This window comes from Triticum aestivum, chromosome 7B (assembly GCF_018294505.1).
Source record: "Triticum aestivum cultivar Chinese Spring chromosome 7B, IWGSC CS RefSeq v2.1, whole genome shotgun sequence".
Lineage (NCBI taxonomy): Eukaryota > Viridiplantae > Streptophyta > Magnoliopsida > Poales > Poaceae > Triticum > Triticum aestivum.
Genome location: NC_057813.1, coordinates 334,563,710 through 334,635,798, shown reverse-complemented (window position 1 = coordinate 334,635,798; position 72,089 = coordinate 334,563,710). Strand labels below are relative to the sequence as shown.

Genomic DNA, 72,089 nt, shown 5'->3' with positions numbered 1-72,089 from the left:
CCCTACTGTCAGCCTCTCCACTTACATCCCTCTTCCAATGGTTGTTGTTTGTTGACCACGCCGCATCGAGAGCACCAACGTGGTCGACAACAATGAGGCCCAGGAAGGGAATGGCCCGGAGCTGGCGAAGCCATAGCAGCAGATTGTCCATGCTGAGGGAAGTACAAGGGCTGACTGGTCGGCTGCGGGGTGAGGTTGACGTCGCCGGAAAATAACAGGAGGTGTGAGTGGCTAGAGGGATGGCCTGGCGGCAGCACAGGCGGTCATGGAAGGAGGGAGCAGGCAGTCCCGCCGATGCTGGTTTGGGCGGCTGGAGAGGGAAGATTAGAGATTGAAGAAGCACAACGGCTGTTGGATGCACATCCAACAGTCACTGCTCTATGTTGACTAAGTTGACAAAGCCTTGCGTACGTATCAAATTTTTCCTAGGACAGCGCCATCATCAACCTAGTAGGCCCACATGTTAGCCTCCAAATCTATGGAAAACAGCATACAACCCATTTGCAATTATTTTCAATAATTTACAGCCCATTTGGTAGTTCTTAAGGATATTTTGAAGCCCATATTCTTTTTATTAGCATTACAGACCATATTCGGGCCACTGCTAAAAAATAAACGAAATTTTGCATATTTCGGTGGGGTCCGAACTCTTTTAATCACAAAATTTCGAGTCACATTAAAAATAATTTTAAAAAAATTAAATCAAAATAAAATACAAAGAAATTTTCTCCGCAAAAAAATGAATGAAATTTAAAATCTTGAAATCCTGAAAAAATTGAAATTTGAATGTAATTGCCGGTTGGCTTTGGTTTAAAAATTTACAGCACATTTCTTACTACTTATAGCCCATTTTTTTGGCGAAGCCGAATACATCCCTTCTTGTCTTGAAAGATTTGCAGCCCAGTAGGGCTGAGAAAAGCAACTAGGCCTCGGTTGAGTATTCCCCAAAAAAATAGAACCGGGCTAGCCATTTTCAGAAAGAAAAAAGATATCAACTGGGCTCGTCATGTGCTTAAATAAAAGTGTGGGCTAGACGGGCCATAGCCACCGCACAACGCGCAGTTGAGCTCCATCTCTAAATCTAAAAAACAACTGGGTGAGCTGCTGGGTCCCTGGTGTTAGCCACTCGTTGTGTAATTTTCCCATTTATTGACTACATTGACAATGGCGCGGGACCTAGATGTCAAACAATTAGGAGGAAGAATGTTTTTTATCTTGTAATAATGAGGCACCTGCTTGCGTAATGCCATGACCCTGGTGGGTTCCTACTGTCAGCCTCTCCATGTACGGTCATCTCCTGATTCCTCTCGGTTGTTGACCATGTTGACAACGCAAGACGACGGCTGGCACAGTGAGCGAACCAAGGCGGAGAACGACGGCGAGGCCTCAGATGGGAACAAACAGGAGCCATAGAAGATGCGGTAGTGTAGTGGCAGGTAGAGGGGAGTATGAGGGCAAAAACATGTAACTCAAGCTTACAAATGGTACAAAATCCCAAGGATTAATGTTTCATCAAATTTAGACAAAACCCAGATTGAACATGGCAATAACATCTAACCCAACCACTGTTTTGGCAGTCACAAAGAAATGGATTGGTCTGATCCACAAAATCAAAATCTCGTGCCAAATAATTTGTTGGAACATGACCACAAGTTGTTGTAAATAGAAGCCGAGCATGTTCAGAAGCCCATTTGTCCACTTGAAACTTCTTTTTTTGCTGTTCAACATGTCCGTCCATGAGAAATTTCTTGTTTAAAAACTTAAGCCTCATGGACAATAGTAACCTCCCAATCAACAGGAAGAATGTGACAAAGCTTTTGTTTGCCTGGTTGGATGCATATCCTTCCATCGTTATTGTCCTCAAACGAATATCATGAGAACTGAGAAAATCCCGGTGCTTATTACGCCACCGATTGGTTATATGTTTTCTCCATGTATTAGTGACTAAGTAGACATGAAGATTGAAAATAGTTAAGGTCTAAAAAAAGAGTATGTCGAAAGAGCGACAGCTGAATGGTTAATTTAGTACAATATATATGGGCTTTCAGTGTACATGAGATCATCACCTTTATATATAAATTTTCCAGACATGGAAAGCATTGCAGCAAGCCAATAACTATGTTCAGATCATAACTAAACATTCCGATATATAATATCTTGATAGAATCCAGCAGCATTGATAGGCTATCCATGGACCAACTCTTCTTTGAGCATATAACATAATATTAGTACGCAAAGCGTACTCCAAGATGATATAGAACTTATGCGCACAAATGAAAAATGCAGTTTATGAATGCAAATGTGTAGATAATAATATACGGAACCTGAATAAGTGTGGAGCCAAACACCAACTTGTGATCATTAAACGGATCATGAATTACACCCAAGGTCTCCAGCTTGCATGCAGAGACGACATTTATTTGCGAAGGTATATAACAATAATGAAACTTCCATTGTATGAAACTTTCATAATAATGGTAGAACTCAAACTGCTGGAATTTTTCGAATTGAGGGGATGTCAACCAGGCGTCCATCGTGCAGGGTATGGATAGCAGGTAGCATGTCGGGATGTAGAGGCGTTGAATGGAGCCCTGGTGGGAGGAGATGATGGCTCTGAGGAGTTAAAAATCATAAACGACAGATAGCTGACGACAGTCGAAATTAAGGGGCGTGGCGTGCCATAGAGGGCGCCACCGAGTTGAGAGGACTTGGGTGCGGCAGCAATCCTTGGTGAGGAGAAGCGAGATGATCTCCCCAAGGATTGCGTCTGGGAGATCACTGATGCGGTCCACCCGAGATTCTACTGCTTCCTCAGATCCGGTGGGGGGCCTACCGCTTCTCCCCGCGATGTCGGGTGCGGGGTCTACAACAGGCGTCGCCGCTGGCGGGAGCCCCATCTTCTTGGTGTTGGGGCCAGCCGACTCCATTTTCCTTACGAGCGCGCACCGAGCTCGCGGGTTTGAACAGAGTACCCAGAGTCGAGCCTACTGGCAGTGAGAGTGGGGAAGAAGGAGGGCTGGGATTTTCTGTAGGAGTGAGGAAGAAGAGGAGCAGGTGTTTTCTGTACAAGTGAGGAAGAAGGTGAGCAATGGTTTTCTGTATGAGTGAGGAAGATGGGGAGCGGGGGTAATTGGGGGGCGACGGAAGCGGGAGAGTCCAACGAGCTGCAGTATAAGTGGATGCGAGGAGGAAGGAGGGTTTTTCTGGGATCGCCCCCTCTTCAAGAAATATGGGATTTTCCTTACAAAAAACAAAAACAAATGGGCTTTAAGATGGACAGGCTTTTGTATCGGCCTAGTCAGCTGCCCTTGTTTCGTAATGAAGGGCCTTAACACTAGAGGCAACATATTATAGACACTCTCCAGCTTCTTGCCCATTCGAAAGAAAAAAGGAGACGCCTCCAGCTTAATTATGGCTCCTCATCGCTAAACATTTTTCAACTTGAAAAAAAGTTATAGCTCCTTTTCGCGCCGGCTTGGCATCCACCAAATTAGAGGATGTTGTACTGCATGCAGACACTCACACTGGTCGTAGAGCAGCAAAATGAGGGGTCAAATAATATGCCCACAATAAACATGGATTGTAAAGGTTGACACACTAAGATTCACACTAAACTAAGCTTCACAAGATACGGTATGCATACTAGCGAACATTCACAAGCACTTAAGTTTAGCATCTTTATGAATCTAAATGATTCACAAGATTATAACCAAGACAAGCTGTGAGAAGGTGTAGAAATAAAGAAAAAATGATTGATGCTTCTCTGAGCAAAGGGCCTCCCTACGCACGCATTAATTTCCCGGGCATCCTTCTTTCTGCTCAATGTTGCATGCAGTTTGAGCATGTTGGCAACTTCATAGCTACCTTGATGGCTCATCTTGCAATTTACACTGACACATTGTAGCAAACAGAGGAAGCAATAGAGATCACTCAACATCAGACCATTTTGTGCAGTTCCACTGAAATCATCTTCATTGTCCTGAATGTGAAGGGGATACTGACCTGCGTGAGAAAGATTATGCATAATTTTATAGGTGGTTATTTGATTTACACCTTGGGATCTCCTATGATGGCATGGAGGAAATTCTATGCAATCGATGAGCGCAATTCCTTCCATGTGGCTATAGAAAATTTGTCCAACTAACCCCAATATCTTTTTTGTGCAGTTCCACTAAAATAATGCACCGCTGTTTGCACGACCCCTACTCGCCAGCCAGGCCATCAATGTCTCGGTCTCTTTTAACTTGCGTTGATGGCATGGCTGCAGTTCTTGTTTGCTCCTCCACGCATGACAGGCTCGTTCCACACGGCAAACAATAAGTCAACATACGAATAAGCTTATTTCATCTTGTGTTGGTCATTCTACCTAGTTACAAATGTAGGAATACCTGTAGCACCGTGAGGTCAGCTGTCAGCGGGTTCCACTAAAATTGAGGTTTGTGCTTCCATTTGCACAAATAGGCACCATATGGAGATAGACAACCCTGTTTGCACAAATATGTAACAGGGTTATTTGGGCAGTGTCTTTTTTTGCAGCGGCATATGATTAACAGCAGCATCTCATATGTTGTCAATGGCATTACACTGACAATATGAAAAAGTGACATTAACTAAGAAGTGCCATGACATCAAATCAACACTGGCACTAGATTAGCGAGGGGCTTACATTAACATGCATACCAATTGCATTATTACTCTGTGATGACAGATTGGGAGTAGCACTTGATCAGTACGTACGCACAGTTAACAAGAACGATCGTTATAACAAAGGGTGATACGGAAAGAAGAAACACATCGTCGTGTCAAACATTGTGCAATTAAAATTAGTGCAGTTCAACGGAGATGCAGCTATGTTACCGGTGTCAGAGTTTAGTGTAATGGCCCAAAACACTCTTTATGAGAAACAAAGCAATGGGAGCATTTCATAAAATGGTGGTCACATTGATTCATTTTATCAATGACAATAGATTGACAGCAACATTACTTAACAGCGACATCACATTAACAGTGACATTCTTTCATTTTACCTGTGATGTTAGATTAACAACAGCAGTAAGGGCATCGGGACAGGGTAGGCACAAGCATGTTCTACATCCACCGAGGAATAAAGTGGTGAGGAAGAGGTGTTGCCGAGTGCGGAAAACATGCAAAGCATGTCTGGATTTTGTGCATTTTTTGTTCTCATCAGTGACCTTTCCTATGTGACCACAAGAAATCTAGATGTGCTCATTGTCGGTTGCATTGTCGACCCAATGATAACCCAAAAGTGTAGGCGATCGCAACAGCTTTCGAGGGTAAAGTATTCAACCCAAATTTACTGATTCGACACAAGGGGAGCCAAAGAATATTATTGAGTATTAGCAGTTGAGTTGTCAATTCAACCACATCTGGATAACTTAGTATCTGCAGCAAAGTATTTAGTAGCAAAGTAGTATGATAATAAAGGTAACGGTAGCAAAAGTAATATTTTTGGGTTTTGTAGTGATTGTAAAAGTAGCAACAAAAAAGTAAATAAGCGAATCACAAGATGTGAAAAGCTCGTAGGCAATGGATTAGTGATGGATAATTATGTCGGATGCGATTCCTCATGTAATAGCTATAACATAGGGTGACACAGAACTAGCTCCAATTCATCAATGTAATGTAGGCATGTATTCCGTAAATAGTCATACGTGCTTATGGAAAAGAACTTGCACGACATCTTTTGTCCTACCCTCCCGTGGCAGCGGGGTCCTAGCAGAAACTAAGAGATATTAAGGCCTCCTTTAAATAGAGAACCGGAACAAAGCATTAGCACATTGTGTATACATGAACTCCTCAAACTACGGTCGTCACCGAGAAGTATCCCGATTATTGTCACTTCGGGGTTGTCGGATCATAACACATAATAGGTGACTATAGACTTGCAAGATAGGATCAAGAACACACATATATTCATGAAAACATAATAGGTTCAGATCTGAAATCATGGCACTCGGGCCCTAGTGACAAGCATTAAGCATAGCAAAGTCATAGCAACATCAATCTCAAAACATAGTGGATACTAGGGATCAAACCCTAACAAAACTAACTTGATTACATGGTAAATCTCATCTAACCCATAACCGTCCAGCAAGCCTACGATGGAATTACTCACGCACGGCGGTGAGCATCATGAAATTGGTGATGGAGGATGGTTGATGATGACGATGGCGACGAATCCCCCTCTCCGGAGCCCCGAACGGTCTCCAGATCAGCCCTCCCAAGAGAGATCAGGGCTTGGCGGCGGCTCCGTATCGTAAAACGCGATGAAACTTTCTCTCTGATTTTTTTCTCTGCGAGACAGAATATATGGAGTGGAGTTGAGGTTGGCAGAGCCTCAGGGGGCCCACGAGACAGGGGGGCGCGCCCAGGGGGTGGGCGCGCCAAGGGGGGTGGGCGCGCCCCCCACCCTCGTGGACAGGGTGTGGGCCCCCTGGTCTTGATTCTTTCGCCAGTATTTTTTATATTTTCCAAAAAGTGCCTCCGTGGATTTTCAGGACATTCTGAGAACTTTTGTTTTCTACACATAAAACAACATCATGGCAGTTCTACTGAAAACAGCGTCAGTCCGGGTTAGTTTCATTCAAATCATGCAAGTTAGAGTCCAAAACAAGGGCAAAAGTGTTTGGAAAAGTAGATACGTTGGAGACGTATCAACTCCCCCAAGCTTAAACCTTTGCTTGTCCTCAAGCAATTCAGTTGATAAACTGAAAGTGATAAAGAAAAACTTTTAGAAACTCTATTTGCTCTTGTTGTTGCAAACATGTAAAGCCAGCATTCAGGTTTCAGCAAATATTATAAACTAACCATACTCACAATAACACCCAGGTCTCACAATTACTCATATCAATAGCATAATCAGCTAGCGAGCGATAATAATAAAACTCGGATGACAACACTTTCTCAAAACAATCATAATATGATATAACAAAATGGTATTTCGCTAGCCCTTTCTGAGACCGCAAAACATAAATGCAGAGCACCTTTAAAGATCAAGGACTGACTAGACATTGTAATTCATGGTAAAAGAGATCCATTCAAGTCATACTCAATATAAACCAATAGTAATGAATGCAAATGACAGTGTGCTCTCCAGCGGGTGCTTTTTAATAAGAAGGTGATGACTCAACATAAAAGTAAATAGATAGGCCCTTCGCAGAGGGAAGCAGGGATTTGTAGAGGTGCCAGAGCTCGATTTTAAAATAGAGAGGAATAACATTTTGAGCGGCATACTTTCACTGTCAACGCAACAACTATGAGATGGTTGTATCTTCCATACTACATGCATTATAGGCAGTTCCCAAACAAAATGGTAAAAGTATATACCCCCCACCACCACCAACAAGCATCAATCCATGGCTTGCTCGAAACAACGAGTGCCTCCAACTAACAACAGCCCTGGGGGAGTTTTGTTTAATTATATTGATTTTCTTTGATCTTTTTAGATCATGGGACTGGGCATCCCGGTTACCGGCCCTTTCTCGTGAATGAGGGGCGGAGTCCACTCCTCTTGAGAATAACCCACCTAGCATGGAAGATATAGGCAGCCCTAGTTGTAACATGAGCTGCTCAAGCATACAAAATAGAATTTCATTTGAAGGTTTGGAGTTTAGCACATACAAATTTACTTGGAACGGCAGGTAGATACCGCATATAGGTAGGTATGGTGGACTCATATGGAACAACTTTGGGGTTTAAGGAGTTTGGATGCACAAGCAGTATTCCCGCTTAGTACAGGTGAAGGCTAGCAAAAGACTAGGAAGCGACCAACTGAGAGAGCGACAACATTCATAAACATGCATTAAAATTAATTCACACCGAGTACAAGCATGAGTAGGATATAATCTACCATGAACATAAATATCATGAAGGCTATGTTGATTTGTTTCAACTACATGCGTGAACATGTGCCAAGTCGAGTCACTCAATTCATTCAAAGGAGGATATCATCCCATCATACCACATCATAATCATTCTAATAGCATGTAGGCACGCAAGGTAAACCATTATAACTCATAGCTAATCAAGCATGGCACAAGCAACTATAATCTCTAAATGTCATTGCAAATACATTTACCTCATAATAAGCTGAATCAGGAACGATGAACTCATCATATTTACAAAAACAAGAGAGGTCGAGTTCATACCAGCTTTTCTCATCTCAATAAGTCCATCATATATCATCGTTATTGCCTTTCACTTGCACGACCGAACGATGTGTATAATAATAATAATAGTGCACGTGCATTGGACTAAGCTGGAATCTGCAAGCATTCAACTCAAGAGAGAAGACAAAGTAATATGGGCTCTAAGTCAAAATAAACAATCATGCATATGAGAGCCACTAAACATTTTCAATATGGTCTTCTACTCTCGACCCCCAAAGGAAAGAAAAGAAAATAAAACTATTTACACGGGAAAGCTCCCAACAAATAAGAAGAAGAACAAGAAATTTTTTTGGGTTTTCATTTTAATTTCTTCTACAAGCATGGAAATTAAACTAACTAATTTTTTTGGTTTTTCTTAAGGTTTATCAAACGCACAAGAAAAAAGCGAGAAAAAGAAAATTAAACTAGCATGGATAATACAATGAAAGAGTATGAGCACCGACGACTAGAATAGTGTGTGAACATGAATGTAAAGTCGGTGAGAAATACGTACTCCCCCAAGCTTAGGCTTTTGGCCTAAGTTGGTCTAATGCCAGGGATAGCCTGGCGGATATCCGTAGCTCTAACTGGGGTTGTACTGAGATGCAACAGCAAATGCCTCCTGAGTTGCGGCATGCTGACGAGCCGCCTCCGCTCTCCCCTCGTGTTCAGCTGCTTCCTCCCTGGTAACAACATATCTTCCTTTTGCCTGGTAATCAAAAAGGAGAGGAGCAGGAAGAGTAACATGGACGACGTTGCGTTTGTCATAGATTAGTCGATATTGGAGGAATTGTTCATTCCTCTTAAGAAAATGATGTTGGACCATAGCGTTATTATCTAAATAAGCAGGAGTTAACATCATATCCCCTTCTCGTGGGGCTATACCAAGATAATTTGCCACACGGGTTGCATAAATTCCTCCAAATAAATCTCCAGCTCTACCATTATTATGCAACCTACGTGCAACTATTGCCCCCAAGTTATAACATTTATAGCCTAACACGGCACTCTTCAGGACACAAAGACCAGGGACACACATATGACATGCTTCATCTTTATCGTTAATGCATCTACCAATGAAGAGAGCAAAATAATGTATAGCAGGAAAATGAATGCTCCATATGGTAGCTTGCGCTATGTCCCTGGATTCTCCCACAGTAATACTAGCAAGGAAATCTGTAAATTCAGATTTATGGGGATCATTAATATTACCCCACTGTGGAAGTTTGCAAGCAGTTGTAAAATCCTCTAAGTCCATGGTATAATATGTATCATAGATATCAAATAGGACACTAGGAGAATTACGTGTACAGTTATATTTAAACCTTCGCACAAATGAATCAGTCAATTGATAGTACTGATGACACTTATCTTGTAAGAAGTCCTCCAGATCAGCATTACGCACATACGCGACAAATTCCTCCTTAAAGCCTGCTTCGACCATAAAATCGTCGGATAGCCACTCACAAGCACGTACGTCTGCGTCCCTCGGTAATTCAACATCCTGTTCACGTATAGCAATTCTGGGTCCCTTCTTTACCGAGGAACCACCTTGGTACATTCTCCTAGACATAATTCTTTTTTTGAAAAATTTCTGAAATTTTAGTAACTTCAAAATAAAAGTGAATAAAACTAAACAAGATTGGTAGCAACTACTCCTACAAGTGCCTAGAGCCTATATCATGCATTAGAATTGCTTGGGACCTCAAAATTTTGACATGCAAGCTCAAGAACATGGTCACCTATGCAGCAAAAATTTGCAATGAATAAAGCACTAGGAAAAAAACTAATTGGACCAATGGAGGAGTCACATACCAAGCAACAATCTCCCAAAGCAGTTTTGTGAATGAAGCTTTGAGCAAGGAGATCGAAAATCGCAGCAAAATGAGCTAGAACTCGTGCTTGAGCTGGATGGGGATTTTTTTTGGGAAGAATATGGAGTGTGTGGGTGCTGGCATAAGTGGAGGGGGGCCACCAGGGGCCCACAAGACAGGGGGCGCGCCCGGGGTAGGTGGGTGCGCCCTCCACTCTCGTGGCCTGGTGCTTGCCCCTCCTGTAGTGATTTCAGTGCCTAAAATCCTCAAATATTCCATAAAAAATCATGCTAAATTTGTAGGGCATTTGGAGCACTTTTATTTTTGGGATATTTTTTTATTGCACAGATAATTCAGAAAACAGACGGATAATACTATTTTTGCTTTATTTATTCTAAATAACAGAAAGAAAAAAGAGGGTACAGAAGGTTGTGCCTTCTAGTTTCATCCAACTCATGATCATCAAAATGAATCCACTAACAAGGTTGATCAAGTCTTGTTAACAAACTCATTTTGAATAACACGGAACCGGAGAAATTTTGAATAACACTAAGTTACCTCAACGGGGATATGAACATCCCCAATAATAAGAATACCATACTTTTTCTTGAAGGTAGGGAGAGCAAATTCAAAACCTCCAATAATGATAGTTGGAACTTTTCCAATAGAATTGATGCTATGAACGTGAGATTGTTTCCTCAGAAAGTGTACCGTATGCTCATTACCATTAACATGAAAAGTGACATTCCTTTGTTGCAATCAATAACAGCCCCTGCAGTATTCAAAAAGGGTCTACCAAGGATAATCGGCATACTATCGTCCTCGGGAATATCAAGAATAACAAAGTCCGTTAAGATAGTGACATTTGCAACCACAACAGGCACGTCCTCACAAATACCGACAGGTATTGCAGTTGATTTATCAGCCATTTGCAAAGATATTTCAGTAGTTGTCAACTTATTCAATTCAAGTCTATGATATAAAGAGAGAGGCATAACACTAACACCAGCTCCAAGATCACATAAAGCAGTTCTAACATAATTTATTTTAGTGGAGCATGGTATAGTTGGTACCCCCGGATCTCCAAGTTTCTTTGGTATTCCACCCTTAAAAGTGTAATTAGCAAGCATGGTGGAGATTTCAGCTTCCGGTATCTTTCTTTTATTTGTAATGATATCCTTCATATACTCAGCATAAGGATTTACTTTAAGCATATCAGTTAAGCGCATACGTAAGAAGATAGGTCTAATCATTTCAGCAAAGCGCTCGAAATCCTCATCATCCTTTGTCTTGGATGGTTTAGGAGGAAAGGGCATGGGTTTCTGAACCCATGGTTCTCTTTCTCTACCATGCTTCCTAGCAACAAAATCTCTCTTATCATCACATTGATTCTTTGATTGTGGGTTATCAAGATCAACAGCAGGTTCAATCTCTACATCATTATTTTTGCTAGGTTGCGCATCAACATGAACATTATCATTAACATTATCACCAGGTTCATGTTCATCACCTGATTGTGTTTCAGCATCAGATATAGAAATATCATTGGGATTCGCAGGTGTGTCTACAACAGGTTCACTAGAAGCATGCAAAGTCCTATCATTTTTCTTTTTCTTCTTTTTAGAAGAACTAGGTGCCTCTAAATTATTTCTCTGAGAATCTTGCTCGATTCTCTTAGGGTGGCCTTCAGGATACAAAGGTTCCTGAGTCATTCTAACAGCAAAGTCATTTTTATTATTTAATTCATCGAGCAAATCATTTTGAGCTTTAAGTACTTTCTTAGCTTGAGTAGAAACCATAGAAGCATATTTGCTAATGAGTTTAAGTTCACCTTTAACGCTAGCCATATAATCACTCAAGCGTCCTATCTCGAAAGCATTATTCTTTAACTCTCTACCAACATAAGCATTAAAACTTTCTTGTCTAGCCATAAAGTCATCAAATTCATCTAAGCATGGGCTATGAAATTTAGTAGAGGGGATTTCAACTTTATCATATCTATAGAGAGAAACTACCTTTACTACCTGTGTCGGGTTGTCAAGACAATGTGGTTCTTCAACAGGTGGTATATTAAGACCATGTATTTCTTCAATAGGTGGTAAATTCTTAACATCTTCAGCTTTAATACCTTTTTCTTTCATTGATTTCTTTGCCTCTTCATATCTTCAGGACTGAGAAATAAAACACCTCTCTTCTTCGGAGTGGGTTTAGAAATAGGCTCAGGAGTTGGCTCAATTGGTTCAGGAATTGCCTCAAGAATTGGCTCAGGGAGAGTCCAATTATTTTCATTAGTCAACATATTATTCAATAGTAATTCAGCTTCTCTACTGTTCTTTCCCTAAAAACACAACCAGCCAACTATCCAAGTAGTCCTTGGAAGCATCGGTTAGTCCATTATAAAAGATATCAAGTATTTCATTTTTCTTAAGAGGATGATCAGGCAAAGCATTAAGTAATCGGAGAAGCCTCCCCCAAGCTTGTGGGAGACTCTCTTCCTTAATTTGCACAAAATTATATATTTCCCGTAAGGCGGCTTGTTTCTTATGAGCAGGGAAATATTTAGCAGAGAAGTAATAAATCATATCCTAGGGACTACGCACACAACCAGGAGCAAGAGAATTAAACCAAGTCTTAGCATCACCCTTTAATGAGAATGGAAATATCTTAAGGATATAATAATAGCGAGACTTCTCATCATTAGTAAACAGGGTGGCTATATCATTCAACTTGGTAAGATGTGCCACAACAGTTTCAGATTCAAGGCCATAAAAAGGATCAGATTCAACTAAAGTAATAATCTCAGGATCAATAGAGAATTCATAATCCTTGTCAGTAACACAGATAGGTGAAGTAGCAAAACCAAGGTCAGGTTTCATTCTAGCATTAAGAGATTGCTGCTTCCATTTAGCTAATAATTTCTTAAGATCATATCTATCTTTACAAGTAAAGATAGCTCTAGCAGCTTCCTCTTCCATAACATAACCCTCAGGAACAACAGGTAATTCATAATCATTGGGAGAACTTTCATCATCACTATCATCAATAATAGCATCTTCAATAATTTCATTCTCTCTAGCCCTAGCAAGTTGTTCATCAAGAAATTCACCTAATTGCAAAGTAGTATCCCGCACAGAAGTAGTTTCATCATAAGTATCATGCAAAGCAGAAGTGGCATCATCAATAACATGCGACATATCAGAATTCATAGCAGTAGCAGGTTTAGGTGTTGCAAGCTTACTAATAACAGAAGGAGAATCTAGTGCAGAGCTAGATGGCAGTTCCTTACCTCCCCTTGTAGTTGAGGGCAAAATCTTAGTTCTTTCATCTTTCAAGTTCCTCATAGTGATCAACATATATGTGACGCCCGGGTAATCAAGCTACAGTAACTCTCGGGTAATTATGCCACGTCACCTCGATTATTGTCGATAATCTCGCGTTAGTTCAGAACTGATTCAAATTCAAATTCAAAATCAAATCAAACGGTAAAAGTTTCCAAACTTTAAAACTAAAATGTTTGAGTTATGCCAAATAAAGCAAAGGTAATTTTGGTGAAGAGACCACACTTTAAAAAAATTGTTTAAATACTATAAAATGTATAAAACGCAGCGAGAACAATTATTTAAATGCTTTTAAATAATAAACAATTACAAACTAATTTATTTTAGGTGCCAAGTTGATTGTGGTGGTGGCATATTGGTTAACACTAATTTAGGTGCAACTAATGTATTTTATAAAACTAGGGTATTTAAAATGTAAAATTAAAACAGAAAAGAAAAAGAAATAAAAACAAAATCCAAAAATAAATGAAATGGGGGGAGATAAATACACCCCCCCCCCACTCGACCCTTGGCCCAACTGGGCCATGGCCCAGCCAGGCCGGCCCACGCCTCTGGCCTACTTAGGCCTCCCCACCACCGAACCCTAACCCGTAACCCCACCGACACCTCCCACATCCCCCCACGATCCCCACTCTCCCTCGTTCCCTCCCCGCGCCGTCACCCACTCACCCATAGGAGGGGCGCCCCCTGTTCGATCCCCTCCACCCGACACCCCGTCGCCGGCGCCCACTCTGACGCCGTCCTCCTCGCCTCCTCCCCCTCCCGATCTGGGAGCCCCAACGCCGCGCCTGACCTGCCATTCGCCGCCCGGAGACCCCCCCCCCGCGTCGTCGGACGCCTCGCAGCTCATCCGTCAAGCCCCTGCCACGTCCTCCTCGTAGGCCAACGCCTGCTGACGCTGCGCCCGTCGCTCGTCGACCGCGCTGACGCCGCCTCACCGCCGGGATGCAACCGTCCCCGTCCTCCTCCCCAACGACGCCCCGACGCCAACGCCGTTCGCCGTCGCTGCCACCTCGCCCCGCCGTCGCGTACCCCCTGCATCGGGCCTTCCCTTCAACGCGGGTGAGCAACCCCCGGTCGTCCTCCTCTCTCCGTGAAGCAGCCACCGCATCCCGCGGCTCCCCCCCCACCATGGCCACGGCCTAGCTGCGCTCGTGCCGCGCCGGCCACGCCCGACGCGCGCGCCCGCGCATCGCCTCCCTCTCCGGCCGTGCTCACCACCGCCACTCCCGCCGAGCACCGCCGCTCCCCACGGCCCTACTCGCTTGCCCGCGCGCGCCCGTCGTGGCCGCGTCCGGCCACTACCCTCCGCCCCGCCTCTGTAGTCCCGTCGCCGCCGTCGGCCGGACCCTGCTCCGGCAATGGCCTCGCCATGGCCACTGACCTCCCCTGCACCGGTGCCCTGCCGGGTCCGCCAGTACTGGGCGTGCGCCCGCTCGGGCGCGTCCGACGCCCCCGCCCGCTATCGGTGCCCGTTGGCCCGACCTGCTAGGGCCTCTGTGCCACTGACCAGAGGGGCCCAACGCATATAACGATTTAACAGAAAATGTAAAAGAAAATAATAAATAAATAATAAAAATTAAAATATTAATTAATTAACTAAAGAATTAATTAACTTAACTAATCCTGATTAAATTAATCTAATCACTAGTTAACTTAATTAAAACCTGATTAGCCTGTTCAGTCTATGACATGCGGACCCCACATGTCAGGTTGACCAGTCAACTCTGTTGACTGCTGACGTCAGCATGACATCATGCTGATGTCATAAATCCATTTTCCGAATTAATTGAATAATTAATTAAATTTCAGAAATTAATAAAATCTTTAGAAAATCATACCTTTTAATCCGTAACTCGGATTAAAATATTTTCAACATGAAAGTTGCTCAGAACGACGAGACGAACCCGGATACGTAGCCCGTTCGTCCACCGCACACCCCTAACATATCAAACCCGCAACTTTCTCCCTCCGGTTCATCTGTCCGAAAACACGGAACACCGGGGATACTTTCCCGGATGTTTCCCCCCTTCACCGGTATCACCTCATACCGCGTTAGAACACGTCTACTCTGCTTGTTGTCCTGTTATGCACTTGCTTGCTATGTATTTACTGTTTCTCCCCCCCTCTTCTCTCCGGTAGACCCCGTGACGATGCTGATGCCCCCGTGGTCGACTACGTCACCGACGACCCCTCCTTCTTGTCTGAGCAACCAGGCAAGCCCCCCCCCCCCTTGATCACCAGATATCGCCTATTCTACTCTATACTGCTTGCATTAGAGTAGTGTAGCATGTTACTGCTTTCCGTTAATCCTATTCTGATGCATAGCCTGTCATTGCTGCTACAGTCATTGATACCTTACCCGCAATCCTAAATGCTTAGTATAGGATGCTAGTGTTCCATCAGTGGCCCTACACTCTTGTCCGTCTGCCATGCTATACTACTGGGCTGTGATCACTTCGGGAGGTGATCACGGGCATATACTATATACTTTACACTGTTACATTACCTGTGATACTGTACGGAGTTGGGGGCTGAAAGGACAGGTGGCTCCATCCCGGTAGAGGTGGGCCTGGGTTCCCGACGGTCCCCGACGGTTACTTTGTGGCGGAGCGACAGGGCAGGTTGAGACCACCTAGGAGAGAGGTGGGCCTGGCCTTGTTCGGCATTCGCGGATACTTAACACGCTTAACGAGATCTTGGTATTTGATCTGAGTCTGGCTACTGGCCTATACGCACTAACCATCTACGCGGGAGTAGTTATGGGTATCCCGACGTCGTGGTATCAGCCGAAGCATTTCAGACGTCAGCGACGGAGCGGCGCACGCCGGATTGGAACGTAAGCCTGCTCTTGTATTAAGGGGGCTAGTTCTGCTTCCGGCCGCCCTCGCAACGTGCAGGTGTGCTATGGGCGATGGGCCCAGACCCCTGTGCGCTTAGGTTTAGACCGGCGTGCTGACCTCTCTGTTTTGCCTAGGTGGGGCTGCGACGTGTTGATCTTCCGAGGCCGGGCATGACCCAGGAAAGTGTGTCCGGCCAAATGGGATCGAGCGTGTTGGGCTATGTGGTGCACCCCTGCAGGGAAGTTAATCTATTCGAATAGCCGTGATCTTCGGTAACAGGACGACTTGGAGTTGTACCTTGACCTTATGACAACTAGAATCGGATACTTAATAAAACACACCCTTCCAAGTTCCACAGACAACCCGGTGATCGCTTTTCTACAGGGCGACGAGGAGAGGATCGCCGGGTAGGATTATGCTATGCGATGCGACTGGAGATGCGCTTGGAGATGCTACCTGGATATGCTACTTGGAGATGCTACTTGGAGGACTTCAATCTACTCTCTTCTACATGCTGCAAGACGGAGGCTGCCAGAAGCGTAGTCTTCGACAGGATTAGCTATCCCCCTCTTATTCTGGCATTCTGCAGTTCAGTCCACTGATATGGCCTCCTTACACATATACCCATGCATATGTAGTGTAGTTCCTTGCTTGCGAGTACTTTGGATGAGTACTCACGGTTGCTTTCTCCCCCCCTTTTTCCCCTTTCCTTTCTTTTTGGTTGTCGCAACAAGATGCTGGAGTCCAGGAGCCAGGAGCCAGCGTCGACGACGACTACTACATTGGAGGTGCCTACTACTATGTGCAAGCTGACGACGACGACCAGGAGTAGTTAGGAGGATCCCAGGCAGGAGGCCTGCGCCTCTTTCGATCTGTATCCCAGTTTGTGCTAGCCATCTTATGGCAACTTGTTTAACTTATGTCTGTACTCAGATATTGTTGCTTCCGCTGACTCGTCTATGATCGAGCACTTGTATTCGAGCCCTCGAGGCCCCTGGCTTGTATTATGATGCTTGTATGACTTATTTTATTTGTAGAGTTGTGTTGTGATATCTTCCCGTGAGTCCCTGATCTTGATCGTACACATTTGCGTGCATGATTAGTGTACGATTGAATCGGGGGCGTCACAATATATAAATCCCAAGTGACTCAGAGAATAGAGCTATGCTCCCCGGCAACGGCGCCAGAAATTAGTCTTGATAATCCACAAGTGTAGGGGATTGCAACAGCTTTCGAGGGTAAAGTATTCAACCCAAATTTATTGATTCGACACAAGGGGAGCCAAAGAATATTATTGAGTATTAGCAGTTGAGTTGTCAATTCAACCACACCTGGATAACTTAGTATTTGCAACAAAGTATTTAGTAGCAAAGTAGTATGATAATAAAGGTAACGGTAGCAAAAGTAATATTTTTGGGTTTTGTAGTGATTGTAACCGTAGCACGAAAAAGTAAATAAGCGAAGCACAAGATGTGAAAAGCTCGTAGGCAATGGATCAGTGATGGATAATTATGTCGGATGCGATTCCTCATGTAATAGCTATAACATAGGGTGACACAGAACTAGCTCCAATTCATCAATGTAATGTAGGCATGTATTCCGTAAATAATCATACGTGCTTATGGAAAAGAACTTGCATGACATCTGTTGTCCTACCCTCCTGTGGCAGCGGGGTCCTAGCGGAAACTAAGGGGTATTAAGGCCTCCTTTTAATAGATAACCGGAACTAAGCATTAGCACATAGTGAATACATGAACTCCTCAAACTACGGTCATCACCGAGAAGTATCCCGATTATTGTCACTTCGGGGTTGTCGGATCATAACACATAATAGGTGACTATAGACTTGCAAGATAGGATCAAGAACACACATATATTCATGAAAACATAATAGGTTCAGATCTGAAATCATGGCACTCGGGCCCTAGTGACAAGCATTAAGCATAGCAAAGTCATAGCAACATCAATCTCAGAACATAGTGGATACTAGGGATCAAACCCTAACAAAATTAACTTGATTACATGGTAAATCTCATCCAACCCATCACTGTCCAGCAAGCCTGTGATGGAATTACTCACGCACGGCGGTGAGCATCATGAAATTGGTGATGGAGGATGGTTGATGATGACGACGGCAACGAATCCCCCTCTCCGGAGCCCCGAACAGACTCCAGATCAGCCCTCCCGAGAGAGATTAGGGCTTGGCGGCGGCTCCATATCATAAAACGCGATGAAACTTTCTCTCTGATTTTTTCCCCGCGAAACGGAATATATGGAGTTGGAGTTGAGGTCAGCGGAGCCTCAGGGGGGCCACGAGACAGGGGGGCACGCCCAGCGGGGTGGGCGCGCCCCCCACCCTTTTGACAGGGTGTGGGCCCCCTGGTCTTGATTCTTTCGTCAGTATTTTTTATATTTTCCAAAAAGTGCCTCCGTGGATTTTCAGGACATTTCGAGAACTTTTGTTTTCTACACATAAAACAACATCATGGCAGTTCTGCTGAAAACAGCGTCAGTCCGGGTTAGTTTCATTCAAATCATGCAAGTTAGAGTCCAAAACAAGGGCAAAAGTGTTTGGAAAAGTAGATACATTGGAGACGTATCACCCAACACCCTCCACTTTCTGTCCTTTTTCGACCAAGAGACCGGTCAGGCCAGCATCTTTATTTCCCTTTCCAACCAAGAGATTGGTTCGTTAGCGGTATCTGCAATACCTTTTTTCCACTAATAGTAAAAATTAAGGTGGTGTTTGAGTGTTCGACAAGCCAACGGAGCTAGCTACATGGGGAGATTTGTAATACTAGAAGAATATCCACATGCAGGATGCAGCAACATGGGGAGCAATACTAACTTGATGAAAAAAGGGAATGCAACAACGTGGGGAGTTGGGCCATTAGAACAAGGCCGGTTATAAAATAAGTTATACCTCCAGTTGGCGGGATGTGGCGAGGCAGGCGGCGCGATCTGCCAACTTGACGGCGGGGAGCAAGGGTGAGGAGGACCTCCCATGCCAGCACCAGTTCAGAGAAGATGGCGCGCGTCGGCTTCCTCCCTCACCACCGGTGACCACTAGCGGAAGGTATCCGACCGGATATATGTCAACCGGAGAGGAGAGGAGAGGAGAGAGAGGGGGAGAGAGAGAGAGAGTGGACACCGCCGTCTTGTTTAGATTTGGAGAGGGTGAGAGAGTGAGAAGAAGAGAGCAACCCTAGCAAGCAAGTCCCGAAGTGGACTAGTGGAGTAGTAATTGTTTTCTCTCTGTGGTGATTGTTTTAAATTGAATACGTGCGGAGCCATCTTTTCATTTAACGTACTAGTAAAAAGAAACTCGATCAATAATCGCGCCACTGCGTTCAGTTTGCACTTGGTATGGCTGACATTTGGTCCCAGACCCCACATTAGGTGGACGACTAGATGTCTCAAATTGTCATGTTACCTGCCTTTTCATGTGCAAATGTGCTCCACCGTGAGTGTACCTATGCGTGTGCGTGAGGGGAGAGTAAAGTGCGATTTATAAACCTTGAGGTTGTAGAGCTAGTCGGAAACAAAGCCTCACCTTTAAATCCCTAAAGTTTGTACACTGTCCTCTACAATCCCGGACATTTTTAACCTTAAGGGCATGTGTGGTTCAAGGGGTTTTAATAGGGATTAACAGGGATTGTGAGGGATTAAATCATGTACAAGCCAAATTCCCATCCATTCCTCTCCAAACCCCTTGGAAGGAGGTTGAACCGAACAAGGCCTAAGACTAACCATAGTGGGAGTAACTTCAAGAGTAACCTCGGGTCCAACTCAGCAAATTCACCTATGTGGCAACTAGTTAATGAGGAGAGAGGTAAATTGAGTAACTTATAGCTAATTACCCATTCTATCAGTAACATCACACATACCAAAACAAAATGACTCTACAACCTAATAAATGAAGCTTTGCATGACACTACACGTGCGATGACCACTAGAGCAATCCACTTAGGTTGTACGTAAACATGTTTATACTCTTCATTCATGATTTTTAGTACAAATAGGATGCACATGGTGATGTCATCCTCATACAGCCACTATTGATGGATGGCTATGCAGCGTCGCCGTGCTCACCTGCAACTGCAACCTGAGTCGCGCATGCAGCAACTACGACTGCAATGGAGTACTAGACGCACAAGGCATGTTGTTTGTGCTACTTCATGAGCTACCGAGCCATCTAGACGGGCGCGCAATAATGGCCATCACCCGAGGAATGAAGGACGTTGTTCTTTCATCGCGTCCTGGCCATCACAAAGGTGGTGACGCACTTTGCGGGATTGTCAAAGACGAAGTCCGTTGTCCCACTCCAGCGACGGACAGCGCTCGCCTGAGAGCGCGAACATGGACGCAAATTCGTGCAAACACGGCCGGATTTCATATAAACATGATGGATTTCATTACATTTACATTAATAAGTTGTGCTAGTCCAGAGCTAAAGGTAGAATTAATATACCTAATCTAAATGGACGTCGGTCGATTTCTTTGTCCTCCTCCAGCATCCGGCTGAAGAAGAATCGTGCAAGACACTGGCTATTTTTGCCAGTGTCGCCTCGATGATGGCCTTCATGGGATACAATCGGCAATGGCCTCCCGTACTCTACTTCTCCCCTATGATGGCGGCGGGAGGGGACATGTTGGCCGTCACCTCGTTGACATCCGCGGCGGCTTCTTTCTCTGACTGCATGGCGCGGCTATGCGCGTGTCGACGGCGGATAGTGTAGTCGCAGGCACTGGAGGCGATGTACAATGCGGCGGTGTTAAGGGTAGTGACGATGCCTGTTCCGCCGTGCTCCCTGACAAGCCGGTGTGGAGCAACTCAGCACTCTTCCTCAAGCTGGATTGGAGCGGCCAGCTATGAAACCACACACTGGCTTAGGGTGGCAACTGGCTCCGTCGGGCTAGGCGAGGTAGGTGGAGCAGTGAGCTACCTCGCTCGTAACTGACGAGCTCCGCGGGCCACCCACACGGCTTTTATGCTGGAGAACTGCTCTTCCTGCTCATCGGATGCCGCCAAAAGAGTGCACTTTCTCATCTCTTCCTCCGGCAGCTTGAACGGCGATCGTATAGATGCCTAGAAACTCTGTCGGGTTCAGTTTTCCATCATACTTCTCTGGCAGGTCAGGTTTGAAGGTGCGAGAGGATGGCCAATGGACTTGCCGCGGCTCACTAGTGAAGGCTGGGCATCCCACCTCGTAAGGCAGATACCCGCCAACACTGGGCGCAGGTTCATCAACATCGAGTCCATTATGCCTATCTGATTAATGGCGTGCCTCACGACGCCGCTCAATGGTGACACGGGTGTCTTCCTTCCTCCTATCTCTCAACACTTGGCATTGATCTCGCTGGAGCCATGGGTCAGATGAGGCCATCGATGCTTCGTCGGGATCATCAACGTCTTAAAGTTGTTGAGCTCGTTGGGGCTGCCCTTGGGCGGGTTGCCGAGGAGGGGAGTGCACCGTGGGTGTAGTCCTTTCAACTTGGCCACCTACGGGGGTTGCCGGTGTCGCCTGCAGGTGTCAAGAGGGTTACGCACGCTGCAAATTGTTGGCTTCAGCAAATCCAATGAGGCTCTGAATGGTAGCTATCCATTCATCCATCTTGTCTGCTGCTGGGGGAAAGTTCAGCAATAGCAGAGCCCTAGCCATTGCTTCAGCCACCATTCCTGGCATGGCGTGGGAGGCAGAGCGCAACACCGCTCGACTTCTAGGTGAGCCAGAAGGTGTGTTGTTGTGCTCTTGTCGTCTTGGACCAATCACCAGGGAAGTCTGGCGCAGCCGAAGCTGTTCTTGATGGCCAAGCTCTTAATCAGCTGGGCCTTTCCCATGTAGACATTGTCGTTGTGGACCGATGGTGCCGCTTGGGGTCTTGTCGCGCTCGCCTTGCATGGGGCGAAGCGCGTGTCTTGACATCGCCCTTCTGGTCGGTACGGCCAGCGAATCTTGGCTCGCACCAAAGTGGGCATTGATGCTGCATCGGTTACACTCGCTGGTCCGGCGGGGAGGCAGAAGCTGGGCGTTGCCTTGGCCCACACTGGCATGATCATGCTCACCAGAAGGTTGGGGCAGCAGGGCCGCTCCAGCGGTCCCGCTTCCTGCTCCAGTCACGACAGGAGCGACAGCCGCACCATCGGTGTTGATGGCGCCGCCCACAACACCTGCTCCACCCGTCGTTGCAGTGGTACTTGCGGTGCCCGCGACCACGGGCAGTGGTGCTTTTGAAGTGGAAGTTTGCGCTGCCACGCCGCTCTTCTTCTTGGGAGCTATCGACAGAGGAGATGGTGATGAAGATCGATGCGCTGGTTGCTACTTCATGTTCGCACAAATGACGCCCCCTACCTGGCACGCCAAAGATGTCGGCATGGAAGCACGATCACCTATGGGGTAGGGGTGCCCCTTTGTGGTTCGGCAAGGGGACAGTCACATTGCACAAAGAGCAGAAACGGTAGGGCAGTGCGGTGATGGACATCTCTCTTTTACCCAGGTTCGGGCCGCTTTGTAGCATAAAACCCTACTCCTGCTATGGTGGATTGATTTGGAGGAACACGAAGACACGACGAGCCCGGCAAGCGTGCCTCGGGGAGAGCAACATGTGCATACAAGTGTGGGGGGATCTAAAGTTCAAACCCTTTGCTAGGTTGCCTCGGGCATCCTTTTATAGATGAATAGGCAAGCACAGTGGCAAAACAATCATTTTGGTATGATTAGATAGCTAACAATGCTATCATACCTAACTCTGGCAGTTAGGACAAAGTGCATTAAATGCACCTGCTAGGTGTCATGCTGAGGTTGAAACCCGAAAAGCCTGTCGTGCCGCTTATCCATCTTCTCCTTGTTAGCGTGACATGCCATCTGGATGGGTGTCAATAAAGCTAATCTCTTCTCCAGCATGTTGCCACATGCCTGATTGGATCCACCTAGTCACTCGAGAGCTTGACACCGCATTGATTAGCGAGCGGCGTATGATGAGGTGGAGCGGTGGCGTCTTGGCAAAGGTTTTCCGACAAGGATCATGGTGGGCTCTGAGTTTGACGGCCTTGGAAGCCTTGCCGGGGTGGTCTAGTCTTGTCCCTCAGGTGCAGCCTCGACCCGGCCGGGCTCTCCTGCTCGGCAAGGGAGGCCTTCTCGAGGTGATCTCCTGCTAACTTGGTCTTCTTAATGCTCTCCTTGATCGCACGAAGAGCGGTTTCTCTATCTTATCTCATGTCATACGTAGGTACTTGATGAATAATCCACATCACACCTGTGCGTGAGTCCAGGCGGCAAATATAGGTGTTTGTTGCACTGACAGGAGCCCCCAGGCCTGGTCTATACGTGCTGCCGGGCATCATTGGGCCAGTCCCAAACAATGCACAGGCGCGCGTACCGACCTTGCCGCGGTGGGTGCCTGCGTCTTTGAGATCTTCTTTGCTTCTTCATTAACCTGGAATTGAGTTAATCTCCAGGTCTCCCACGAGACCCCCAGCATCCAAACGACGTGGATTCGTTCATGCCATTAGACAGAGGGGTGCCCACGTTCCCGCGGTGATCCCCTGCTAACTTAATCTTGTTAATGCTCTCCTTGATCTCACGAAGAGCAGTTTCTCTGGCTTATCTTGTGTCATGCATAGGTACTTGATGAGCAATCGACATCACACATGTGCGTGAGTCTGGGCGGCAAATATAGGTGTTTGTTGCACCAACAACAAAGGTACAATCCCGAGTTTGCTTGAATTGCAAACCAAGGAATTTTTTTAGTTCACACATCATAGACATCTCATACTTCTCTGACATAGCCCTCCAAACTTTTCACTAAAGAGAGGGTGAGTAGATCCAAAAATAATATCATCAACATATATTTGGCACACAAATATTTCACCATTTACTCTCTTGGTGAATAAGGTTGAATCAATTTTACCAATCTCAAAACCTTTTTCAAGAAGAAATTTTGCCAAGCATTTGTACCAAGCTCTAGGAGCTTGTTTGAGACCATAGAGAGCTTTATGAAGTTTATAAACATGGTTTGGTTTCTTTTGATTAAAAAACCGGGAGGTTGTTTAACATAGACTTCTTCCTCAATTTCTCATTTTAGAAACACACTTTTAATATACATTTGATAGAGGGTGATATCATGGTGATTGGGATAAACAAGTAAGATGCGCATGGACTCAAGTCTAGCAAGGGGGGGCGTAAGTCTCACCATAGTCCATACCTTCGACTTGGATGTAGCCTTGTGCAACGAGATGTGCCTTGTTGCGTATGACTTGTCCATCCTCATCTTGCTTGTTCCAGAACACCCATTTGGTTCTGATGACATTTTGTTCATCCTTAGGCTTCTCAACCAATGTCCACACTTGTTTTATCTTGAAGTTGTGTAGCTCTTTGTGCATTGTGTTCACCCAGTTGGGGTCCTCAAGAGCTTCATCAACCCTCATAGGATCAATGCTAGAGATGAATGGATAATGCTCACAAAAGTTATCTAAGATTTAGAGCAAGTAATTCTCTCGAATTTAATATCGTCAAGAATTTGTTCGATGGGATGATGCTTGTCAATCCTTGCTCTAACTCGAGGTAGATTTTGCTTGGGTCGTGGTGAAGCATCCTCCTCATCATCATCCTCTTATTCATTGTTTGTTGGTGATGTTGTTCACTTGTGGAGGTGGAGAAGGAGGTTGCTACTTGTGAGCTACGTTGGGATTTCCCCGAAGAGGAGAGGATGATGCAGTACAATAGAGATAAGTATTTCCCTCAGTTAAGAACAATAGTTATCAATCCAGTAGGAGAACCACGCAACACCTCGTTAGCAGTACCTACAAACAAAATAACAAATACTTGCACCCAACGCAAACAAGGGGTTGTCAATCCCTTGGCAGTTAATTGCAAGGATCAAATCTCCTAGTGATAGATAGATAAACAAAACACACACAAAATAAAGTAAATAAAGTTGCAGCAAGGTATTTTTGGATTTTAATATATGATGAAGATAGACGTGGGGGCCATAGTTTTCACTAGAGGCTTCTCTCTTGAACATAACATACGACGGGTAAACAAATTACTGTTGGGAAATTGATAGAAAAGAGAATAATCATGATGATATCCAAGGCAATGATCATGTATATAGGCATCACATCCGAGACAAGTAGACCGACTCATGCCTGCATCTACTACTATTACTCCACACATCGATCGCTATCCAGCATGCATCTAGAGTATTAAGTTCATAAAGAACGGAGTAACGCATTAAGCAAGATGACATGATCTAGACAAAGTAAATCCAATCAATATGAATAAACCCCGTTGTTTTATCCTTAATGGCAACAATACAAATGTGTGTCATGTCACCTTCTGTAACTAGGATTTAGCACCGCAATATCGAACCCATCACAAAGGACATCTCCCATTGCAAGATAAATCAATCTAGTTGGCCAAACCAAATCAATAGATTGGAGAGAAATACAAAGATATAATAACCATGCATAAAAGAGTTCAAAGAAGACTCAAATAATATTCATGGATAATCTGATCATAAACCCACAATTCATTAGATCGCAACAAACACACCGCAAAAAGAATTACATCTAATAGATCTCCAAGAACATCGAAGAGAACATTGTATTGAAGACCAAAGAGAGAGAATAAGCCATCTAGCTACTAGATATGGACCCTTAGGTCTGTGGTAAACTACTCACACATCATCGGAGGGGCGGCAAGGTTGATGTAGAAGCCCCGCATGATCGATTTCCCCTCCGGCAGAGTACCGAAAAAGGCCTCTAGATGGAATCTCACAAGAACAGAAACATCCGGCGGCGGAAAAGGTGTTTTGGGTGGCTCTCTGTTGGTTTACCGATTGTGGAGAATTTATAGAGGCGGAATTAGGTCAAATGAAGCATAGGTGGTTCCACGAGGCACCGGGGCGCGCCTACCCCCCTGGGTGCACCCTGGTGGGTCGTGGACACCTCCTTCGCTTTCTGACTTCCTCCCGAAGCTTCTAGTGCCACTTATGTCCAGAAAAAAATTGTCAAAAAGTTTTGTGGCATTTGGGCTTCGTTTGGTACTGATTTTCTAGAAAATCAAAAACAGGCAGAAAACGACAACTAGCAGTTGGCACTAAGTTAATAGGTTAGTCCCAAAAATGATATATAATTGCATAAAAACATCCAAGATTGGTACTATAATAGCATGGAACAATAAAAAATTATAGATACGTTGGAGATGTATCTGAGGTCGAGGTGGATCATCTTGTTGTACTACCTCACTCCCTTCGCCTTGATGTCTTCCACTTGTGGATGCCTCCAAGTCAACTTGCGGTTCGCCTCGATGTGAAGTTGAGGATTCCACTTGAATGGACGAAGTGCTCTCCTTCACCTTCGTTGGACGTATCTTCCCAATAGACACATTGATAGTAGCCTTTATGGTCCTAAGAAACGGTCTACCTAGAATTATAGGAGCAATGGAATCTTCAGGCATAACTACAATAACAATGGCAATCATAGCATGGCAATCATTAATTTGAATGATAACACCATGCTTAATCCCTACTGCTTGTGTAAAGGTATAATTTGCCATATTTAATTTAATTTCAGTAGTAACGAAAGGACAAAGATTGCGACTATCATAAGCAGACTTAGGGATAGTGGAAACACTAGCACCTAGATCACTCAAAGCATTGAACTTTTTCAAACCAAACTCAATCTCAATAGTAGGCTGAAAGATATCTTCTTGTTTAGTAGGTAGCTGACCATATAGCTTGTTTCTTTCATCATCCAACTCACATAACTTAGCTGCAACATGATCAATAAAAACATTACATGATTCATCATTTGATACTTTAGGTAGTCGATATTTCATTGCTATCATCTTTACGAAGTCTGCAATTGTGTATGTATATTCTAGCACATGACTCTTATCAAGTTCTTTCGCATTTTCTTTGCCGCTTCTCATCATCTTACATCTTCAACCGGGTTAGGTTCTGGTTTACCTGCAAACTTGGCTAAAATCAAAGTTTGACTCCCTGCAATTTTAGCAACTTGTGCTTCCATGCCCTAAGTTCTTCCATCTAGAGCCTACACATTATTAGTGAGTCCAGCAATTTTACTGGTCAATTGACCAAGCAAGTTGTCATGATTCTCCAGAATATTTTTAGAAGTTTCATTTTGCTCACTTTGACTAGCAATAAAAAATTCAGAGTTTCCTCTAAAGTATTTACATTACCACTGAATGTTCCATTAAAATTGTTAGGTGCTCCACTATTATTAGGATAGGGAAATCTAGGAGCATACACATTATTTTCTAGTTTGGATTATAGCTATCACGAGCAATGAAATTGACATCATTAACATCTTCTTCAGTAATAGAACTTATGTTTACCTCTTCTTTACCTTTCATCATAGAGATGAGTTCATCAAGTTTAGCGGTCAACTTCTTATTCTTCTCTTCAATGGCATTGACTCTCTTGGTGGTTGACCTCTCAACATGCCATTGGGCATGGTTCTCTAGCATATCATCTAGCAACATTTTAGCTTCAGTGATGGGATTTCCCATTATTGTTCTTCCTGCAGAGTGTCGAGCATAGTTTTTGAAATGGGAGTTAAAACATTATAAAACATATTAAGAATTAAACTTTCATCGATTCCATGATTAGGATAATTCCTTATACCCTCCTTCATGCGATCCCATGCAAGCGCTAGTGGCTCATGATCTTCCTGCTTAAAACTTGTTATCTACTAATGCAATTGATATTTGCAGGTGGACAAACTTAGGTAAAAATTTACTACAACATTCAGTCCATGAAACCATACTACCTCTAGGAAAAGTTAGAAGCCATTCTTTAGCTTTCCCTCTCAAAGAGAACGAAAATAGACACGGCTTCAAAGCATCAGGGTCATAATCACTTATGAGTCTCATGTTAAACAATTCATAAAAATTATGCAAATGCATGCCGACATCCTCATAAGAAGAGCCTCCAAATTGGTCTTATTGAGCCACAGAGGCTAGGTTCGGTTTTAATCTCATACTCCGCGCAACATCATTAGGTTGTGCAATTGGTTCATGCATGAAACTATTGCTAGGACCAGCAAAGCTTCCAAGATTACGAGCCATAGTAATCTTTTTGGGTTTTCTACTGACAACACTTAGAACAAAAATTAAACTAAAATTGAAATAAAAAACTCTAACACAAAGACTAGGCACAAAAATCCTCCCCGACAATGGCGCAAGAAAAAGGTTTGATTAGTCCCTTTAGTGAGCCGGTAAAGGAGTAGAAAGGATTCTTGCCTTTTCCCTAGAGATAACTCTGAGTTATCGAACCCACGAGACGAAGGCACCCTTGAAGTCAGAGGTTTCTACCAAGATTTCGCAAGAGTATTAATTCTAGCTTTTGACCAGATCAAAATCCAGTTGAGACTAAAAACATTTATAATAAAATTCGGCATGGGTATGAGGACTTTTCTAACAACCGTATATTTGTGAACATGATCATCATGATATTAATTTGCGCACTAAAAGCCATTCATTGAGATGTGCTTGCAATGTACTGAAGTGAGGGATGTGTCCAAATTATGTTTTGACCGGAGCGCGTCCTTCATCAAAAGTCAGTTGTCCAACCATAAGGCCCTATCCGTCGTGCGGGGGTTGCCCCGATAATTGAGGTAGAAATCAAACAAAAGCTAGACGTTTAATGACTACACCTCTTTTATCCCCAAGGATATGATATGTTTTATCTTACCAAACCTTTATGTCACTGGTGATCATCATGATATTAATTTGCGCACTAAAAGCCATTCATTGAGATGTGCTTGCAATGTACTGAAGTGAGGGATGTGTCCAAATTATGTTTTGACCAGAGCGTGTCCTTCATCAAAAGTCAGTTGTCCAACCATAAGGCCCTATCCGTCATGCGGTGGTTGCCCCGATAATTAAGACAAAAATCAAACAAAAGCATTAGACGTTTAGTGACTACACCTCTTGTATCCCCAAGGATATGATATGTGTTATCGTACTAAACCTTTATGTCACTAGTGTTCAGAATAACACTTCACGGTCTCCCTACCCTTAGCCTCTCCATGGCTCGCTCTCCATGATCCTGGGTACCTGCAGGGATGAAGAACACGGATGAGACAAGAGACAACTGTGAAGCAATTTTATGTTACACACACGGGACATCAATTCAAAGCACTTCCATCAATCCCTTAACAAGTACATCGAGTTGCAAGGTTATGCCTCAACCTATGACCTTATCAAATTACTCACACATGGAGACCAGATCATAAGGAGAAATCATTGAAGAACATATCATGAAGAATGATTGATTGATAATATTTCTTACAATAGTTGTTGGATGTGATACACGATTACAAAGTAAGACTAGTTGGATGAATGCTATGGTGGTGGAGATGGTGGTGACTATGGAGATGGAGATGGAAAATGACGGTAGCTAGGGTTGCTATGGATGACGAAGATGGAGGTCTCGACGATTGCCTGCAGCTCTTCTGGTGTGGGACCCTTTATAAAGTTTGTTCTGGTGGATTAGGGGACGCCGTAGGCAGTCCATACGACCGCCCATACGAGCCTGTGCGGTCATACAGAACACCCTCTTGCGCTCTGTTTCTTCTGATGCACCTCCCACTTGATCTCCTATATCTCCTCTTTACTCCTTTTCATGTATTGGCTTGATCTTGTCCATAAATAGCTCATTTCCCGTGGAAACAAAATAAAGATAGGATATTCGGAATCCTTTGCATTCATTAGTCATTAGTAGCAATATCGTAGCGGATATCTCAGTTTTTATGAAATAACTCAGTTTAAAATCATGGTTTGATGAGCGTAAAAACAACACTCATCATCGGGCTCTATTGTCAGCGGAATGGAGTGGGTAGGGGCATGCCATCCTTGGCAATGGACCAAGTCAAACAGGCCCAGGCAGAACTGTCTCGACCAGCTCGTGGCAGGTCTAGTGGTGTGAGGCAGTGTGAGGGGTCACGTCGCCCTCGTCATCATTGTGCTTCTGGGTACATGCCATTGTGGTCGCGTAAGCCGATCAAAGTACTTCCTCCGTTTCTTTTTGGTCTGCACATAAAGTTTGGTCAAAGTCAAGCTTTGTAAAGTTTGACTAACTTTATATTAAAAAATGTCAACATTCACAATATGAAATCAATATTATCATGTGCACCATGAAATGTATTTTTCATACTAATATAGTTTTAGTATTGTAGATGTTCATATTTTTTATATGAATTTGGTCAAACTTTGTGTAGTTTGACTTTGACCAAATTTTATATCCAAAGTAAAAAGAAACGGAGGGAGTATGTTTGCCACCCCGAGAAGCCTAGGGAGGGGCAACCACTATGCTCCCATCATCTATTCACCACCAAATGATGGGAAGGGCTCGTCGAGCAGCCACTGCCCTCGTAACAAAGTGTAGTATAGCCGGCTATTGGCTATATGTTATCGCAATGCTATCTATAGTTAATCTTATAGCCAACACGTATAATAGTTAGCTATAAATGCATACTACTTTTTTTTAATAATTATATATGAATATGGCCCACCTTACACTCTCATAAAGTTTCTAGAAGCATGTGTTGCAGTTGAGTGTTAATCTACAAGACTCCCCTCTCCACTCTTCTCTTCGTGGTCCTCCAACTCAACAATAATATTTTTTTATAGTCCGCTTATATCACCTTGTTATATTTGCTCTCGGTGGAGAGATGCAGGAGGCCAATGTCCGGGGCTTTGGCGTACATCATGGGGACAAGGGGATGACCCAACTCGGGTGATCCGGGGGACCCTTTCCTTGTATCGCTGACGGCGGCATTTTTTCTCTACTAGGACAATGCACGTGCGTTGCAACGGGAATAAGTACTTTAGTACGTCAGCTACCTTTGCGTATTAATGCGATTGTGTAAATAAATGTTTATCAAATCTTGCGTGTGATTTACCTTATATTTTGATGAAAAACGGATAAGTAAATTAAAGTGAATTTGGTTCAAAAGATAAGTAAATATGACGATAGATTATCATACGGGAAAGGTTGAATGAAGGTTGGGGAGAATAAAAGAGAAACATGGAACCTTAAATCCTCTTAAGTAGTATAGAGATGGAAATATACGGATGGAGTAGTAGAGATAGAAATATACTCTCAATTTTATATTAACTTTGGTATAAAATCGTAAAGATAGATGGAGTACTAGTAGAATGAAAACTCGCACATGGGTCTATGTGCAAAGCACACATGGATTTAGCAAAGCGGCATTTTCACCACCTGAAAGGAAAGAGAAAAAGAACCTACTAGTAAGGTTGAGCCTTGAAACTCGGGCAGCGTGATCCTTCCGGGGCGCCGTTTATTTGCGTCCATCCAAAGCGTCCATGTGTGCGTGCGTGCGTGCGTGCGGTGTGACAAAATCGCATCCCCGCTGGGAGAACATGTGAAGAAAGGAAGAACATCTTTTGCAAAGGTGTGGGGATCGCCTGCGCTTTCCGCTGTCCTGTTCCAGTTTCATTTCATCACCTCGCTTGCCCTGCCTGGTCCTCACCCCTACACCTCCTACACGCGCACGCTCTCGCTCTGTTTCTCACGCACGCACGCACGCACCGCACAGCAGTCCACCACCCTCCCTCCCTCCCTCCCTCCCTCCCTCTGTCTCTGTGCAGCTCTGTGCAGCATGAGTAATAAATGGCTGAGGCCTGAGGCGGAGCCCTCCCTTCCCTACTGGTCCTGGTCCACACCCACACCCACACCCTTGCTCTTCTTCTTCCTCATTCTCCCCTTCCTCCCTCTTTGCTGCTCGCATTCGATCGCCATTTCCCACCCACCTACAATGCACTAAACCCTCGTAAAACCTCCGACCCCATCCCACCAAACGACCGACTTGGGGGGATTCCCCTGGGGAGCAGCGAGCCAATTTCTTCTTCATCTTTTCTCGATTTGGCTTCTACTCTCTTGGGGAAGAAGATCCACGCCCACCCCTAGTTCCTCTTTAGTTTTTCCACCAAGAAATCCCCAGGTTGGGGATTTTGTTTTTTTGATCCTTTCCGTTCACCCCCAAGTTGGGGATTTTTTTTTGATCGTTTGGGGGGTGAAACAGGAGGAGGGGAGAGGTTCCCTCTGATGAGCAGCAGCACCGCCGCTTGTCGATGACTGAGCGCTGCCACCGATGCTTTCGGGGTGCTCGGTGTCCAGTCTCGCGGCGAGGTTTGCCTTCTTCCCGCCGGACCCGCCCACCTACGCCCTCCGCAAGGACGAGGCCACGGGCCGCCTCGTCGCCTCCGGCGTCCCGCGGGACAACGCCTTGGATGTGCTGCTCCTCGACACCACCAGGGGGACCAAGGTCGTCGCCTTCTACCTCAGGAACCCCTGCGCGCGCCTCACCCTGCTCTACTCGCACGGCAACGCCGCCGACCTCGCCCAGCTCTACGATCTCTTTGTGCAGCTCAAGGTCAATCTCAAGGTCAATCTGATGGGGTTAGTGGTGCATTGTGCTGTGCTTTTGCTTTCGCTTTCGCTTCTCCTCTCTTCTCTTCTCTTCTCTTCTCTTCTCTAGGAGGACACCTACACTGCTTTTTTCTGCTTCTCTTCTACTAGTAGGAATTATTATCTGACATGTTTTTTCAGTCCTGCATTTCCTATCACAAATGCTGGTACGTACGACATCAAGTAGATTTGGTTATTGGGGCAGATGTTTTGCGGGAACACGGGACGGGATATCTGCAACCTAACTAGTACAGTATTTATTATTAAGAGGGAGGAAAGCAGTGCCTCACGATTCTCTAAATAGTACACATATAATAATCAGTCCGATTAGCTCATCTTGAATCCTCAGTTACAACCATGCCAGTTATTTTCTTCTTCTGTTGCAATTTCAATGTGGTCTGGAGGTACACGAGATTTGCTGTGCAGAAAAGCCTGACGTGATTTACTTTTTAATTTTATAACTGCAGATATGACTACTCGGGGTACGGAGCATCTACTGGCAAGGTAATAAGTAGTTACTCATTTACAGCATGGTTTAATTTTAATTTTACCGTCGACTCTACTGCGGGTTCATTGTTTGGTGACTACTGGACATAGGTTGCTTATGCCATGGGGTAAATTTTAGTTTCCTTAGAATATCCACGGTGGGAGTAACAAGTAACATCACACATCTCTAAGAGCAAGTACAATAAAATGATGTAGGCGGGCTGTAAGACATTAAATATTATATTCTTGCTTACTTGGAAGAGAGAGAAGATAAGCGGGCTACTAGTTAACAGCCGGCTGCAGCACGTGCTCCTAGGTACTTTGTGAGAGAGTGGGGTGGGCCATGTATCAACAAAGCAGTACATATTTATATCTAGCTATTGTACTTGTTGGCTATAAGCTTGACTATATGTGACATGGCAACATCATATAGCCAGCAGCTGGCTATATTATTAACCATGCTCTAAGCAAAACAGATGATGTGGCGAGTAATTAATGAGGAAAGAGGAGTATACGGTAACATAGCTAGTTAATGTAACATCGCACATACCAAGACAAGATGAGTCTACAATCTAATAAATGAAGTGTTGCATGACACCACACATATGTTACTCCCCACTATAGAGGTAGTAACATAGACTAGTACTACCCATTGTGACTAGTCTTATTTGACTAAGAGGGTTGTTAGGGACCTCCCCTGGCCCATACTCATACCTGGGCTTTCCCCTTTGATAGCTCATGGGCCGGGCCCGTCTATCCTCACCACTCGGCAACAGCCTACAAGTACTCGGAAGCAGGCAACGAGCACGGCATCCAGTGGATCACGGCAACGGCGGCGGCGGCACCTGTTCCTCTCTATCCCTCGATCCCCTTCTTCCAGTTCTTGTACCAGCTACTGTAATCGCTACTTGAGACTCGAATTCGTGAGCCAGTGTAATAGATCGAGAGATATACTACTGGGTTCCTAACATCTGGTATTCAGAGCCAGTAAATTTCACCCACCACCACCTCCCTCGATTCTCCAATTTCAACCGGCGACAGCACCATGTCCGATCCGGAGAAGGCTCCTCGTTCCCTCGTCTATCCATCAGAGTGGGATGCCATGACCGCAGATGAGCAGATGTTGTGGTTTCTCAAGCATCTATCGGCACAGATGGATAGTATCAAGTCCGAGCTCGCGGCTGCACGCGTGGGCGCGGGCGATCCCGCAGAGGCCACCTCGCGTGTCAATCCGGTTGCCTCCCCTGCTACTGCTTCGGCTACCTCAACCTCTGCCCTGGTCGCGTCTCACACCGACCGCGCAACCACGGCTGCTCCACCCACCATCGCCAAGGAGGTCCACCGCACCGCCACCGCATTCGACCCCAATCCCGCGATCGGCACCAACAACGCCATAGCCACCCTTCGAACGAACGGAGTGGAAATTCAGGAGGAGAACCAGGTGGTGGCAACAGCAATTCAGGCTGTTAGCATCAACATCGGCGGCAAGTTCACTACTCCCGCACCTCCACTGGTGGCGTCCTCTCCAGAAGTCTCCACCGAGCCTGCTGTCCTTCCCGACGTTTCCTCGTCAACTGGACAGGCTGAGGAGATCCTCCATCATGTGTCTTCTGATTACATCGCTGCGACGCTCATGACCTGTTCGACAGAATGCTCGAAAAAATTCAGTGCCATGTCATTCTTGTCTCCAGTCATGACGACGTCGCTACCCCCAGCAGCCACACTTGTGCTCGTCGCCGACCTCATTCACCCTGCTACCAACGATGGTTCTAACCGGCGGGTGCCCCTGGACATGGAAGACGAGCTCCTGACCAGTCCATCTCCTCTGTCGTTCTCAGTTGTAGATTCAACGCAGTCGTTTCTGAACCAGGACAGGGACGTCCCGTTTCCCACAAGGCACGAGGGGCTGCTGATACGACCGACTCCGTGGCCATCATTTCAGATGCATTTTGCTGACGGCAATGATGTACGGCCCGTGCCGTGGCCGTCGTTTGCTGGTTCTCTTGAAGGCACGACTCTGAATTATGAAGGGCTGTTGTTGCAAGTTACTTATGTGGTGCAGCGTTTGCCGGTTGCTTTGAATTTTTTGAGAGAATACTGGAGGTATCTACCAAGTGTGCGACTGAAATCTTGTCCCTATGAGAAGCTTGCTGGTTGGACCCCTATGCTGCCAAAAGCAATTCCCCTTCGGAATCAGCAGATAATCCAATCACTGGGTGAGGTGAATTGGGGCGTTGTGGAGTGGTGGTCAGTGATCTCTTTTGTACAGTCATTTGCTCCTACTATTCATGTGTCCTGTATAGTCTTCTCTAGCCATGAGTCGATGAGGAAGCCTATGCTACCCTGGAGGCTTGTCGTTCATATTGTGGCCATGGAGGACGAGCTCCTCACCACTCTATCTCTGATATTCTCAGCTGTCGATTCAAAGCAGCCATTCCTGAGCCATGATTTGGACGTTTCGCCGCGTACAAGGCACCAGGGGCTGCTGCTACAGCCGAGGCCATCATATTGGGCAGCTCTTATTGCAGAGGGAATGGAAACCCGACCCATTCCATGGCCGCCGTTTGCAATCGGTTTGCCATCAAAAGTCTGCTGTTCTAGTGTTGTCCATTGGAACTTCTTGGTGATTGCTTCTGTTCATGACCTTCATACCTGGACATTCAGGGCACATCGGTTTTTGTCTGTCCAAGTGTGTGGCATTGGCTTGACTAGCAGATCTAATCCAAAGAAACTATTTCATATTGGAGCTTGTGTGTACAATACATGGCAACGGTGGTACAATCTCAGTGGTTGTTTTGCTCTAGAATGCAGTTCTGAACAATATGGTACACAGTGGCAGTCTTGGCGTATACTGGATCAGGCAACATCTGAATTTAAACACTTAAGTCAAAAATGTTGCAGCCAAATGGTGGTGCAGGAAACATTGTATCTCGGAAAACTTTCTACACATGCAAGTTATCTTAGCTGTTTTGGGCCAGAAGCAATTCACTGGGAGCTAGTGAACTACAAGGGCATACAATTTTATCCTTGCTGCATAGGGCACTCACAGAAAGATTCTGAATTTGGAGTACATCATGTATACATGAGCACTAGTACGATACTGCTGTTGTTGCTGTTTAACTGGCATTTATTTCCATATACAAAGTTCCTTGTTGGAAAAATGGCAGCATTTAGGAATTCAAGTGCAGTCAAGACCTCTGGGAACTCCAGTCATCAACGCTACTTTAATGAATGTGTGAAGTTATGGCCTTCTGCTGCTGGAACTAACGAGAAGATACTTGGTCAGAGGAGTTGGCAGTCTCGCTGCAATGTCAATATGGCCTTTCTCACATCTCCAAACCTGTATAGACTGCGAGTGCTGGGGTGTAATAGTTCAACTGCTCCTGGGTTTGTTCATACATCCATTGGTTTTTGGTTGGGGGAGCAACATTTGTCATTTCCTGAACTTGATGCAGACGCATGCAAGCATGAACACATACATGCTGCAAGTGGGGGAGATCCAGGATGGTACTCTTTATTCTGTGATTGCTCCTTTGATCTTACCAAGGCTCCGGTTGTTCTTTCGGTCAACTACCCTGCCGACGAAATACTCAGCAAGAGATCACAGGACATGAGCTGTATGGCATCCTCTACATGCTACAATCAGGATCATTTTCAAGAAGGGAGGGGTGTCATTGCATTTGCCGACGTATTCACGCAAGGCTGCTTCGGCTACAGGCACTACATCGGCTTCGACTGTGATGGCTACTTCTCCGTCGCATTTCCCTCCAAGGTCATCAACCACAACACCAACTTCAATCGGGTCTCTGTCGGCCACGACTACTACTACCTCAAGCCCGACAACTTCTCCGAGCTTGTTCAAGTCCATCTCGACCATGGCTGCTACCGCGACAACTACCATGGGGATTCCGGCATGATTAAGGATCTCCAAGCACCATGGGATCCTGGCAAAATCTTCGTGATAGCGGCTTGGGGGCAAGCCGCATTTCAAGAAGGGAGGGATGTTAGGGACCTCCCCTGGCCCATACTCATACCTGGGCTTTCCCCTTTGATAGCTCATGGGCCGGGCCCGTCTATGCGGCAACAGCCTACAAGTACTCGGAAGCAGGCAACGAGCACGGCATCCAGTGGATCACGGCAACGGCGGCGGCGGCACCTGTTCCTCTCTATCCCTCGATCCCCTTCTTCCAGTTCTTGTACCAGCTACTGTAATCGCTACTTGAGACTCGAATTCGTGAGCCAGTGTAATAGATCGAGAGATATACTACTGGGTTCCTAACAAGGGTGCTTGGATACGTTTTAGTCCCATGACTAAAAGTAGTGGGACTAAAACTTGCTAGCCTCGCCCATGCTTGGATACAAATACTAAATAGACTAAAATCGAGTTAATGAGCATTTATTATCCTCCAAACCCTCCAATCCAGAACTCGCATGTGTTAAAGGAGGGGAGTTAAATGAGGAGAGAGAGGACTAATCCACATTTTAGTAGGGTTCCCCTGACTAAAAATTTTTAGTCTCAAGACTAGTTCTAGCCTCTCTTTAGTCAGGGGTGATTGGAACTTTAGCCCCTAAAAGAGACTAGTTTTAGTCAGACGAAAACTAGTCCCTTGGATTCAAGCATGCCCTAATGTAGGCATGGGATGATAGTACTACTACCAACAACCTGAATTAATTAAGATACCTCGAGAAATGTGGTTCAGTTTCAGTTTCCAAGAACAAGCTGCATTTGTCTACAACTCAACTGACGAAGGTTTGGCCCATGCCCCCGACTGGTGCCTTCCAGTCATATCATGGCCATTATAAACCTTTTATATATCATGGCCATTATAAACCTTTTATATGTCTGCAACTTCTATCCTCAGCCACGCATGCCATTGTAAACTTCAGGCTAAACAGTAATTTGGGCATGCCTTTTATACATTTATCCTAAAGGACAGATATAAATGTCTGTATCAACTATCTATGCACTTTCTCAACTTCATTTATTTGCGGCTTTATCCATTGAAATGTAGAACATGTTATGTTGATTGTTTCTGCTGTCTATTTTGGGGGCCCTGCATTCAAATGAAGTGAGAATTTTCCTTTTTTTTTGTTCCATACTATCCAACATGGACCAGGTTCCACTATCATCAAGATAAAGGAACAAACAAAATGCTACGGGTGGTGGTATTTGAAATTTATGTTTTGCCCTACTGGGAGTTACTCCCTCCGTCCGGAAATACTTGTCATCAAAATGGATAAAAGGGGATGCATCTAGACGTATTTTAGTTCTAGATACATCTCTTTTTATCCATTTTGATGACAAGTATTTTCAGACGGAGGGAGTAGATATTAATGTCTTTGTATCCTGTATTTGCTTATTTGAGCTAAATCATATGGCACTTTCACTTTGAATTACTGTCACCTAATTGGCATTTCCACTGAGCATGCGCATGTCCATATTTCTCCCCCAAGAAAATGCGTTTTTGTGGAAGGATTTTTATGCTTGTCTTTTCAAGTGCAGCCAAGTGAAGAGAATACATATGCAGATATTGAAGCAGTTTACCAGTGCTTAGAAACCGAGTATGGAATCAGCCAGGAAGAGCTTATCCTGTATGGGCAATCTGTTGGCAGTGGGCCCACATTGCATTTAGCATCTCGTTTACCAAGATTGCGTGGTGTGGTTCTTCACAGTGCTATACTGTCAGGCCTCCGTGTTGTTTGCCATGTGAACTTTACTTTTTGCTTCGACATTTACAAAGTAAGCATCTCAAATTGATTATTCCGTTTTGGTCTGTACCTTTTGTGCCTTTAGAGTAGCTTTTACTAACGTCCAGCTAACTTGTTCTTGCAGAATGTCAAAAAAATAAAGAAGGTGAAATGCCCAGTGCTTGTTATTCATGTAAGTGTCTTTACTAACAAAACTAGCAAAGTGCCCATGCATTTTAATGGATCTAGGATAAAATCAACTTGTACCCACAGGAAAACATTATAATATACTCCCTCCGTCCGGAATTACTTGTCACGGAAATGGATAAAAATGGATGTATCTACAACTATAGTACATCTAGATACATCCATTTCTTAGACGAGTATTTTCGGACGGAGGGAGTAGTTTTTACCTTCTAACATCCTATGTTCTAACATCCTATGTTACACTTTTTTTTCATTTAAAATATGTTCTGTTTCACTTCAGATTTAGTTCCCTTGTTCTGGTACACATTAATAATCCTCTTAAAAGCGAGTATTATAAAACTAATCCAATCAGGAAAGAAAAAAAAATTGAACGCTTACTTTCTAATCTCCTTTGTCTGCGTCATGGTTATCCAGAAGAACCAAATATCATGTATATCATGCATAAATTAAGTGTGTTTACGACAAAATTATTTCATGTTAAAATTTGCTAAATTGCATAGGAAGATCACTAAAGAAACAATCCTTCTAAGAATCATTTTAAAAATTAGGCTCACAAGGAAATTCCCAGCTCCCATTTTTAGGATGAGACCCAAATAAGGACCTTTACATGTTGTAGCCACAGGCTAAAACAGTTTTGCAAGTAGCCAAACAACACTAAAAAGTATACCTATCTTATAGACACATCTAATGGAAAGTACACACATGCCTCTTCTATGGCGACATCAAGTCAGACCCATTCTTGTCTTGCCTATCAGTGTTATTTTCTTAGCTCATCTTAATCTTCTGCTAGTATACAAGTGGTGAGGAACACATTGTCACCGGCATTTGGCCATGCTGTTTAGTACCCTGATCTCAGTAACATAGTCATCTAGAGTACACCACAACCCATCTGGTTCAACTTCAAATGCTTGCGCAGAGTCAATAAACAAGAAGCAGACTATTTTCATTTGGGTATCACACCAATTATTTCATTTCATAACACCTGATTTACTCTCGGGTCACTGGACCTAAAGGTCAGAAAATGAGGAAACAACAAGTGCAACTTGCAGCCACCTTTAGCAATTGGAACTGAATTATGAAGGAACCAGTCGATATAAAAGAACAGAGAAGGGAACATGAGGGCACTAGATGCTCTCCAAGTTTCAGTCAGATGTTTCTAAAATGAATTCTCCATAAGCTTGGTCATGTGTTTATTATGCAATAAGACAAGTGAGCCATTTTCCATTAAATTTATGTCGCAGTTCTGTCGGTATAAAACCCAGCTGCTCTATATTAAACATGTCAGAGCATATATCAATACATTTAATGAACTGAAACTTGGACCATTTGACAACATGTGTATATCACCGGAGCATCGCTAACCAGAGTATGAGTTTTAGCTAAATTGCAATTGAAGAATATGAACATCCATAGTGTACAGTTTTCAGGTGTGGAAACATTTCTCTTTGTTTTTCCAGAGCTTAATGAACCGATTTATTTCAGCATTTTGCCACATAAAGGGAAAATGATGCTTTCCAAGAAGGAACAAAAAATATTTCCATAGGAGGCTTACTGGAATCAAACACATCGAATCAAGCTAGACTGCAGCCCTAGTTACATTCAGGAGATTACCCGATCTGGTGTGCTCTGCCCTACAGCTATCTCGCCCACGGCTTGTTAGACTATGTATAGCTTCTGTACCTATGTACGTATATGGTACATATTGTAACACAACCATTATATATAATGAGATAAGCCACCCCTAGAGGGTTGTGCTGGTTCCCCAAAACTTATTGTCTTACATGGTATCACGCTAGGTTACGATCGCTTCCGCTTCTAAACCCTAATACCCGCACCGCCGCCGCAGCCGCCGCCGCCTTCACCGCCGCCGCCGCGCCACCGATCGCGCCGCCGCCATGTCGAGCGCCGCCACCATCGGTTCCACTGCCGCGGGCTTCCTCCCGGCCTCTCTTGCGGCTCTGCTCAACCTCCCGCTCGATGCCGTCTTTGTTCCGGCTCCGATCGGGACAAGGAGCATCGGCTCCGTCTTCTCCACGCCGCCGGCGCCCTCGCTTGGGCGTGACCTCGTGGTCCACACCGCGGCGCCGCCTTCCGCTGCGGACTCCGCAGGCGTCGTCCCGCCGCTCCTGCCGCAAGCGGATCACACTGCCCCGCTGGCGGGGTTGGCGGCGTCCGCCCCGGTCGCGGGCCTTGCGGCGTCCGCACCGGCCGCGAGCTTTGCGGCGCCCGCCCTGGCTGCGGTCCCGCCTCCTCCCGCATCGGCTTCGGTGCCTCCGGCTGCCTCCATGGTGTTTGCACCCCAGGCAGCCTCCTCGATGGGATTGTCTTCGCCGCCGCCGTTTCACTTCGGTCATCTCATCACCATCAAGCTCTCCGCCGACAACTACATCTTTTGGCGTGCGCAGGTTCTCCCGCTCTTGGGGAGTCACTACCTGCTAGGCTACGTCGACGGATCGCTTCCCTGCCCACCCGCGCTGGTAGACAGCGTGCACGGTCCGGTCTACAATCCGGCCCATCGCGTCTGGACGGGGCAGGACCAGGCGAACCTCTCCTCCATCCAGGGGTCGCTCTCGCCGGCAGTTGCCGGCCTTGTTGTCTTCGCGAAGACGTCTCATGAGGCCTGGACCATCCTTGAGCGCACCTTTGCAGCGCAGTCCCAGGCTCGTGTCTCTGCACTCCGTCGTCAGCTTGGAGAGTGTCAGAAGCTTGACTCCACTGCCACTGAGTTCTACAACAAGGTCAAGGGCCTCGCCGACACATTGGCCTCCATTGGACAGCCCCTCACCGACTCCGAGTTCAACTCGTTTATTGTTAATGGTCTTGATGAGGAGTATGATGCCTTAGTCGAGATCATCAACGAGCGGGGCAACTCGACACCCATGCTGGCACACGAGGTTTTCTCTCGGCTCCTTCTCACTGAGCAACGGGTCGAGACTCGCCGCACCAGGGGCACTGGCTCCCTCTCGGCCAACGCCGCCACCAAGGGTGGCCGCTCTTCTTCATCACCCCGGTCTCCCTTGGGGCTGCCACCGTCGCCCGCCTCGGCCCCCCCACCTACTGCGACCTTACCGGGGGCTGGCGGTCCACGTGTGTGTCAGCTTTGTGGCCGCGATGGGCACTGGGCCTCCAAGTGTCATAAGCGCTTCCAGCGAAGCTTCCTTGGTCTTGGCAATGACGGCAAAGATACACGCAACAATGCCCGTCAGGTCGCCATGGCTGATCGTCCCGCGCCGCAGAAGCAACAGGGACACACTCAGTCCTACTCCATCGATCCACACTGGTACATGGACTCTGGGGCGACAGAGCATCTAACCAGCGAGATGGGGAAGCTTCACACTCGTGAACCCTATCATGGCTCCGACAAGATCCACACCGCCAATGGAGCAGGTATGCACATCTCTCATATTGGTCAAGCATCTCTTCTCACTAGACATGCCAATAGGAGTCTTCAGCTTCGCAATGTTCTTCGAGTTCCATCTGTGACCCGTAATCTTCTTTCAGTTCCTAAACTCACACGTGATAATAATGTGCTTTGTGAATTTCACCCTTTTGATCTTTTTATTAAGGATCGGGGCACGAGGGACATTCTTCTTAGTGGGCGGTTGTGCTAGGGCCTCTACCGTCTGGAGCATCCTGGTGTCGCTCGTGTTTTCAGTGGAGTTCGGGTCTCTTCGTCACAGTGGCATGCTCGTCTTGGTCACCCGGCCACACCTATTGTCCGTCATATTTTGCGTCGTCATGAGCTTCCTAGTTTGTCTAGTCATAAAGATGTAGCAGTGTGTGATGCTTGTCAGCAGGGGAAGAGTCATCAACTTCCTTTTTCGGAGTCCAGTCGTGAGGTGAAACATCCTTTAGAACTTGTGTTTTCAGATGTATGGGGTCCTGCTCAGACTTCTGTCAGTGGTCATAATTACTATATCAGTTTCGTTGATGCTTATAGTCGCTTTACCTGGCTTTACCTTATTAAACGCAAATCTGATGTGTTTGATATTTTTGTTCAGTTTCAAAAACATGTTGAACGTCTTCTCAAGCACAAAATTGTTCATGTCCAGTCAGACTGGGGGGGCGAGTATCGCAACCTCAACTCTTTCTTTCAGTCGCTTGGGATAGCTCATCGTTTAGCATGTCCACATACACATCAGCAGAATGGTTCAGTCGAACGTAAGCATCGTCATATTGTTGAAGCTGGTCTTACTCTTTTGGCCTATGCATCTGTTCCGTTTCGGTTTTGGAGTGATGCTTTCACCACTGCATGCTTTCTCATCAACCGTACTCCTACTCGTGTTTTAAACATGAAGACTCCCATTGAGGTTCTCCTTAATGAACAACCTGATTATACCTTTCTCAAGGTATTTGGGTGTGCTTGCTGGCCGCATCTTCGTCCATATAACAAGCGCAAGCTTGAGTTTCGTTCTAAGAAGTGTGTTTTTCTTGGCTATAGCTTTCTTCATAAAGGTTACAAATGTCTTCATGTTCCCACTAATCGTGTCTATATATCTCGGGACGTCGTGTTTGATGAGCACGTTTTTCCCTTTGCCAACCTTCCTGTGTCCACTGTCGAACCACCATCCCTGCATTCATCCTCTGTTGCTTCTGACCAATTTGATGATGTTGCATACTCTCCTTTGCTGTTACCTAACCATGGTGCAGGAACCGGACGTGGAGCTCGTTTGGAGCTGTTGGAGGATTCACCATCATCATCGTCGTCTTCTGGTGGGCACGTCGATCGCCCTATGTTGCATGGCATCGATTCGCGTGCCCATGCATGGTCACCCGACGAGCCCGTCGCGCCGAGCATCTCCACTGCTCGGTCCGTTTCGCCAGCGGCCGCCGAGTCGCCTGCGGCTCGGCCCGTCACGCCGTCTTCGCCTGCGGCTCGGCCCGTCACGCCGTCTTCGCCCGCGGCTCGGGTCCTCACGTCGCCTTCATCAGCGGATCGGCCCGCGACACCGGCCGCGCCACGGCCCACTATGCCGAGCTCGCCATCGGCCCGGTCTGTGATGCCGGAGTCGCCAGCTGCTTCGTCTGCTCTGCCGGTTTCGCCGGTGGGTCGGCCTTCTTCGCCAACCGAGTCCGAGGCTACCGTGACTGGCTCCTCGTCACCGGCTGACTCGTCAACGTCGCCGTCCTCCAGCCCGTTGCAGGCTGCTCCGTCGACCTCGGTGGTTCCTGTGTCCCGACCACATACACGCAGACGCAGTGGCATTTTCAAACCTAAGGAACGTAAGGATGGTACGGTTGCTTGGTTGGCTGCTTGTTTGGCTGCTGCTGTTGCGGATCCATCTTTTGAGCCTCGCTCATATCAGGCTGCCCTGCGCATTCCACATTGGCGAGAGGCTATGGAGCAGGAGTTTCATGCTCTTCTTCGTAACAAGACATGGACTCTCGTTCCTCCACCACCACGGGTAAATGTTATTGACTCAAAATGGGTATTCAAAGTGAAGAAGCATTCGGATGGATCTATTGAGCGTTACAAAGCGCGACTTGTTGCTCGCGGTTTTCGGCAGCGTCATGGTCTTGACTATGAGGACACCTTCAGTCCTGTCGTCAAGCCTACCACTATTCGGCTTCTTCTCTCCATTGCTGTTTCTCGTGTTGGTCACTTCGTCAACTTGATGTGCAGAATGCTTTTCTACATGGATTTTTGGAGGAAGAGGTTTATATGAAACAGCCGCCTGGTTTCTCTGATCCTGATCGTCCTGACTATATCTGTCGTCTTTCCAAAGCACTATATGGTTTGAAGCAAGCTCCTCGTGCCTGGCATGCCCGCCTTGCCTCTGCCCTTCGTGCTCATGGGTTTGTGCCGTCTACTGCTGACACTTCGTTATTTCTTCTACAGAAGCCAGAAGTCACTATGTATCTTTTGGTATATGTCGATGATATTATCCTTGTCAGCTCTTCTCAGTATGCTGCTGATGCTCTTGTCTGCTCTCTTGGTGCTGATTTTGCGGTTAAAGATCTTGGGAAGCTTCACTACTTTCTTGGAGTTGAGGTCACTTCTCGTGCTACTGGTCTTGTCCTTACGCAGAAGAAGTACTCCTTGGAGTTGTTACAGAGAGCTGGCATGCTGAAGTGCAAACCGACCACCACACCCATGTCGTCTACCGACAAGATAACAGCTGTTGATGGTGAGCTTTTGTCTCCTGCGGATGCCACAGAGTACAGGAGCATTGTTGGTGGACTTCAGTACTTGACCATCACGAGACCAGATATCTCTTATGCTGTTAACAGGGTTTGTCAGTATCTTCAGGCTCCCAGAGATACTCATTGGGCTGCTGTTAAACGCATTCTTCGTTATGTTCAGTTCACCCTGACATTTGGTATGCATATTCGGCCGACTTCCTCTCGGGTCCTTTCGGCCTTCTCTGATGCAGATTGGGCTGGTAGCCCAGATGACAGGCGATCCACGGGGGGTTATGCAGTATTCTTTGGCTCTAATTTGATCGCCTGGAGTGCTCGGAAACAGGCTACTGTGTCACGTAGCAGTACTGAAGCTGAGTACAAGGCTGTGGCTAATGCTACTGCAGAGATTATTTGGGTGCAGTCTTTGCTTCAGGAGTTGGGTTTGTCTCAACCACAGCCTCCTATTCTTTGGTGTGATAACATCGGTGCTACATACCTTTCTGCAAATCCAGTATTTCATGCCCGAATGAAACACATTGAAGTTGACTATCACTTTGTACGGGAACGTGTATCACAGAAGCAACTCCAGATCAAGTTTATCTCATCTAAGAATCAACTTGCAGACATCTTCACTAAGCCTTTACCGCTGCCACAGTTTGAGGCTTGTAGGCGCAATCTTACCCTTCTCAGTTCTTTAGAAAGTGGCTAAGATTGAGGGAGGGTGTTAGACTATGTATAGCTTCTGTACCCATGTACGTATATGGTACATATTGTAACACAACCATTATATATAATGAGATAAGCCACCCCTAGAGGGTTGTGCTGGTTCCCCAAAACTTATTGTCTTACACGGCTAGGCTACATACCACCTCTTGACCGAGAGGGTCTCGTGGTGCAACCACATTATACTACACCGGCATCCATTTCGGTGCAGCTTGACACCTAACCACCGATTTCACCCGCACAAACCAATCAAATTAGTGGCCCACATTGTGACATTGACCGTGTCTTAATGGCTGTTTGGGGAGGAACAGAGGCCTGCATTAGAGCATGCTAAAGAAGCAGAGGTTGTGCTGGTTCCCCAAAACTTATTGTCTTACACAGCTAGGCTACATACCACCTCTTGACCGAGAGGGTCTCGTGGTGCAACCACATTATACTACACCGGCATCCATTTCGGTGCAGCTTGACACCTAACCACCGATTTCACCCGCACAAACCAACCAAATTAGTGGCCCACATTGTGACATTGACCGTGTCTTAATGGCTGTTTGGGGAGGAACAGAGGCCTGCATTAGAGCATGCTAAAGAAGCAGAGGCGGTTGGAGGAGTGGGTTCCAGGTCGTTGTGCTGCTGCGATTGGGAGCGGGTCGCCTTCCACGGCAACAGACATGTGACTGCAACGCTGTAAGGGAGAGCTAGTGCGATTGAGGACATGGCGTGGGACGCGGCTCCCCTGACGTGCCGTTGACATACTGGCATGTGGACCCGGGCCCGCACGTCAGTGGCTCCACGTCAGGGGGCAGTACGTCAGAGGATCCACTTCCCATGGCGTGGTGGAGAGCAGATGGCAGCGAGGGCGCACGCAAATCCGGCAACTGTGGGATGGTGTGGCAGTGGGATCTGGACGAGGACCTCCGCATTTTAAGCAGTGGCAGAGGTGGGTAAATATCTGCTACATACGGTGGCAAGGTCATGTCCCTATGCACGCACATCTCTACTGCTGGCTCTAGATCGGACCAACTGTGCTTGTCTTCATCCCGAGCCTGCATGTTGGATCCAATGGCTGACACACCATCATCACCAACGCAGTTTTCTATAGGATGCATGGCTTGACTTCCATTATTCTGCTCTTTGGCCGAGCCCAACAAAATGTGTAGTGTAGTCACATGATCAGGCTTCGTGATTTCTGTTTCCTACGCTTATCTTCTTCAGGTTTCTTTTTCTTTTTCCTGTTTTGGTTTTGGTTTTTGGTCGGAGGCCACCTTTTGTGGTACTCCCTCCCTATAATACAAGATGTTATTACAACCGATATACACACTCCCTCCGTCCCATAATATAAGATGTTATTACAACCGATATACACATATCGGTTGTAGTAATAACCGATATACACATATCGGTTGTAATAACATCTTATATTATGGGACGGAGGGAGCATGTACTGCTGCACCTTCTTTGGTTGTTTTCTTCTAATACACAACAATGCTTGTTCAGGAAAAAAAGAGAAATACCATAGTTTCGGATCAAATGCATGTTCGGGAAATAAAAACTAGAAATGCCATAGTTCTGGAACAACACCACTTTACTGGTAACTGCCCAGTTTCCGCTCTTTTACTATCACTTAGCCTGTCAGTCATAATTTGATCACTACAACTTTACAAGTCGACTAATTTCATTGCTCCTACAATGCCGGTGGTATCAGCATGTGTTGTCCATAGCTCTTACTGAGATGGTTTCACATCCTATATTCCTGTTCCCAGCTGGGACAGCTTGTTATTACTACTAAATATTTTGAACCTTGCTGCTGTAGTATCTTTAGCTGTGCCCGAAGACTCTTAATTGAGAGATCAGTGAGGATAACTTAGCTGCTACTTTCAAACTTTTCCCTTTTGTGTAAATAATACTCCCTCCATTGACAAATATCGGATGTTTTGGATATTTCAATATGGACTACATACGGACTGAAATGAGTGCCTGAAGACTCTTAATTGAGAGATCAGTGAGGATAACTTAGCTGCTACTTTCAAACTTTTCCCTTGTGTGTAAATAATACTCCCTCCATTGACAAATATAGGATGTTTTGGATATTTCAATATGGACTACACACGGACTGAAATGAGTGTTAAGCCCTGTTTGTTTGAGCTTCAGGGATCATATTCAGCTTTGCCAGTGAAGCTGAATCTGGAATCTGAAATACACAACTCTTTCGTTTGAGATTCAGGGACCAGATTCATCTTTGCCAGTAAAGCTGAATCTAGAAGCTAGTAAAGCTGAATCTAGAAGCTAAAACAAACAGCTGTTTTGAATCAGCTTTGCTAGTGAAGCTAAATCTGGATTCAGGCCATTTTCAGTGCAATTGCCTGAAGTATACTAAAGTGGCGAAGCTGATTCTGCGAATCAGCTTTGCCAGTGAAGCAAATCCACATGTGATTCGGATCCAATCAAAGTCAAACAAACAGGGCCGCAGAATCAGCTTTGCTAGTAAAGCGAGTCCATAGGTGATTCGAATCCAATCAAAGCTGAAACAAACGTGTCTATACACATCCGATTCAGAAAAAAAGTTAGCATCTCAAACTGAAACATCATATTCTTGAAAACTTTCCTCTTGTAGTTCTCTTTGTTTGCGATGTATATAGATAAACAGCTTCGTAATTAGAGTGCCTTGTGTTGCTTGATGTGGTCAAGGTGGGTAGCATTTTCATGGGCCACAGCCCACATGCCAATACTACATTTCCTTAGTCAAGGCCGATGAAGAAAGCATGAATGGCTCCCATAGTTGATGCAGTCATAGTTCTCTGAAGTAATTTTCTGTTTTCGAGTAACCATTTATGTAATGGATTGATTTATTATGTGTACTCTTTCTTTCTCAAAGTTTTTCGTATGCACCAACTTGATGGTGTGTAGAAGTGTTGTTGTTAATTATACACGTATTGGCGTTTGCAGGGGACCGACGACGATGTTGTGAATTGGTCACATGGTAATGAGTTGTGGAAACTGGCAAGGGAACCGTATGATCCACTATGGATCAAAGGAGGTGGTCACTGCAACCTGGAGCTGTACCCTGACTTCATCCGCCACCTCTCCAAGTTCATCCGCGAAATGGAGAGCGTGACAACGAAAATGAGGCTGAAGAAGATTCGGCAGTCCCTCGAGCCGACAAAGACGGCATACCGCGCGAACACGGCAACAACTACCACCTTCACCACCAACTGTTGCTGCCGTATTCGAGTTCGCAGACCGAGCTGCAATCTCAGCTGCAGCTGCTGCGATGCACTGAGGAAATGCTTTGCATTTGGTGCATTCAAGTGCCCAGCCTGCTGCAGCTGCTTCAAGTGCTGCTGCTGCTGTGGTGGATAACGCGGATGTATATGCGCGTGCGCTTGTGCTTGTGCTTGTATAGGAAAAGGAACGGTCCGGGAGATATCTTCTAACCCTTTGAATGCTCTAGGACTAAACGTAGATTTATCAGTTGGAAAAAACATGTATGGCAAGATATCCAGTTGTTTCCCGTTCTCCTATATATGTAGTAGTTGTAATTGCTCGATAGGGTTGTGTAATCAGCGATGGCATAAGCTGTTGGCTGTCGAGCTTAGAAGAGTGGTGATGTTGTGAATTGATTTGAACCCAACCCTTGTGGTAATGTTTCCCATCCATGAACCCATGAAATCTGTGAGTTTAGATGTGGTTCAGCTGCAGCTACACCTGAAGTGGACTGTTGAAGCCAATTTCATGATTCTCCACGCGGGATGAGGAACATGACACATGGTCGTCTTAGACAAGACAAGATTTGGAGGCTAAGCCGTGTCAGTGGCATGATATCGGAAGGTGCTGCAGTCCAGTCGGACCACAACCAGGCCAACTCTGAATTTTTTTTTCTTTTTCGAAAAGGGGGCTTCCCCGGCCTCTGCATCAGCATGATGCATACGGCCATCTTATTAAGCATAAAATAGTCCACAAAGTCTCGAAGTCTCAAGGTTGTCAACAAGAAAAGTAAGACAAGGCTCACACAGAGCCCGAAGGCTAGATACACAAGCTAGCCAAAGCACTTATACATCACAGCCGTTTGGCTCCAAAATAGACAGGTAAACTAATTGCCTATCCTGTTACACGACCGCCATCCAAACCGGCTGAATATATCCCGAGCTACCATCTCCCATCGGATAGCAGCAGTAACCAAAAGCTCCCTGGCCTCCGTCGGAGTGAGTAGCGACCAGGAACGGATAAGAGCCGTTGCACGGAAGATAACCTGCAAAACATGGATATTTGTTGATCTGTTAAAGACGAAGTCATTTCTGCAATTCCAAAGCGCCCACAAAAAAGCGCAAACCCCCAAGCGAATATGTTTTGCTAACCCGGGCTCTACCCTAGTTAGCCATGTCCCAAACAACATGTTAACCGACCTTGGTGGGGTAATATTGAAAGCGACTTGAATAGTCGTCCAAAGAATTCTAGCTAGTGGGCAGTCAAAGAAAAGATGTTTAATGGTTTCACCCTGATCACAGAAACTACACCTAGTAGGTCCTGTCCAATTACGCTTAATAAGATTATCCTTTGTTAAGATCACCTGTTTATGTAGAAACCACATAAACACCTTGATCTTTAAAGGAACTCTGACGTCCCACACATGCTTTGAAGTAGGAATCGAGCTGGAATTAATAACATCAACATACATTGATTTAACCGTGAATCCCCCCGACCTAGTGAGATTCCAGCGTAATTTATCAGGTTGTTGAGATAGTTGTACCTGCATCAGTCTCCTAACTAGATGCAGCCACTCTTCCCAACGATTGCCCACTAACGATCTTCTAAACTGGATATCCAGGGGTATCGAGGCGAAGACCGATGCAACCAAAGCATCGCGCCTTCGAACTATACGATACAGAGACGGATACTGGATTGCTAGGGGAGCCTCTCCAAGCCAAGTATCCTCCCAGAATCTCGTGCTTGTACCATTACCAACTAAATGCTTTGACCTCTGAAAAAATGAAAGCTTCACTTTCATAAGCCCTTTCCAAAAGGGTGAATCAGTTGGTCTAACCGACACCTGAGCCAAAGTTTTGGTTTGGAGATACTTGTTACGCAGGATTTAAGCCCACATGGCGTCAGTTCCTGAGGATAACTTCCACAACCACTTACTAAGAAGGCACCGGTTCTTGACTTCGAGATTCTCAATCCCCATACCCCCTTGGTCTTTCGGTCTACAAATGATATCCCACTTCGCTAACCGATATTTTCTCTTAGGCTCATCCCCCTGCCAAAAGAACCTCGATCGATAGAAGTCCAGTCGTTTCCTAACTCCAACTGGGACTTCAAAGAAGGACAAAAGGAACATGGGCATGCTCGTGAGCACCGAATTAATAAGAATTAAACGGCCTCCATACGACATGAGCTTGCCCTTCCAACAACTTAGCTTCTTCTCGAAACGATCCTCAATACACTTCCATTCATTATTCGTGAGCTTGCGGTGATGAATAGGAATTCCTAAGTAGGTAAAAGGCAGCTCACCCAAACCACATCCGAACAACTGCTTGTAATCCTCTTGTTCCTCTTTGGCTCTCCCAAAGCAGAACAACTCACTTTTGTGGAAGTTAATTTTGAGCCCACTTAGCTGCTCAAACAAACAAAGCAGCAGCTTCAGATTTCTAGCTTTTACCAAGTCATGCTCCATGAAGATGATAGTGTCATCAGCGTATTGCAGGATGGATATACCCCCATCCACTAAGTGTGGCACCAAGCCCCCTATTTGGCCAACTTCCTTGGCTCTCCCTAACAACACCGCCAACATATCGGCTACTATGTTGAATAGAATAGGGGACATCGGATCTCCCTGCCGCAGGCCCTTATGTGTCTGGAAGTAATGACCGACATCGTCATTCACTTTTATGCCAACACTACCCTTTTGCGTAAAAGTTTCAATCTGGCTCCTCCAGCCCTCGTGGAAACCTTTCATACGCAAAGCTTGTTGCAGAAAAGGCCATTTAACTTTGTCATACGCTTTCTCAAAATCTACTTTAAAGATGACTCCATCAAGTTTCTTAGAGTGAATTTCCTGGAGCGTTTCATGCAACACCACCACCCCTTCAAGGATGTTTCTGTCTGGCATGAAAGCTGTTTGGGATTGCTGCACCACAGAATGCGCAATCTGTGTGAGCCTATTAGTCCCAACCTTGGTAAAAATTTTGAAACTGACATTCAAGAGGCAGATAGGACGGAACTGCTCAATCCTGAGAGCGTCGGTCTTCTTTGGAAGCAACATTATCGTTCCAAAGTTCAAATGAAAAAGTTGAAGCCGTCCAGCAAAAAGGTCGTGGAACATGGGTAGCAGATCCCCTTTGATGATATGCCAACATCTTTTGTAAAACTCCGCCGGGAACCCATCCGGCCCGGGAGCCTTATTGTTCTCCATCTGAGAGATGGCATCGAAAACCTCCTTTTCCGTAAACGGCGCAACTAGCATGTCATTATCAGCAGCAGTTAATTGAGGCACATCCTCAGTCCTGGACTCATCGAGGGACACAGCGCTATCCTCCGGCGGTCCAAATAACTGCTTGTAGTATTCGGTGATGTATAGCTTAAGATTATCGTGACCAACAATTGTGCCTTCATCTTGCTCGAGCTGAAATATTTTTTTCTTTCTGTGTTTGCCATTCGCAATCAGATGAAAGAATTGAGTGTTCGCATCCCCTTGGATTACTTTGCGAACCTTTGCTCTGAGCGCCCACTTCAGCTCTTCTTCGCGGAGAAGTTCCTTCAACCTCTTTTCCGCATCAATCTTACAGCACATATCCGCAGATTGAAGAACCGCTGATTCAGCTTTAACATCTAGGTATTGAATAATCTCCAGGAGTCTGTCTTTCTCAACCTTATAAACTCCACTTAGATGTTTAGCCCAACCTCGAAGAAAGCACCTCAAATGCCTAATCTTATTCTGCCATCTCTCGACAGGCGATCTACCCCTAGACTCTCTAGCCCACTCTCTGGCAACAATATCCAAGAAACCTTCTCTTTCAAACCATGTCGTTTCAAAGGAGAAAGTATTCTTGTTTCCCACATGCCTTGGCTCCCCTGAGTCAACAAATAGCGGTGTGTGGTCCGAAATTCCTCGCGTTAGAGCCTGCACCGTGACCAGAGGGAACTTCTGCTCCCATTCGGCACTTGCAAGAACCCGATCCAACTTCTCATATGTCGGGTTTGGTAAAGAGTTAGCCCAGGTAAATTGTCTACCAGAGAGTTCGATTTCTCTCAAATCCAAACTCTCAATGATGGTATTAAACATAAAGGACCATCGCCCATCAAAATTATCGTTATTCTTTTCATCCCGCCTCCTAATAATGTTGAAGTCCCCCCCCAACCAGGATAGGGAGTTGTTCGGACCCACAAATTCGAACCAGGTCAGCCAAAAATTCAGGTTTAAGCTCAGGTTGTGCAGCCCCGTAGACCGCCACCAAGACCCAGTTAAACCCATCTATTTTGGACCTGACTCTGAATTTCACTGCAAAGTCACCCATAACAACACTCCGGACTTCAAGGGAATCACATCTCACACCCAGCAAGATGCCCCCAGACCTCCCTCTTGGAGGAAGACAATGCCAATCGAATTCCACCCCTCCCGACAACGTGTTAAGAAACTGAGGTGCAAAATTATCCCTACCAGTTTCAGAGAGAGCAATGAAATCTAAACGGTGCTCTAAAGATGCCTCCGCTAGAAACCTACGTTTAGCCAAGTCCTTAAGACCTCTGCTATTCCAGAATATTCCTTTCATAGGTCATCATGGAATTTTTTGGCCTTACGAATTCTAGCACTCCTGCGTACCGCCGATGCAGGGTACACCTTCCGCTTCCACTTACGTTTAGGAATGTTATCACCTGTAGCCCGGTCCTCATAACCGTGCTCTGGTTGAACATGAGCTGCATCATCTACCTGGAGTTCATCCTCATCAGGCTCCGCAGACGGAGGAACAAGATCCGCGCAGAATTTATCAAGCACCCTAACACCCAAGGCCTCAATCTCCGCATCATTCAAAGGTTTTACAGCCGCTAGGTTTCTAATAGACTCCAAGGCCCGTTCCGCTTCCAAATCTAAAAGATCATTAACCGAGTTTTCAATTTCCAAATTATTATTCCCAAGAGACACCCCCACTTGGTTTGCATTATTAATAATCTCATCCTTAGAGAAATGCAGAATAGAATTTGAAACATTAACTGACATACCTGTTGTGCTCTCCACATCACGCAGCTTGGCCGCCCGCATAGCGCACCTCTGCTGCAAATCATCAACCTCCGGAAGGTCCTGGAGACGAGAGCTCGTCCGCCTCCCCTCGGAAGCAGGGTCTCGGATCCCTCCGAACGCGATCACCTCCTCCCGAGTAGCGGCTCCCGGAGTAGGTCTGGGAGAGGGGGACCGCGTAGGAGATGTGGAGATGCCTGACGGAGTTGGCACCAGGGCCTCCTGCCCTAGTCCGACCCCCCCCAGCCGACGCCGTAGCAGGCGTGCGCTCCACCTGCAGGACCTCCGGCGACCCCACCACCAACGAGGCTCCCGCGAGACGGACCTCCAGGGCCTCCTGCCCCAAAGATATGTCGCCCCGGCTGGACACAGGTACCTGCGCCGCCTGCTGTGAAACAGAAGAATGAGAGGGAGTCGTGGCCACCTGCCCAGACGCCCCTCCCCTCCGCGAGGAAACCGAAGACCTAGATCGCCCTGGCGACTCCTGAGGCTCCACCTCTTGAACAACACGGGCACTGAAGCTGGCCGACTGCCGGGGTGACCGCCCAAAGTCCAAGACCGGCAGCGAATGCTCGAACGCATCGTCAGATTCAACCCGATCACTCCACAGACGAGGAGGCGCCGACGACGGCAGAAAAGATCCAAACCGCAGTGAGTTATGAGGCAAAGACGAAGCCGGGGACTGCTCCATCCCGGCTCCGTTCTCCGGCTCCCGAGCAGCAGGCCCCGATCCATTGGGCTCCTGTGCTGCCTCATCCGCCTGCTCCCTGGGAGCACCTGTATCATCACCCCCATCGTGCATATCCACGTCAGTGCCAGCAGCAACCTCAGCAAACAACTCTGCATCCTCAAACTCAATATCAAGTGGAAACACCTCGCCTCTATAGGTCCAGTTGATGACGTCCGGGACATACTCAATATCCAGAATGCTAACTCGCAGTCGAGCCACCCCCTGAGCTCTAGTGAACGCCATATCCACTTTCTCCGTCTTACCAACCATAATCCCCAAACTAGCCACCACACGCACATCAGAAAGAGCCTCAGACGGTGCCCCCGAGAAACGCAGCCACACCTGAGTAAGAGGCTTCCCCTTAGGCTCAACTTTCTTCCACTCGTGGAACTCCAAAATACCTTTGGTGCCTGGCACCTTACACATCCCAAAGCTCAACAAACGCTGCAAGTCCTCAATCGAAGGAAACTCCACTCTGAATACTCTATCCTCAACGGGTACGAGGTCCCACTGAAAATCACCCGGAGCCAACTCCTGAAGTCTCTGCACAATCTGAGCCTGGGAGACATCTCCCTGTGTCACCTTGACCAAACCAGAAGTAAGGCTCTGTGTATCAGCTGGGATCTCCCTCGCAGCCGCTGACTCGAAGAACATCAGCTCCGCACAGTACACACCATATACAGTAAGAGCTGGAATATGGTCCCTCAGCAAAGGACAATCCCCTGAAGCATGCGCAGGCTTACCACAGGATTCGCACAGCTGGGCCACACACTCCGCGATGAAGTGCCCCTTCTCTCCGCACCGGTAACAAAGCATTCTCTCTTTCTTCCGAGCGTACTTGGATGCCCTCTCAGAATCAGCCACTTGAACCACCTCAGCCTCCTTCGCAATCCCAGGAACCTCAGCAACCGCAAGTGCATTCACCACCTCCATCGCCTGGGGAGGTAGCTCCTGTGGTGTGTGATCAGTCTCCATCGCCGCCCCGTCAGAGTCAACATGTCTAGGGGGAGGCGGCCGGCGGAACCTTCCGCGGCCTCCACCACGACCACGGTATCCGCGATAACCTCCTCTGTGCCTGTTATCAGGTCCTGAGGCCCCCTCAACGAAGCCTCCAGCCGGCCCCAGGAACGGTCTCTCTGCAGACCCGTCACTCTGCCAAGCATAACCCCGACCTCCTCCCGCTGAAGATGAGCCCCGATGCTGGCCTACTCCATACGCATCAAACCCGTCATCACCCCACTTGCCTCGAGGTGCATCAGTCGGTCTCCCACTGGTATTACTCTGATTACTCTGAACCTGATTCTGCCCCGAATGATTCTGCGCCTGACGAACCGCAAGGTGTGGCGGGGGTGCACGCTGACCCCCGGTAGTTGCCGCCACCGTATCAGCAGCGACACCGGCAGCCACCGTGGCCCCCGGCGTCTCGGCCCTCAGAGCAGCCATCCCCGCCGCCGACGCGTTACGAGCCGGCACCACCGGCGGTGCAGGGCGAGGAGCTCCACGGCCAGTATTAACCATACCAGTCGTCATCGACCCAGGAGCCGGCGCCGCCGGCGGCGGAGGGCGAGGGCCTCCCCGGCCGACCCCAGCAGCATGAGATGGCACCGGGGGTCTATGCGCTGCCCGGCCAGCCGTCGTTGGCTGCGCCTCAGGAGCCCGAACTCCCGGAGCGCCCAGCTGCTGCCCGCGGCTGGAGAGCGCCTCCACGACCTGCAGCACCCGGCGCAAGTGCCGGCGGCTGCTGTCCGGCCGGCGGTGCGCCCCGTCCCGACGCATGGGGTGGCGGCGGTCGAGCCCTTCCAGCCCCCCCCCCCCGCGGTACTCGCAGCAGGAGGGGGTCCCGCTCCACGTCCAGCCATTAGCAGCGGCGGGATCCTGCTCGCCCTGCCCGATCCACACTGCGGGAAACCACGACTCCCCTGGCGATGAACCCTAGCGGCACGTACCGACTGCGCTGGGACGATCGAAGGATCGGACGTGCATGGCAGAAAACACTCAACGGACCGGCCTTGATAGACATAATGGGCCTCATACCCATTATTGTCCGGCCCATTGGCAACGAGGCCCGAAGGCTCCCGATCCAGCCCGGCCGCACCAAGCAGCTGAGCGAGCGCGGTCGCCCTCGTCGATCGAATCTCGGTCGCCGTGGCCTCCATGGCCGGCGCCGGCGGACGCACATTCCGGGACAACAACCTCCGTCCTTTCTTCCTCTTAACCGTAACCCACGCATCCGGTCGGATCAGATCAAACACAGTGAGCTTCGGCAAACATACCCTGGGTAAAGGTCCCTTCCATGGACGAAGCGCCGACGGCGCCGTCCTTCTATGCACGATCCGGCGAACAATCTCGATCTTCTCTCCATCGTGCAGCCCCTCACGAGCCAGATCGTCTCTGGGAACCACCTTGTCCACCGTGGTCGCTACTTCCTCTTCCGAGTAACCTGAATGAAAGAATTCACAGATTAGGTCCGACGGCGTAGGAGACGGCGGTGACTCCCCCGGCGGCTCCGCTCCATCCTCGTCCGCATCATCATCGTCAGATCCGGCGAGGGCCCAGAAGCGACCGCCCACCCGGCGGCGATCGCCGGCATCGGGCGGTGGCTCCGCCGTCGGGCGCGGAGATCGCCCCGGATCGCCTCCCTGTCGCCTAACGGCCATTTTGTGTCCCCACCTTCTTACCATAGCCCCCGCATCTTACTCTGAATGAATGAATGAATGGAAGATGCGTGCAGATTCAGAAACTGGGCTTATGCGTGCCGAACCCAACTGCTGAATAAGCAACCAACCAACCTCTTCCTTGCAACCAAGGCATGTGAACCAACAACACAGGATCAAGCAACAAGGCAATGATGATTGCAGCACAAGAGCTACCCTTTGTTCGTATGATGATGGTACAATCACCTCTAGTAGCAGTAGCAGAGTGGTCGATCTTTGCAGCAGGACAGCTTCCTTCTTGTGTGGCCTGTCTGTCTAGCAAGAATCACTGCTCATCCAAGTCCTCTTGTGCTTGTTCCACTTCCACGTAAAAAGAAGAGAATGCACTGTTTAGAATGGAGGTCGATAAGCAATCACTGTTTCAAATTGGGACGAGATGGGCATCCAAGGTGGGTACAATGGTGAGCATCCATCTACGACTACACACATAAGACATGGCACATGTTTGTACGTATTTATGCATTGCATGGTAGTGGTACTAGTACCAGTCAGTGGTGAGCTGGGCATGCATTGGCATCAGCTTCAAGGACTATTGTCCTGTACCTTTCACCATAAGAATCTACCCAACCTAATCATATATACTCTAGTTTTCCTTCCATTCCATCCAAGGTTCGTTCCACTAGGCACTAACCCAAGTGACCTAATTATATGCGCTACACATTCTTTAGCCGGTCCTAGTATGTGCCTAGCTAGCGTAATGGCAGAACATGACGATACACCAAGATCCTGGCGAGACTAAGACAGGATTGGACTGATTGGCAGTTACAATTGTGCCATGCTGGTGCTGGTGCTGCCATGGATGCTCACTCCTCACTCACTGTTCATCTGTATATCAGCTATAGTACAGAGACATTGTATTTATTATTAGTGGTGCTGTACCAGTAGTATTCTTAGCAGTAGCTCAAGTGTCTCAGTACACTGGCCCATGCACGGCAGGCAGTGTGACGTGTGGGGGCCAGATGATGGCGCAGCCCTAGCTTGTTTGCATGCACATTCTCCGTTTTGCTTCTCCAGCCCTTCAAATTAATTCGATTTTCTTGTGTGGTTTTTCTAGGTCATCATGGGTGTATGTATACAATATTAATATAAGTTGATTGATTCTGTTGTTGTCTATTCTTGTGACCTGGCTGGCAGATCTTGTTCTGTTGCGCGGCCTGCTTTGGTTGGTTGGTGCGTCTATTTAATCATCCATCGCATTCAACTAAACTAATCGCATGATTTGTTGTTTGTTTAATCCATCTTTCAAATTATCAACGGGAGGAGAATCAAGGTGCATTTTTTTTCTGCTATATCATCATGAATAAAATCAGTTTAGGGTTCCGGCTCTGCTTGCTTGCAGCACATGAATTCTGCATGATTTTGTTGCGGGGATGCTTTGTTTATTTGATTCAAGGCATATGCTTTGCTTGATTTTCTTGGTTGCATTATTATGGCCATCACTGTGGTTCACTGCATTTGCGCATTGGTGGTGGTGGGGTGGGTAGCTGGGAAGTCCCCTTACACCTGTGGGGCCCACGTGGATAGATATGAACATGCGGCAGGGGGGCAGACAGTTCTGTAGCACCTGCACACAATCACAAGGAGTGTCATGTGTGTGTGTGTGTGTGGGGGGGGGGGGGGGGGGTACCGCTCGATGTTCTTCAGCCTGCCTGCCCTTGCTGGAAGCAAGACACCGAATTGATTTTCTGGAACGTAGCATGTATGTTTGGTATGGACAGTGCTACATGTAGTATTGGCATGTTGCATCAGTATAGCTCGTTACTTGTATGATTTTTTTTTTCGAAAAAACTTTTGATCTATTCATCAATAGTCATGGCAGTACAAAGAACATCAAAAGTAAGAAAAATTACATCCGGGTCTATAGGCCACCTAAGGGCGACTACAATCTCTAGAGCGAGCCGAATGTGCGTCGTCGTCATCATCCCTCCTTTACCGGAACGGACCAAATCTTATTGTGTAGACTGTTGGGACGTTGTCGGTACATCAGAACAATAACCGCCATCGATGGAGAAACGTAGATCGAAAGTATCCAACATACATACACATAGAACGCAGACGAGCGAAGACCGGATTCAAGTAGATCCACCGAAGACAAACACCGGCTGAATCCTGAGAGAAATGCCGGTATACGCTCACCGACGACGCAAGACGCGGCCCGAACAGGATTTAAGCTAATCTATTATATCTCTTGTTTCTTTTGCCGATTAATTATAGGAGCATGTAGAATTATACGAAGAAGCGCATGATTGAGCTGAGCTTTGGAATGTTTTTGTGCCGTGAGTGTAATGATTAGTAGCAAGGCCAATTATGGAATGGTGTAATGTAGACTGACTGGAGCTAGCTCTGGGTATTTTATTTACAATGACCCCATCACCATCAGGATGCATGGGGAGCTTTGTGTCAGAGGGGAACTGCCTGCCTCTGATGGAGAAGAGATGCAGACGCAGATACAAACAATAGAGAAATTACAAGAGGAAGAAGCGGCGAGTGTAACCGTATGATGTACTCCTAGCTAATTATTTAGTGGGAGCTAGCTACGTTGTACACAATGTGAATGTGATGTCTCATCTCATCTCTGGTTTTCCTTTTTTATGGTCAGGGAATGCTTCGTCTAATGTTTATGTATGTAAACAATGACGAGCAGTACGTCACTAAACAAGGACAGTAATTAAGTGGCAAATGGTGGTGCACACCTCAGTATATATGTTGTGCACACATTGATGGTGCTCATCAGTTTGGTTGGATATAAATAATCGTAAACGAAAGCGGTGCTAGAAAGAATGGAAGGAATCATGATCACTTGTGAAATGTGTTGGCGAAGGGTCATGTTTGAAAAGAAACAAACTCATATCCTACAGTAAGTACATACAGTACTCTACGAGAGAATCGCGCTCGCGCTGCCCCCAAGGGGCGGCTCGGGCGAACCCTAGCCGCCGCCACCCCCAACCCACCCCGATCCACCCTTCCCCGCCGTTGCCGGAGGAAGCCGGCGAGCAAAGCTTGTCTGACGGACGGCGGTGGTGGGCTCGGGCGGAATCAGGCTGCGCGCGACGACGACCGTGGGCGCCAGGCGTTGGCGGCGGAGATAGGAGGCTGGAGCGGCGGCTCCAGGGCTTTTCGGCGGGGCTGCGCCTCCATGGCTACTGATGCAGAGCATCCCGTGATCATCCCCATGGACACCACCTCGACTATCCAAGCTCCAAGTGGACCCATGACAAGAGCAAGGGCTCGTGCTATTCAATCCGAGGTGACATCACTCCTACCTGAGCTCCCCTTTTCTTCCAGTGAGACATGGCTACTGCCTAAGTCCGAGATGCTATGCGTGATCAGGTACAGCGCTCAAGCCACGGAGCCGCGAGCTGAAGAAGAAACGACATGCGTCAACTCTCTGGACAGCCCGGAACTTCTGGTCAGAGCCCGGAACTTCCGGCCCCCGGAACGTCTGGCCTACCCGGAGCTTCCGGCCTCCGACGACCTCGACCCGCCCGGGCGTACCAACTCTCTGGTTAGCCCGGAACCTGCCCGGAACCCGGCCCGAACCTTCCGGCCCCCGGACGCCAGCCCAGCTCCACCCGCGCTAACTCTCTGGTTAGGCCGGACCCTACGCGGAACCTCCGGCGCCCGGAACTTTCGGCCCCACCCGGTACTTCCGGCCCTGCGTGCGCGCAGCCACTTGGGCCGAGGCCCGTGTACCCTTTCGCCCCGTAAACTATATATACTCTTCTCCTACCTACGTTTTAGGGTTAGCATTGTGATAGCTCATTTGAGATATAGCATTGCTCATCCGTACCGGATCTACTCCTCGCGAGGGACCGCACCTCTTCGGAGAAGATCCATCCGGATTCAAGGCCTCCATCCGGAGAAGACAATCAAGACCTCCTTCCGGAGAAGAACGGTTACTCTTGTATCGTCCCTTGTTGACTTTGGATCTCGTGTTACTTTGTGCCTCGATGATCTAGCACTTGTGTGATCAATTTCGTGTCGGTTGAGTGTTTCTCTTGTTTTCCCATCGTGATTTCCCTCGTGTTCTTCCACAAGTTCTTCGTGTTCCCCGTAGGATCCTCTCCAAACGTGAAAGATCGGCCCCATAGGGATCCGCCCTACATCATCTTGGTATCATGAGCCACGTTGATCACGTTTTTGGAGCCCCTACCCTTTGTTTTCTAGCTTGATTTTGTTGTTTTCATCCTAAATCCGAAAATCCCCACCAAAAATAGCCCCATTTTTTTGTGATTTGTTGGTGTGATGAAGTTTTGTTGGATTTGATCCACGGATCTGCTTTGCATAGAGTGGATCTAGCTTACCCACTCTTCTCCCCCCCCCCCTATTTCTTCCTTTTTCCTTTTGGATTTGGGTTTTTCCCCAGGTTTTTCTGCCCAAATCCACGATCCCCAAGTCTCTGTTCTTGGCAGAATCGCGACCACCGGAACTTCCGGCCCCCGGACCTTCCGACCGTACCCGGAACTTCAGTCTTGCCCGGACCTTCCGGCCTAGACAGAAAGGTTGCGCATCTTCGACGACTTCCGCTACTTCGACAACTCCGACCACGGTGCAGCGGCATCTTCGCCAACGTACTGAAGACCGTGCACCACGACATCAACTACAATCGCATCCTTTTGGAACCTTCAACCGTAAGCAAGGATGGTAATCTCGACGACATCTTTGTCCAAACCTTGCCATTGCATTGATAACCATCATAGCCCATCTTTTGCGTTGCTTACCCATCGAGACTAGCCATTGAGTATTGCCGGCAACGTGACTTGTGCACATTAGTGATCATACTCCATAGCATACATACCATACCATAGTGGTGCATATCTTGACATCATCTTTTGTGTCACAAAGTTGTCATCGCATACACAATTGCTATCTTGGTTCGTGAAGTTTTGCATGAGAAAAGAGCTCAAAGTGAAAGAGCCAACCAAGCTTTTAAGCAAAGAGGAAATATAAGCAAAGAGATTATAAGCAAGAACCATAGCATCATACTACATTAAGATTGTCATATACGATCATCTTGGATCATATCACCGAAATACCATACATATAGCATACTTGGGATAGAGGTCGTTGCATTTTTGCCTAGTAGGTTGTGCACAAGTTCCGTATCCGCCTATTGTGCAATCGGTGCTAGCGTCTCTCTGTGTATTGTGCAACAAGAGCATTTTCGTGGATTCCACATTTTGGCTCATTTTTGGTTTGCACAATCCCACTTATCTATTTGCGTGTGTGTTTCCGTGTACCTCCACTTGCTTGGTCTACTTGTTGCATTTGCAAATTTGTGAATCTTTTCCAACATTATTGAAGCTCACTTACAATTGCATCAAATTTTGTGCCACCATCCTAACCAAGCTCCACCATAAGCTTTTACTTGTGTAGGTGTGAGAACCGACAAGAATTGGTACCAATAGTGCTATTTCATTGTCCGCATTTGAGTGAACTTGATTCATCGTCAACATCGGTCAAGGTACACTGGTATAAGTTCTTCTCTTTCTACCACTCACATTTTGCTTGGAATGATGGATAGGCCAAGTACTTCTACCAACCCACTCTTCATCGAGCAAGACGACGACATGTCATCATTCATCACCAAGAGCCACCTCTTTGGTGCACAACGAGCGTTGCATCAAGAGCAACAAGCTATGACTGACCGCATCGACAACCTCGCCACCGACTTGCGACTCTCTAAGCAACGTACAAAGGAATACTTCGACAACAAGCTCGACGCTCACAAGAAAGAGAATGATGCAAGGATGGACGAGATCCGCGCCTTGTTGGTGAATCGTCCTCCTTCAACTTCTTCATACTCAAGACGAAGCCGCTCAAGTCGACATTCCGATGACTCCTTCTCCGGCTCAAGTACACCGACATCGAACACTCTTCAACGAGTCGCGCGTCAAGACCGTCATGCATCTCGCAATCTGCTACATGACAAGCATTCACAAGAGCAAGTCAACGATCAAGAACTTTGTCCTCCACCACATCAAGTTGCATTTGCTCAAGCTCAAGAACGACAATGTCAATGTCGCCAAGAGGAATAACAAGCGCGTCTACACCAAGAGGAACAAGATGCCGAGGCTCAACATCTTCAACAACAATAACGTGAAGCACAAGCTCTTGAGGCGTGATGTGCCCTTCAAGAATCTAGTCGAGCCATCACCAACCGCAATCGCGAACGACGCAATCAAGAGGAAGCACTTCGAGAAGAAATCCAAGAGAGGAACTACCAACCACGAGTGCAACGTCAAGTTCCTCAAGCTCCTCCACAAGCTCGTCAAGATCCTCCACAACCTCAAGTTCTACAAGAGCAAGTTGATCATGGACTTCCTCCACACCAAGAGCAACATGAGGATGATTATCCTCCACGTCAAAGGGCGTCATCATCACCATCGCCAATAACATAATGAAGAGCAACGCTAGGCAAGCTAAAATTCACCATGCCCAAGTTCAATGGAAGCAATGATCCCGAAGAGTACCTATCATGGGCATTGAAGGTCGACAAGATCTTTCGTTTGCACAACTATGAGGAAGAGATGAAGATTGCTATGGCATCACTTGAGTTCCAAGACTATGTGGTCATATGGTGGGAACAAATACTTGAGCACCGAGAAGCAAGAGGTGAACCACCAATCACCACTTGGGCTGAAATGAAGGAAGTCATGCGAGCACGTTTTGTGCCCACCTACTACAACCGCGATCTCTTCAAGAAACTCCAACTCCTCAAGCAAGGAACAAAGAGTGTTGAAGAATACTACAAGGAAATGGAGATAGCCATGATTCGAGCCAATGTTAAGGAAGATGATGAGGAAACTATGGCACGTTTCTTGAATGGACTCAATCATCCCATCAAGAAGATTGCCGACTTCCAACCCTACTCCAACCTCATTGGGCTCGTGCATCAAGCTACCAAGGCAGAACACCAAGTGCAAGATGACTTCAAGTACGCCAAGTACTCATCCAAGACCTACGTCCTCTCCAACAACCAAGCTTCAACGACCCTTCCAACTTCTGCCTCAACCAAGCCATCTACAAGCAATGACGACAAGTCAAGTTACAAGAAAACTTCGACAAGATCAAGTCGTCTTCCTCCTACTACAAGCAACTTCAAGCCGCGTGCTTCATCATCTACTCCGACCGATGAGACCGTCAAGACAAGCTCCTTCAAGTGTTTCACCTGCAGTAGCTGAGGCCACAAGTCCTACGAATGCACAAACAAGCGCGCCATGATCCTCAACGATGATGGAACCTATTACTCCATGAGTGACGAAGAGATGGAAGCCCTTGAGCAAGTGTCCATGCACCAGCGAGTGAACGAGGATGAAGATGATCAAGTCTTTTGTGATGAGGATTCGAGCCCCGCTCTCGTTGTCTCCAAAGTATTGACTCTTCAACATCAACAAGAAGAAGACTAACGATGCCACATCTTCCACACAAAGGCCGGCATCAATGGAAGGCCCGTCAAGATCATCATCGATGGAGGTAGTTGTCACAACTTGGAAAGTGAAGAACTATGCTCCAAGCTTCAATTGGTCAAGATGAAGCACCCGCACCCATACAAAGTCCAATGGCTATGTGACTCCGGCACTATACGAGTTGAGCATACGGTCCAAGTCTTCTTCAAAATTGGTGCATATGAGGACACTTTGGAGTGTGATGTCGTCCCGATGTCCGTTTGCCACCTCCTTCTTGGTCGACCATGGCAATTGGACCATGGTGTCATCCACAATGGGCGTACCAATCACTATAGCTTCAAGATGAAAGGGAAGGAATATGTGCTACGACCTATGTCTCCTAGTCAAGTGATAGCCGACAAGCAAGCCACCCAAAAAGTGAGTGAGAGCCACAAGCCAAACTTGAGCGCCTCTTCGCCTAGAGAGAAAAACCTAGTCCTATTTGCCGCCAAAAGTGAGATGAGGGAAGTCTGTGAGAACCCATCGAGTGTTATGCACTTTGTCCTTGTGTACAAGGATGGGGACCCCAAAACTAACACCTCTCATGAGCTACCCTTAGTGTTTCAATCTCTTTTGCAGGAATTCCAATATGTTTTTCCCGATGAGCTACCTCCGGGTCTACCTCCTCTACGAGGCATTGAGCATCGAATCGACCTCATCCCCGGAGCGCCCCTACCAAACAAAGCTCCATACCGCGTCAACCCCGAAAAAACTAAGGAGATCCAACGGCAAGTACAACAACTAATCGACAACGGTCATGTACGTGAAATCTTAAGCCCTTGTGCCGTTCCCGTTATACTTGTGCCCAAACAAGATGGTAGTTTTCGCATGTGCTCCGATTGTAGACCTATAAATGCTATTACCGTTCGCTATAGGCATCCCATTCCTCGCCTAGATGATATGCTTGATGAACTTGGCGGTGCCGCCTTTTTCTCAAAAATTGATCTTAAAAGTGGCTATTATCAAATCCGCATACAAGAGGGTGAATGGAAAACCGCTTTCAAAACCAAATTTGGCTTGTACGAGTGGTTGGTTATGCCTATGGGTTTATCGGAAGCTCCCGGTACTTTCATGAGACTTATGCATTTTGTGCTTCGTCCTTATATTGGAGTGTTTGTTGTGGTTTACTTTGATGATATTCTTGTGTTTAGCAAATCCATGAAAGAGCATCTTAATCATGTTAGGGCTGTTTTACAAACCCTTCGCAAGGAACGTCACTACAAAAAAATGCACTTCCATGATGATACGTGTTTGTCACAGTAGGTCGCGTTTTTTGTCATGCATGTACATCCATGACAAATTTATGACAGAATCAAGATAGTCATACCTGTGCTGTCGTAGAAGTGTTCCATGACATTACCAAAATTATCATCACGAAAGTGTCCACTTCCATGACGATAAATCGTGCGTCACAGAAGTGCTTTCGTCAAGGGTGACCGACACGTGGCATCCACCGTAACGGAACGTCGTTAAGCTATCGGGTCGGGTTTTGGATCCGATAACCCGTTAACAGCCCCGACCAATGCGGATTTTCCACGTGTAAAGTCATCATTGGCTGGAAGAGACACGTGTCAGGTCCACGCTGGCTAAGGTGTCACTCATCCAATGGACGAGACGCGCCTATGATATGTTGACACGTGGACCGGCCCATCAAGTTTAAATGGGCCGGCCCAACTAAAGGCCCACAAGATTTTGCGGACCATAATGGGCCGGCCTAGCTAAAGGCCCACGAGATTTTGTGGGCCATAATGGGCTGGCCCAGCTAACGGCCCACAAGATTTCGTGGGCCATAATGGGCCGGCCCAGGTAAAGGCCCACAAGATTTTTGTTTGCCATAATGGGCCGGCCCAGGTAAAGGCCCACAAGATTCTTGCGGATCATAATGGGCCGGCCCGGCTAAAGGCCCATGAAATTTCGCCGACATTAACGGGCCGGCCCAGCTGTAGGCCCACAAGAATTTGAGGGCCCTAGTAGGCCGGCCTATTAACTGACTGCCATGTTTTGGGCCAAATGCCGGCCCATATTTGATCTGGTCCATTAATGGTCTGCCACGTTCCGGGCCTAATAGTGGCCCATATAAGATCCAGCCCGTTAAAAGCCTACCACGTTCTGGGCCAAATTACGGCCCAGATCAGGTACGGCCCTTTAAGAGGCCATGGGCTCAATTATAGCCCATATCAGATTCGGCCCGTCAACTGGACACTATGCTTTTGGGCCCACTTGCTAGAGGCCCACTTAGTAATTCGGTCTGACATTAGTTTTGGCCTCTTAAGGACCCGTTTAACATTTTGGCCCTATATTAATTTCGGCTTGTTAAATGCCCGTCATATAGTTGGGCCTAACTACGGCCCGGTTTGCATCCGGCCTGCTCGCAGCCGATATCTGATTGGGCCAAACAAGGACCGAGACAATTTTGAACTGTTAAAAGCCCGTGATTTGATTCGCACAATCATGGGCCGGGGTTCATTTCGGGCTGTTGTCGGCCCATTAGCTGTTCGGCACGTTTCAGGCCCAACCTACATCGTGATTGCATGACGGCCCGATTATGTACCGTAATTTTACGGTTTGGCCAGTTTACTGCGAAGACAGTAAAATAACTGCAGCATCGTGAATAAGAAAAAACCTAGACTATACAATAAAGAAATTACATCATATTATAGCCACCGGGCATCAAAGTTCGCCACTATGATAATAAAGCACAAGCAGACATCAGATTACATACACTGGGCATCAAAGATCACCACGAGTGCAAATAAACACGCCGACAAAATAATATACAAAACCGACGGCACTTCAATAGAGTTCAAGAAAGGTTAGCCCTGCTGGGGAGCTGCAGCACAAGCAGCTGAGCAAGATGATGAGACTGTGCTTGTTCGACACTTAAATCTTCCTCACTCTGAAAGATAAACAAACAGACAGATGACAGGTTTTGCACATAAAAGTATCAGTGCTGACAATTCATCACATTTCTTACTGACGAATAAAGTGCCACAGTTTAAAATTGCATTAACACAATATGGTATTGTTCAGGTCAAGACATGGCAGGAAATGACATTGTGAAGGAGTTGGCAGCTTCACGACACCACTGGATTACAGATCAAGAACTCATAAGTATCAATGGTTAGTGTGCTGTCAATTTATCCCATTTCAGATTGGCAAATAAAGAGACAGTTTAAATAATACTCCCTCCGTACGGAATTACTTGTCATCAAAATGGATGTGTCTAGAACTAAAATACATCTAGATACATCCATTTCAATGACAAGTATTTTCGGACGGAGGGAGTAGTAGAATGATATGACATTGTTCATAGTTAAGACATTGCAGAATATGACATTGTGTTGTAGTGGGTAGGTTCACCACACCACTGGATTAGGGATGAAGAACAGAAGCATACATGCAGTGCAAAAGAAGATCACTTGCTCTGTATACTTTAATTTACATGATATGAATAAGGAACTTGGTTGTACAACTGAAAAATTAAATTGAGAAAGGACAAACTTTTGTTTATGTACTACTCCCTCTGTTCTAAAATAGATGACCCAACTTTATACTAACTTCAGTACAAAATTGGGTCATCTATTTTGGAACGGAGGGAGTACATAATAAACTTTAAACATGCAATTTGATGCAAACACCAAAAATAAACAGCTGTTGCAGTCATGCCTAACCAAATATATACAACAAAGTTTGAAGGCTTGAGATGGACAAACTTACATTATTGGTGAAGACAGGCTCTATAAAGGCCTTGTCCATGCTGATGGGGGACAATTCAAGAAGTTTACCACAGAATCTTCTTCATAAGCACTGCCTTTATTCTACATTTTGTTAAGAGTAAATATAGATGTGATAATATACGAAAAAATGGAGAATATTTAAGATAAGATGAAGAGTGATGCTACATAACCAAGTAGCTATAAATGTAAGTGCAGCGATACAGGCAAAAGGTACAGCCAAGAGCAATGCACAGCTAAACTTCTTCAGTACCAACCTTATGGTAAGAGTAAATATAGATTTGATGTGTCGAAAATGGAGGGCAAAGGAAAATAAGCTGCAGAGTGATGGTACATGAACAACTACCTGTCATTATAAGTACACTTATAAAGGACAGCATGTACTTACAAGAACAATGCAGAGCTAAAAAAACATTGGCATTGGATACTGAAGAATTTGGAGCGAACAATTGATAAGCAAGCTATCATGCATACTGCTGTCACATAATGAACCAGGTATGTATGCAAGTACAGTGATACAGGACAACAGGTACTAACAAGAGCAAAGCAGCGGGCAGCATATTTGCGATATCCCGTCGTTCTTTTCAAACCGGAATTCTTCTTCGAGCAGATTTCCTGCAAACAAGATCCGTAAGGCACATGCGGAAAAGTAGAAGTTCAAATTGTCATGTGATTTCATAGACAGTACCTCATCCTGGGAACGAGACCAGTGCATAACAATGTTTTTCCATTCAATGTCTTCTAAATTTAGCACAAGAGACTTCACCAGAAATTCGTTTATAGATTTACCACCAAAGTGTGATTTCCTCAGGTAACACCGATACTGCTGCAATGCTTCCTTGAAAAGCACAAGCAAGCTTTCCTCGTCATGACTATCCAAATTGACCCTCGCCTAGTTACAACAATGTAATGTAAATCATTGATGTGTTCAATCAGCAGAAAACAGGAAAATAATAACCATGAATAATAGCACTTACACGTAAGTTGGACAGGAAGATGTGAAAATGGTGTTTGTCTTCACAATAATCTTCCCATGATGGGAATATATGCACGTAGTCCCTAACAACATTGAAAGTATTGTCTTTTAAAATGGGAATAAATGGAATGGGGTTCCAATATGCAGGAACTGGCTGTCTCTGAAGTTGGGAATAAATGGAATGGGGTTCCAATATGCAGGAATTGGCCGTCTCTGCAGTTGGGATAGGTCTTCGGCCGGTGGACTTGCTGTACTTTTTGCTGGAGTGGAATTTTTCTGTGGTACAGCTGGTGCTATGGCAAATGAAATCAGTATACCTTTTGCTATAGTGCAGGTCCTGTGTGGTGGGGCTAGTGGTGTGGCCAGTGAAGTATGGGTACGGTCTGCTGGAGTCGGTCCTACGTTTTGTGTCATAGCTCTATCGAACATGGTAAACAAGAACAAGCAGATTTTGGATAATAAAATGTTGGTTGCGCAGTGCCCACACATGATGAACCAGAGCGCATTAAGAATGCAACTACCAGCTGTCTCTCGACCATTTCAGGCGGTTGGATGAAGATCCTATGTCTCCTAACCCTTCTTCTTCCTCGTCTGTGATTCTTCCGATACAGAACACCGCACGGGCCGCCGGCCGGACCACCGGCCCCCACCGCCTGTGTTCCTCCGCCACCCCCACCCCCACCCGCGTCGAGTTTTCTTCGTTCAGCAAGGCCCCACAACCACCCGAGCCCCTTGGATCGCACCGGCGAACTCCGGCAAGCTCTGAAAAACTGACTGACCCAATTTTGAAATTTAGTCTACTGTGATTTAACTAGTGTGGAATATAAAAGGGGAAAACCATAAGCATTGGGAGTATAGTGTTGAGCGTGCCATGACGGATCTGAAGGTGTAAACCGGACAAAGGCAACTTCGCAACCAAGATAAGAAATCAGAGTAAAGCAGTGGCGATCTATTTTCTTGTTGCGATAAATAAGTTGAGCAGATACGAAAGAGTACCGCCTCTGGTGCGGCACCGTGTACACATCTGGTGAGAATTTGACGGTGCTGCGGTAGCGATGGCTGTCGGCGGCGTGGAAGCAGATCTAGGAGGGTAGACGGTGGCGGCGGGTGTGGTGGACGAGATGGTCGTAGGAGCGGCGCCGACAAGGTGGACGACGGCGGGGATGAAGCGAGAGGATGGGATGCAAGGATCCCGGTCCGAAGGCGTGGATGAGATAGATCGATCTCTTGTAATGGACGGCGGCGTCGGGGTATCAGCTCCGGCATGGTGGAGGAGGACGGCGGTGGATGGGGTGGCAGACGGCGGCGGACGGAGGAGGGTGGGGTGGAGAGGGTGTTTTGGCGCCCACGGAGTACGAATGGGGAAAAGGGAGGTAGAGAGGAAGGGGGGAACCATGTAGTCAGGGCGCGCTTGTCTCAAATGCAAGGAAATTTACAAACTTAGCCCCCGTTTAGAATTTCTACTACATCACAGCAACATTAGTCGGTTGAGGATAGGACAGTAATCTCGCATACACCGAATATTTGCCGACAAGAGTTTGTTTTTGGCGCCCACCGTGTATGAATATGAATCGGGGAGGGAGTCAATTTCGGCCGAGGGCACACTGTGTTTTGGCGCCCACCGTGTATGAATCCGGGTGAGATGCGGTTACGTCACGTTTGGGTGAAATTACAAACCTACCCCTATCGAAACCTATAGAAATCCAGCAGATAGGCTTTGCGCGGTAGGGATAGGCAGTAGTGATTTCCATCTCGCAGATTTTGGTTTCGGGCGGTTACTGTGACTTTCCCCGCTTCGTTCAAATTTTGCACAGTGCACGTTTACCGTGCCAACTCAATTCGAATCCCGTTTGTATTCTACTATTTTTCGGGCGGGATCCATTTTCAATTGAAATTACATTCTATATACATCATTTTTTACATATATACTTTCAAAAGCACAACAAAGAATTCTGCTCCTTTATATGTATAATATGATTTACAAATACAACGATCTCAAAATCTTAAGGTTGAATTCGAAAAAATTTAACCAAATTATGTTCTACTAAAATGTATGGATTAGTAATATCTACATATTAAATAACATAGATGTGCGTGAATTCATATGAGTATGCATGTTTGATAGATCAATTTTGGTTTGAGTATGGATTACATGTATCATCATCTCGAATTCAAATATTTGAATCCCTTTTTTGTTCGCTCCTTTCACGCCCATCTCTCTCGCATGCATGCTCCTTCAGGTAGCCATCACTCTCTTTTCTCCAGCTCACCCGCACGCTCATTTCTCCTATCCTTGCAAACATGGTCTCTCAACGTCTCCCTTGAGAAGTGTCACACTCTCCCTATCATTGTACATTACACGGTTTTCATTATCTCTCACGTCTCTACTGTTCTCTGGTATCACTCGGT

The 72,089-nt window shown here is 46.5% G+C and overlaps 2 protein-coding genes across 6 annotated transcripts; one reads left to right on the top strand and one right to left on the bottom strand.

The window, feature by feature from the left end:
• Nucleotides 1-31,773: 31,773 nt before the first annotated feature.
• Nucleotides 31,774-49,500, top strand: LOC123161336 (alpha/beta hydrolase domain-containing protein 17C). 5 transcript variants are annotated; one of them, XM_044579175.1, is made up of 6 exons: nucleotides 31,774-32,615; nucleotides 33,092-33,128; nucleotides 38,614-38,850; nucleotides 38,944-38,991; nucleotides 47,346-47,439; nucleotides 48,795-48,993. In XM_044579175.1, exons 1-6 carry the CDS (start codon nucleotides 32,308-32,310, stop codon nucleotides 48,830-48,832), a joined length of 762 nt encoding a protein of 253 aa, XP_044435110.1. In that variant the 5' UTR covers nucleotides 31,774-32,307; the 3' UTR covers nucleotides 48,833-48,993. The 5 variants fall into 5 exon arrangements, with proteins under 5 accessions (XP_044435110.1, XP_044435111.1, XP_044435107.1 ...); XM_044579172.1 differs by lacking the exon at nucleotides 47,346-47,439 and having other exon boundaries at nucleotides 31,781-32,157; nucleotides 32,239-32,615; nucleotides 48,795-49,500; XM_044579176.1 differs by lacking the exons at nucleotides 47,346-47,439; nucleotides 48,795-48,993 and adding an exon at nucleotides 40,488-40,773 and having other exon boundaries at nucleotides 31,779-32,615.
• A 137-nt stretch (nucleotides 49,501-49,637) lies between these two features.
• LOC123161335 (uncharacterized) lies at nucleotides 49,638-56,474 on the bottom strand. The gene is made up of 2 exons (XM_044579171.1): nucleotides 54,063-56,474; nucleotides 49,638-50,097 (listed from the first exon to the last, which is right to left on the bottom strand). The coding sequence occupies exon 1, from the start codon at nucleotides 56,336-56,338 to the stop codon at nucleotides 54,125-54,127; it is 2,214 nt and encodes a 737-aa protein (XP_044435106.1). The 5' UTR covers nucleotides 56,339-56,474; the 3' UTR covers nucleotides 49,638-50,097; nucleotides 54,063-54,124.
• Between the last annotated feature and the right edge of the window lie 15,615 nt (nucleotides 56,475-72,089).

Bases quoted from the DNA above. Each gene is read 5' to 3' on its own strand.
- LOC123161336 (XM_044579172.1), top strand. From the start codon at position 32,308: ATGCTTTCGGGGTGCTCGGTGTCCAGTCTCGCGGCGAGGTTTGCCTTC. The intron at 32,616-33,091 runs GTTAGTGGTGCA...TTATAACTGCAG, and splicing joins CTCAAGGTCAATCTGATGGG to ATATGACTACTCGGGGTACG. The intron at 38,992-48,794 runs GTAAGTGTCTTT...TGGCGTTTGCAG, and splicing joins GCCCAGTGCTTGTTATTCAT to GGGACCGACGACGATGTTGT.
- LOC123161335 (XM_044579171.1), bottom strand. From the start codon at position 56,338: ATGACGACTGGTATGGTTAATACTGGCCGTGGAGCTCCTCGCCCTGCA.